The 72,089-nt window shown below is 41.2% G+C and overlaps 1 protein-coding gene across 1 annotated transcript; it reads left to right on the forward strand.

The window, feature by feature from the left end:
- Positions 1 to 2,141: 2,141 nt before the first annotated feature.
- On the forward strand, positions 2,142 to 60,504 carry LOC136882218 (uncharacterized). Its single transcript, XM_068229562.1, has 5 exons — positions 2,142 to 2,201; positions 7,305 to 7,394; positions 36,944 to 37,121; positions 54,749 to 54,789; positions 60,386 to 60,504. Exons 1-5 carry the CDS (start codon positions 2,159 to 2,161, stop codon positions 60,391 to 60,393), a joined length of 360 nt encoding a protein of 119 aa, XP_068085663.1. The 5' UTR covers positions 2,142 to 2,158; the 3' UTR covers positions 60,394 to 60,504.
- Positions 60,505 to 72,089: the final 11,585 nt, after the last annotated feature.

The following is a 72,089-nucleotide window of genomic DNA, read 5'->3' on the forward strand; positions in this document are numbered from 1 at the left end:
ATACCGAGGCACGGTAGAGCCGTGTCCACCCCTCTTCTACCCGGTAACCCGAATACCGAGGCACGGTAGAGCCGTGTCCACCCCTCTTCTACCCGGTAACCCGAATACCGAGGCACGGTAGAGCCGTGTCCACCCCTCTTCTACTCGGTAACCCGAATACCGAGGCACGGTAGAGCCGTGTCCACCCCTCTTCTACTCGGTAACCCGAATACCGAGGCACGGTAGAGCCGTGTCCACCCCTCTTCTACTCGGTAACCCGAATACCGAGGCACGGTAGAGCCGTGTCCACCCCTCTTCTACTCGGTAACCCGAATACCGAGGCACGGTAGAGCCGTGTCCACCCCTCTTCTACTCGGTAACCCGAATACCGAGGCACGGTAGAGCCGTGTCCACCCCTCTTCTACCCGGTAACCCGAATACCGAGGCACGGTAGAGCCGTATCCACCCCTCTTCTACCCGGTAACCCGAATACCGAGGCACGGTAGAGCCGTGTCCACCCCTCTTCTACCCGGTAACCCGAATACCGAGGCGTAGAGCCGTGTCCACCCCTCTTCTACTCGGTAACCCGAATACCGAGGCACGGTAGAGCCGTGTCCACCCCTCTTCTACTCGGTAACCCGAATACCGAGGCACGGTAGAGCCGTGTCCACCCCTCTTCTACTCGGTAACCCGAATACCGAGGCACGGTAGAGCCGTGTCCACCCCTCTTCTACTCGGTAACCCGAATACCGAGGCACGGTAGAGCCGTGTCCACCCCTCTTCTACTCGGTAACCCGAATACCGAGGCACGGTAGAGCCGTGTCCACCCCTCTTCTACTCGGTAACCCGAATACCGAGGCACGGTAGAGCCGTGTCCACCCCTCTTCTACTCGGTAACCCGAATACCGAGGCACGGTAGAGCCGTGTCCACCCCTCTTCTACTCGGTAACCCGAATACCGAGGCACGGTAGAGCCGTGTCCACCCCTCTTCTACTCGGTAACCCGAATACCGAGGCACGGTAGAGCCGTATCCACCCCTCTTCTACCCGGTAACCCGAATACCGAGGCACGGTAGAGCCGTATCCACCCCTCTTCTACCCGGTAACCCGAATACCGAGGCACGGTAGAGCCGTATCCACCCCTCTTCTACCCGGTAACCCGAATACCGAGGCACGGTAGAGCCGTGTCCACCCCTCTTCTACCCGGTAAGCCGTGGCCACTTGACGACTGAGATCCGCTCTGCATCCGTCGACCATGCCGATTGTGAGGTATCTAAATGATATAATATGTAAGAGGCTACCACAGACATAGTTAAACCCGCTTCCTGTAAAGCGTCAAGCTAAAATATATTTAGCGAATTAGCAAGAGAATCCTTGCTGATCGAAGTTCTCAGAATGAAATATTCTGTGCCAATGAAACTTCTGGACGAAGGAGGAGAGAAATTCCGAGCAAGCTCTATGCAGCGGATGGCGCAGAAACGAACTCTAATGTGAGACACGTTTCTACTCTGTGTATGATCAAACAATATCATGAGCTGGGTAGCGACTCTGATAGTGAAATGTGCAAAGGGTACTGCCATTGATACCGCGCTGGGAATTAAGAAGAGCTAGTGGAATATTTAGAAAAACTCTCGTACTTCTGAATGACCCAAAACTTAATGCATGTTGTGCGCTTTTATTAACTATAATTGCTGTTTGAAAACGAAATCCAAAAGATCTCAAAAATTAAGGCTCGTTGCAGAGAGTGTTGTGAATTAACCTCGCAAAAGGTTGAGAAGATCAGTGTTCATTAAGCTGTAGACCGCCTTTCTGAGTATGCTACATTCTGAATAGTCTCATCTGTCAGCGCCAAAGATCTGCAGTGGCTATTGCGCTAATTCTGCATTCAGTAGTTTCGAACGTCATTCTAATTACTAGTTTTTATCTGTCATACTTAATCAGAGTCCTTGAAAAATAACAACGGACTTCACTACAGTTATTAGTGATAATGTCAGTTGGTTGCTAAACATGCATGTTATTTACACGTGTCGTTTATGCATGTTATTTATGCATGTCCATGCTTATTTACGACCTGAAAGTATGTTACGAAATATTTAGCAATCGGCTTATTACTTGCCCTCTAAGGGTATATAACACAATCCTTCGTACTTCTGAGCCATTCTAAAGACTACACTTGCAAAATGAAGTACGTTCTGGTATTCATCGCTTTCTGCACCATCGCAGGTAAATATAATTACAGAAATGTATCCTTGTCAGTCTGATGGCGGGTTAGGATTCATATTTCTTACTGGCTTCATATTTGCCGCCAGACAATTCAAACCTGTACCACATGTTTCTATAGGCTTTGCTCTCTCTGTTGCAACTGGTTAATGTTCCTCGAGCTGCAACACCGCCCCATTCATTGGACGTAATCGGTTCTATGTATTTTCATGACGTAGAGCCTTCTTCTTCTGCTTCTTCTTCTTCTTCCTTCTCCACTTTTCCCACATCTGTGGGGTGGCGGGTGCGAACTCTGCCGCGCATGTGGATTGGCATGTTTTACGACCGGATGCTCTTCTTAACGCCCTCCCTATATGGAGGGATGTAATTACTATTGCGTGTTTCTGTCGTGGTTGGTAGTGTAGTGTGTTGTCTGAATATGAAGAGGAAAGTGTTGGGACAAGCAAAATCACCCCGTCCCCGGGCCAGAAGAATTAATCAGTCGCGATTAAAATCCCCGACCCGGCCGGGAATCGAACTAGGAACCCTCTGAAGCGAAGGCCCCAACGGTGCCCATTCTGCCATTGAGTCGGACTTCATTATGTAGAGTGTGTATAGAATTTATTTAATTAAATGTAAACGAAAGAACTGTATGGAAACAGCGTTCTGGAACCTTTAAAAGGAAGCAGATGTTATACTGTTGTTGTTTGAGTCATCTGTCCATAGACTGATATGATGCAGCCCTCCTTCCGCCCTATCCTGTGCTAATTGTTTCATTTCTACTTAACTGCTACATCCTAATCTGCTTGTCATATTCAAACTTCGATCTACCCATACTTTTCTTACCGCCTACACTTCCCCCAGAAACCAACCGAACAAGTCCTGAATGTCTAAAGATGTGTCCTATCATTCTATCCTTTCCTCTCGTGAAATCAAGCCACATTTGTGATTTGATCTACCCATCTCATATTCAATATTCCTCTGTAACACCACATTTCAAAAGCTTCTATTCTATTTCTTTCTGAGCTGGTTACCGTCCATGTTCCACTTCCATACAACGTCACGCTCCAGACGAAAGTCTTCATGAACATATTTCTAAATCCTATATCAATGTTCGAAATGAGCAAATTTGCCATCTTTAAGAAAGCTGTTCCTTGCTTGTAGAAGAGCTAACGTTGGAATTTTTGGGGTACAAGAATGTGTAAATGAAAATACGGACGAAATTGCGGTAAATGTTTTTACGGAGATAGGTGTGAATGTGAATTTGCAAGACATTGATAGGAGTCACCGAGTCAGACCTAATTCTCCAGGGAAACCTCGGCCAATCATTGCCAACAAGGCAGGAAGTGTTTCGCATAAAGCGAAAATTGATAGGTACCCCTGTAACTATTCGCGAGGATCTAACCTCTACCAGATTGTCAATTGTTACGGCTGCTATTCTCGGCTTTAATCAGAGCAATTGACGGACCTAGAGTGGAGACATGATTATTATGAAACCAGTTGGCAGTAAAATTAGAGTTAAGCGGCTGAGTGACATTCCTAAGGATAGTGACAACAACTAAATGTAACAATTCACTGAACTGACTATTCATATTCCTAGATTAGTCCATATTTATTTATCTCAATATCGTTACATTTTTTCTTAGGATAGTTTAGTTTATTATCATTTATTTCCGTTTAGCTTAGAATAATCTCTTTTTGCAACTCTTTATCTACCTACATACTTTACTAAATAATTGCATTTGTTTTCTTATTAGTTTATGATTAATTATTATTCATTTAACAACTTTAGTTTTTACTTTTAACTTTTATTTTATTAATTTAGACACAACCCCTTAATTTAATGGTACTTTAAAATAATGCGTGATTCTAGGCACAGTTGTTTATATACCTGCACCCCACTACTTCAATTAACGCTAATTCCTCCTAGCGCTTCGTGTTTTTCCGTACATTTTGTTAACTCTCATTCTTTCAAGTTGGGAAGAGTTACGAGTGGCAAAATAAATTCCTCTGACGTCGCTAGTCAATTTCCACCGCTACCGTATGTCGCCTTAGACCAGCCAACCTCTCCCATCCTTCCACTGTCCCCACTCCCCTCAACCTCTCGCTACAATCTTAACCAAAGTACCGCTAGTATTCTTATGAATTTCGTCTCGCAACATCCCAGAGCTCTGCACGTCTGTCATATAAACGTGCAAAGTTTATTAGCAGCCAACCGAATGGACGAGAAGGTAGAAATACTCACCCCAACTGTTTTCCATGTCCCACCAGTGTCTGAGTCATTATTAACAGATAATAGCCAGTCTTCTTTGTGGCATCTTGAACGGATATGAGCACACTCAGAAACGAAATAGAGGGGTATGTGGCTATTTCCTAACCAGCCTCAAACCTAAGTTGTTAGGTCGTTCACCAAGCAGGTATGAGGGGAAACCAGAATACATCAGTGGCGGTAGGCTCTCAGGAGCACATGAGCACGTGAACACCCAGTTCAAATGCATATTCAACGCATTCATGAATAATTCAAAATTGTTTCCTTTGTTTATACCTGATTTCGTCAATCGATCGAAAGTATTCGACTTATATCGAAGCTCCGGTACACTGACAGCTGTTCGTTTCGACTGACAATGCAGAGAGCACACTCGAGATTTTGCTACGGGCCTGAAGACTATACGCATCCGCATGGTGATGACGTCATCCACAGATATCTCCACAAGCGAGGAGCACGGTAAGGTATGTGCCTGTCAGTCTACAACTAGCCTCAAACAATTGATAGTATTACAGTTGATCACAAGGGTCCACCACCTCACCTGTTACTGTTGGCTACAGCTCCCAGAAGTTACTATTGCATTATATTACCGGAAGATTTCGCTAATAGGTAATTCTGAACAGGGTTCGTAATCACGGGAAAATATTTGCTTTATATTGTGGGCGGAGAACTGTTTCGATTTCAATTCATTTTAGTACTGGTAAATGTGATAATTGCACGCACAATGTTTGTGCTTGTTGTCATACTTACGTAGACTTCGTGCTACGTAAGTCCGAGAATTATGTTCGCATCTGTTAATATTCGCTACAATACAACATTGTATCAATGTTGCTGTGAATTTTACTTTTACCGAGCTAAGTACTGAACCTGCCAACTTGGAGTCAGAAATCCGTCTGAGCCACTCAGCCGGGCAGTTGAATTTTAGTCTTGTTGTTCACTCACTGATTCGTCTCTGAAAAATGCACCCTCGGTTATAGGGGTTCTAAAATAATGAGTGGAGAAGCAACCGTACAAGGAACTTTTAGTGAAATGATTTAAATAAGTTATTTTGTACTGATTTGTATTCTACTTTGGTGTATTTGAAAACACATTTTGTTTTGAACCCCCTGAAAATTTTGTCACAAGCCACCACTGGAATACATGTTTGTAGAAGTAACAACGAATGAAGAATGAAAGCCCTTGTAGGAGTAGTTTACACATAGAGTTAGTAAATAAGGTACACTAGAGGTAGCATTGGCGCCACCGTCTACGAGAGAATCACTGTAGCGAGCGGAGCGTGATGAAATCGCAGCTGTTTGGCCAAAAGCTCACTCCGCTGTACTCATCAACGTAAACAGGGAACCTTTAAAACTGTGTGGATGTAGATAAGGTTTAAAATTCTTACATGTAAACATTCTCAGACACTACAGCGTCGGTAATTTGGTCTCACCTTTATAAATCCTATCAAAACCATGTGGAGAAAATTCAAAAACATTTCTTACGTTATCTTTACTTAAAAAGATATAACAGGTTTGTCCCTAGCGTCATAATTCACAATAAAAATCTCCTGAAAAATTTAACTTCACTTCATTATTAAATAGACGTATAATAAATTATCAAAAATACCTCCATTGAGTTATCAATAATGTGGTACAAAACAGTTACTTTCTACAACAATTCTCGTTCAATACACGGAAAGGCAGTTTAAGACACAGATATATCTTGTTTTTCCGATTTCTAAAACAGCGTTTTATAGAAGCTCACACCTGTTCAGAATGTGCACTACATATAACGTCACAGTTCATAAATTTCCTGATTTTGATTTAGACTTTGCTGTTAGATACACATATTATGTAAAATTATTGAAGAAGGTACACAGTTTAAGTAATGGTCGCACTATGCTGGGCACTTCGAGTTCAGTTAAAGCAATATTTCTTGTCGTGACCTACCTGTCCTGTGAGACGTTCTAGTAGGTTGGTCACCAGGCCGTTGGAGTTGACGTATTACATGTGCTGCCGAGCGGAAAGTAGGGAAGTAATTGTAGGTGCGACTCTGTCCAGCAACTCCCGAAATAAAAGATAATTTAACCTCAATGTCCTTTATTATCCAGGACGACTATGTCTAATATATACGATATATTTACAAGTTTAAATATGTCGATCTGAGGAGAGAGCTTGTTTCACGCGTCTACCCTACGGCTATATCCGCCTTCTGCCCTGCGGCATGTATGTACAATTTTACTGACACGATTAACTGCTCGAAAGAGCCTAGTCTTTGAGAGTACGAATTACTGGTCGAGAGAAAGCCCCGTGCCATCTTGGCTTAGGGTTATATCTGCTCTCCTTGAAGCAAAGGTCGAACCCTTCCCACTACCTTGGGGGTTGGGTCTTATGGGCGTTACTTAGCTGCTCACCTTGTATGTGGCGCCCTCAACTACTATTCTCCACTAATTGTCACAGTAGGTGCTGCTCTCTGAGCACTACTGTCTCTGTCCTACTTTGCACTCTTATTTCCTTGTCTTTCTTAGTGCAGCTGTACTGACTTTGTTTCCTTTGCCGGCGGGACGCCCGGCTCACATAAGAACTCTGTTTGTCGATACACAAGTAAACATCCGTTGTTGTCAACATGTTTTCGTAGGCGCATTTCCAATGCTCCCTGCCTGGCTAAGGTTCTGTAACTTACTGAAAGATTCCTTCTTCTTTCTAATTATTAAATCTGACTATAATTACCATACAAATATTCTGATACTACAAGGTGTACTGTATTACTGATTATTGCTCTAATATTATTATAATTACCATACAAATATTCTGATACTACAAGGTGTACTGTATTACTGATTATTACTCTAATATTTGTTTTATTTCCCTTGACACCTTGAGATCGATTCTCGGCTGCGTATCCCCACTGCTCTTCATCTGTCAGTCCGCCGGCTCGAGCCACTGAGAAAGTCAGTACACGACAACCTGAAGGTATGCCCTATAAGTGTATATATGTACTATATTTATACTTATTTCTTGGTTAGTTTGTGCTTCATTTTAGTGTTTTATTTCTTTATTTGTACTTAATATTTAGTGTGATATTCATGCCGTTCGCCACAACTCATCTCTTACCAAACATATATATTTCATGCCTTACTTTCCATGATTTTCTTTTTATATGTTAGTTGCTTTAACTGGTGTCAGTTTAAGATTAGAGTTATTTCTTTTGTAGATACTAATTCTTAGTTTATTTTATGTTTCTCTATTTCTACTTTTATCTTATTAATTTTCAGATATTAAGTATTTTAGGTCATAAGTCCACTTCGAACTTGAAAAAATATTAATGCGCTGTAAATTCCGTTTGCTACTTATTAATAATGTTGTACACTTTTGTGTTTAGATACTAAGTTCTTTCTGACATGTGTTATTTTTAATAATTAATGTATAGTGACTAAGCCACCTGTAATTGGAGAAACATCCCTGTTTGTGGTATGAAATAAATAAATGTGAAATAAATTAATTGTCACTAAAGGTACAGGAGCGGATGAAATTAATGTCTCTTTAAAACGATCCGTACTTTTGAAAGATTGTAAGAAAACTTTCTTTAAAAGAAAACATGAAAGCAAATTCAGCTGATTCAACATATAGCAAAATTCTCCTTGATGTTGGAGAGGAGAAGTGTCCAGAAGTGAATGATACTCATGATGAAGAACTACCTCACGGTCTTTTTCAGGTTGTGGCGGACATTGAAACTTTAATAAATAGTTTTTACGATGTTGTTCACTTCTCAATATAAAAGGTGATTCGTGTTTGTGTGAAAGATCAGTTTTATCACCAATGAATGACCAGGCCACTGAGCTTAATCAGCGCTTTATAGATAAGCTTCCTGGCGAATCACAAACATACCTTTCCATCAATATAGATTGTAATCCGGATGAAAATGAAAATCTACAGCCTGTTTCCAGTCATTCGACCGGGTCAGGAATGGAATGAATGAAGCCTCCATCTATCGCCGAGGATAGGAATTATGCCGGCTGTCGAAGTCTGTCGCACTCCTCCGGGGCAATGATTAATGCCTGAGAGATGGAATGAAGTGATATTGGAGAGTGTTGCTGGAATGAAATATGACAGCGAAAACTGGAACACCCGGAGAAAAACCTGTCCCGCCTCCGCTTTCTCCAGCACAAATGTCACATGGAATGACCGGGACTTGAAGCACGGAACCGAGCGGTGAGAGGTCGGCGCGCTGCCGCCTGAGCCACGGAGGCTATTTTCAATTCGGATGAAGCTGTTAATTATGCAACAGAATTTTTAAACTGTATAATTGTGCCTGGTGTACCTCCCTCACAAACTAGAACTTAGTATTGGTGTGCCCATCATACTACTCCGTAATTTATACCCACCAAAACTTTGCAATGGTACTTTGCAAAGAAACGTTATAGAAGGTTGTATAATACCCGGATGCGGAAAAGTTGAGATGGTGTTTATATTACGGATTCCCACCATACCGTCAAATTTTCCCTTTGATTTCAAAAGACTGCAGTTTCCTATCAATATCAGCTTTTGCTATGGCAATCAACAAGTCCTATGGGCAAACATTGAGCATAGCTGACATATATTTAACTAAGGGTTGCTTTACACATGGGCAGCTATACGTAGCATGTTTACGAGCGAGGGATGCCACTACTGTTATTGTTTTAGCCCAAGGAAGTCGTACACCGGTCACTGCATATAAAGAGATTTTCCAATGAGATTAAAACGAAAATGCAAACAAAAATTCAAAGTACTTCAATAGTTGACAAGGAAGCTTTATAAGGCAAACAGAGAACTCAACGCGTTCGAAGTCGCGGCCACACTTATTAAAAATTAAAGTACTGTAATTCATTCGATTTACCTGCGTCGATGTGCGTTAATAAATTTAAATGTTTTATTCTGATGTTAAATAAATAGTTTAAAACATCGAACGGCTGAATTAATAAACGCGGATGAAGCCGCGGGTACATACTAGTTGTTATAAATATGATGTAAACTGATTTCATCCATTATTGTAGACCTTTGTGAATACTGGGGAGTTGAAAATTTCTTAAGATTTCTCGACAAATATCACACACGGAAATCGTTGATTTGCTTGTAAGGAGGTCAGTTAATGGGTGCAATATTGCAAAAACAGGAAGATTATGGCAAGGAAGAAGTAGAGTGCGCAAACGACATCACAAGTGACAGGAAAATGGGAACGATCTATTTTACACAATATCACGGTGAAAATTTTCAGTTTTGTGCGGAGTAAAATTACAAATATTACAAGTTTGTTAACGGAAGTTGAGACATTCATTAGTTACAAGAACATGGTACACAGATCCATTATTTTTTTTCATTTTATCATCTTTTATAAATCTTGTGTCCAAATTTGTTTTTAAACGTTATATGTAGTGAGACCTGTCTTCGGCTTTTTTCTCTTATTTTATAGTTTGGCACTTAGAACCTTCTTAAATTATAGTATTCAGTTATTGATATCAACTGCAATTTGTACCTCCATAGACTCAGTGTAATGTTTATTTATTACATCCGTTAACCGTCCAAGTGTTGGTTCTTCCCTCGGGCTCATTGGGGTATCCCGCCCCTATCACCTCACGTGAGCCTGAGACATTTGGTCGGGGAGGAGGACCAGTACAACGCCAAGATGACCTCACCTGCTAACATGAACATGGGCCTTGTGTGTGATTGGAGGGTGGGGGGGGGGGGTTTGGCAAGAAAGAGGGAAGGAAACGATCGTATCCTTAAATAAGGTAGCATCCGGCTTTTTTCTGGAGGGGAAGTGGGAAACCACTTCGAGAATTGCTGAGGTACGAATAGAACCCCCCTCTACTAAGTTGACCTCCCGAAGGTGAGCGGAGCTCTTTCCACTCTTCGTACCCGGGCCTCCGTGGGTGGCAGCTAATCACGCTAAGCACTACAGCACAAAGGCGGACAGTATAGTTTTTATATGCTTTGATTGCATACCTAAGTATCTCTTATCGCTTAGTTATGAACTATCTACCCTTTTGTGACAGTCATTTTACCTCAGTTTTTACTTTAAATCTTCAGTAAACCAAATGGGATATTCCCTTGTTTTACTGCAGCGCAGTCCAGACCCGCACACTGGCGGTAAGGCCACAATCATTGATAAATTTAATAGATTATATAGTGCGGTTCGAGTGTTGGTCATACTGATGAATTATTTTAAGAAAAATAATTTGGTACCTCGTGCCGAATGCAAGTACCCTTTGCGAGGCGGTGTTCCTAAATCTGCACACAGCTTGCGCAACAAGTCCACTGTATTACTTAGCAGCTATCAGTGCCAACAAATCAGCATCAAACGCAACCGTACCTTGGTATGAATTATAGATTCAAAAGGATGCCTCAGTATAACCAACACTCTGTCGCTCACATATCCGGTTCTGTTTTTTCCAAACACCCGTTATAGGCATCCTTAAGGTGATTTGATATAATGTGAGAATTTTCACGTGGGACAAAAATTACCTTTCTCCAGGTCAGAGAGAGGGCATTACCCTCACGGCGGCCTGCCACTCTCCTTCAGGGAGAGGGAATGAAACGTTTTGTTGATCATGAAATGTCATTGCCGGTCTGAGCGGCTGAGACGGTTCAGGAGCTGGCCTTCTGACCCCAACTTGGTAGGTTCGATCCTGGCTCAGTCCGGTGGTACGTGAAGGTGCTCAAATACGTCAGTCTCGTGTCGGTAGATTTACTGGCACGGAAAAGAACTCCTGCGGGACTAAATTCCGGCACTTCGGCGTATCAGAAAACCGTAAAAGTATTTAGTAGGACATAAAGCAAATAATATATTATTGTATTACTAGCAAATGTACCCGTGCTTCGCTACGGTAGTCTATACTGTATACGGATATCTAAGTAAATTACTGTACATGCAGGGCATAAGATCTTTTTTTAAATTCCATGTCTCTGAGCGTTATCCGAGAAATAGCATAGGGAGGTCCACATACGTTGCTTCTAATGTAAAGAACGAGTTGCGGAGTTGTGATGATAACGGCAGGTCCAATAACCTACTGCCATTCGCAGTCGATTTGGGAATTTCATTATAATGACGGGCCCCATTGCCTGCTGCGCACTCACAATATATTTGGGGAGATTTCGTTGCAACGACAGGCCCCATTTCGTACTTCCAAACAGATAACCATCGAGGAATTTTTATTATAATTGCAGACACCTTCCCTACAGCCAGTCAAACTTGAGTTGTATTGTTATCAATATAATGACAGACCCCTTTTCCTAATGCAAGTCAGCTTACTGCCACTCACACCGAGTTGGTGAGTTTCCATTATAATAGCAGGCCACTATACCTAACGTCAAGCAAATTTTAGATGGGTAAATTTGTTTATAATGGCGAGCACCCTAGCCTACTACCAAGCACAATCGGGTAAAGGAGTTTTGAAAAAAAATTGCTTGTTCCCTAGCCTTCTGCCAGTCAAATCGAGAAGGAAAATATTCATTATAATGGCACACAGGAGTCGGAGAAAGACCCCATTCATACTGCCAGTTAAATTCGATGTGGGGAGTATTGATTAAAGTAGCAGACGCCCTCCTGCTGAGAGTCATTATCAATTTGTAAAGTATTAATTACAAAGGCACGCCCACCCTTTCTGGATCGCTACAAATCGACTTCAGTGAATAAATATAGATCGACATACGAAAGTATAGGAAATTTTACCTTCATTTGAAGATTAACTGCTCTAAAAGGTACATCATATCGACAAAAGGATTGTAGGCCATCGATAAGACGCCATTATATAACGGTATAAATGGCTGGTCCTGTGATATGTTCTCGTATCTCATCTATTTATGGGTAAGATTGAGTTAGAAAGGTTGACTACGGTGAAATTTTGGTAAGATTTCCTCACAATGAATTACTTTTGGGACACATATGTGACAGGTACAAACATAGAATTTGGTACACATATAGCTACTGCGTGGGCCAAGCTTCACGTAGAAGTTAACGATCCTATCTTTCGGATAAGTGAATCAAACTACCAGTTAAACCTGTAAAAAGTGCAAAAAATGCGCACAATCCAGAAATAGTGCCACATTTAACGTATAAGGGATAGAGATACGACAAAATGCCATAGGACCACAGTTGTAGATCACTCCAAATTGAATCGAGAATGTGACATCCGTTTTGTGATACGACTTACCGTTTAGCCACAAAATACTTCAAAAGGAATGTCTGCACCGACTTTAAAATTGCCTCTATATTTCGATATTTTAGAGGTAAAAAAAAAAAAACATTTTAAACATCTCGTAAATTTCCGTCGATTACAGGCTAAAAGCTACAATTTTTCTAAATTTAATTTCTACCTAGTCTGACAGATTGTGCCGCCATCTTGATATAGGGGAGGGGATTAAAAATTAAGACTTAAAGGAAACTTTTAAAGTAGTATAATTGGATGGTTCTGCCGCACCTCCGCCGCCGCACGCCTCCTCCTCCTCCGCCGCCTCCTCCGCCGCCGCCTCCTCCGCCGCCGCCCGCGGGAAATTTGAATTTTGGCGGGAAATTTGAATTTTGGCGCGAGATTTGAATTTGTAAACAAAGCCACGTGCTTTTTGACAGCTGTCATCGACAACAACGCATCGCTAACCTCACTGCTGCCATCTTGACGAGCCTAAACCTCACTAGTGCCAACTTAACCTAACTAGCATGAGGTAAACAAAGCCACGTGTTTTTTGACAGCCACGAGCTTTTTGACAGACAACAACGCATCGCTAACCTCAGTACTGCCATCTTGACGGGCCTAAACCTCAGTAGTGCCAACTTAACCTAACTAGCGCGAGGTAAACAAAGCCACGTGCTTTTTGACAGCCACGTGCTTTTTGACAGATTTGTAAACAAAGCCACGTGCTTTTTGACAGACAACAACGCATCGCTAACCTCAGTACTGCCATCTTGACGGGCCTAAACCTTAGTGGTACCAACTTAACCTAACTAGCGCGTGGTAAACAAAGCCACGTGTTTTTTTGACAGCCACGTGCTTTTTTGACAGCTGTCATCCGCCATCTTTAAACCACAAAGCACTGTGCTGCCCTCTATATCGCAGTAGCTGCAAAATTCGTCACCTGTCATCGGCAGTGCTGCCATCTTGACGGGTCTAAACCTTAGTGCTACCAACTTAACCTAACTAGCGCGAGGTAAACAAAGCCACGTGTTTTTTGACAGCTGTCATCCGCCATCTTTAATCTATAGAGCACAGTGCTGCCCTCTTTAGCTACTTACCTTTGAAATGTGGTGGCGGATAATTTGAAAAATGCTTTTTTGACAGCAGCCATCTTGCATCGCAAACCTCAGTGCTGCCCTCTTTAGCTAGATACCTGTGGTGGCACCGTGCTGCCCTCTATGTGGTGGCGGCAAATTCCACGTGCTCTTGTTTGGTAAACATAGCCACGTGCTTTTTTGACAGCTACTACCCACCATCTTTAATCAACAGAGTATAGTGCTGCCCTCTATGTGGTGGCGGTAAATTCCACGTGCTCTTGTTTGGTAAACATAGCCACGTGCTTTTTTGACAGCTGTCATCCGCCATCTTTGAGCACCGTGCTGCGGGCAATTTTATCACCTATCACCCACCTTTTTGACAGCCGTCATCCACCATCTTTAATCAACAGAGCACAGTGCTGCACTCTATGTGGTGGCGGCAATTTGAAAAAATCTATGTGCTCTTGTTGGGAAACAAAGCCACGTGCTTTTTGACAGCTGTCATTCGCCATCTTTGAGCACTGTGCTGCGGGCAATTTCGTCAGCTGTCATCCGCCATCTTTGAGAACAGTGCTGCACTCTATGTGGTGGTGGTAAATTCCACGTGCTTTACAAACCTATGCGCTTTTCTGACAGCTGTCATCCGCCATCAAAGCATTTAATCCAGAGAGAACAGTGCTCCGCTATCTTTAATCACCGTGCTGCCGGGTGACGGCAAATTCCACGTGCTCTTGTTTGGAAACAAAGCATTTAATCCAGAGAGAACAGTGCTGCCCCGGTGGCGGTAAATTCCACGTGCTGTCATCGGCAGTGCTGCCATCTTGACGGGTCTAAACCTTAGTGCTACCAACTTAACCTCACTAGCTCGAGATAAACAAATCCACGTGCAGCTGTCATCCGCCATCTTTACTCCATAGAGCACAGTGCTGCCCTCTTTAGCTACTTACCTTTGAAATGTGGTACGTCACAGCTGTCATCCGCCATCTTGCATCCGAAACCTCAGTGCTGCACTCTTTAGCTAGATACCTTTGAAATGTAGTGGCGGTAATTTGAGAAATTCTTTATGCTCTTGTTTGGAAACAAAACCACGTGCTTTTTTGACAGCTGTCATCCGCCATCTTTAATCTATAGAGCACAGTGCTGCCCTCTTTAGCTACTTACCTTTGAAATGTGGTGGCGGATAATTTGAAAAATGCTTTTCGACAAGCAGCCATCTTTAATCCAGAGTGCACCGTGCTGCCATCTTTAGTTGAAATGTGGTGGCGGCAAATTCCACGTGCTCTTGTTTGAAAACAAACTCACGTGCTTTTTTGACAGCTACCATCCGCCATCTTTAATCAACAGAGCACAGTGCTGCCCTCTTTAGTTTGAAATGTGGTGGCGGTAAATTCCACGTGCTCTTGTTTGGAAACAAAGCCATGTGCTTTTTTTTGACAGCTGTCATCCGCCATCTTTAATCCAGAGAGCACCGTGCTGCTATCATGCGGGCAATTTCATCACCTGTCATCCGCCATCTTTAATCCACAGAACACCGTGCTGCCCTCTTTACGGCTACTACCTTAAGCATGTAGTAGCGGGCAATTTGAAAAGTTCTGTTAGCTGTCAGCCGCCATCTTTAATCAAGAGTGCACCGTGCTGCCATCTTTAGTTGAAATGTGGTGGCGGCAAATTCCGCGTGCTCTTGTTTAGTAAACAAACTCACGTGCTTTTTTGACAGCTACCATCCGCCATCTTTAATCAACAGAGCATAGTGCTGCCCTCTTTAGTTTGAAATGTGGTGGCGGCAAATTCCACGTGCTCTTGCTTGGTAAACATAGCCACGTGCAGCTGTCATCCGCCATCTTTAATCCAGAGAGCACCGTGCTGCCCTCTTTATCGTAGTAGATGTAAATTCGTCACCTGTCATCCGCAGTGCTGCCATCTTTAGCTAGATACCTTTGAAAAGTGGTGGCGGATAATTTAAAAAGAAAAATTCTACAGCAGCCCTCTCTCGACGCTAATTGCATAAGATGGCGGCTATACATGACTCCTTAAGGGTGCTTACGCAAGATGGCTGCTATACACAGGTTCTTATGAGACGCCCTTGGGATGCTTGCGCAAGATGGCAGTTATACATGGCTCCTTATGAGATACCCTAGGGATGCTTGCGCAAGATAGCGGCTGCTCTTATGGGACGGCTTAAGGGTCCTTGTACAAGATAGCTTGAGACGCCCTAAGGATGCTTGCGCAAGATGGCGGACACAAGATGGCGGCTATACACAACTCCTTATGAGACGCTTTAAGGGTGCTTGCGCAAGATGGTTGCTACTCTTAGCTTAGAGGCTAACGTGTCGTGATAGTTCGATTCATTAAATTTAGGGCTTAAATGCAAAATGTTAAATATATCGAAAACGGTGCACCGTAGAGCAAAACGGACAAAATTTTTCTGCCTAATACCTAGGTTCGCAGTATGAGGAACAAGTAAAACATAGTCTAATGATGGGATCAACGGTTCGGTTCCTACTTAGGCCCTTTGGCATTTGCTCTGTTTTAGCTTGTATTGAAGCGAGTCTTCGTAACATGATCAGGTCTAGCTATGGTAGAGAGTATAACGTACCGTGCAGGTTCGATTCATTAAATTTGGAGGCTTAAATGCAAAATGTTAAATATCTCGAAAACGATGCATCGTAGAGCAAAACGGACAAAATTTTTCCGCCTAATACGTAGGTTCGTAGTATCAGGAACAAGAAAAAACATAGTCTAATGATGAGATCAACGGTTCGATTCCTACTTAAGCCCTTTGCCATTCGCAGCTATCTATTTCTACAAGATGGTGGCTGCTCTTATGAGAAACAAGATGCCTTGAGACGTCCTAGGGATGCTTACGCAAGATGGCAGACACAAAATGGTGACTATACATAGCTCCTTATGAGACGGCCTAGGGGTGCTCGCACAAGATGGCGGCTACTCTTATGAAGAAAGCTAGCTTAGAGGCTACTGCGCAAGATAACAGCTGCTGTTATGCATGTGGTGGAGGGCAATTTGAAATTCTATGTGCTTAATCAACAGAGCACCCTGCTGCCCTCTTTAGCTGAAATGTGGTGGTGGATAATTTGAAAAATTATTTTGACAGCTATCATCTTTAAACAAAGGCGACTATACATAGGCTGTTAAGGCCTTATCATTCTCCTCCTCCTCCTCCTCCTCCTCCTCCTCCCCCTCCTCCTCCTCTACCTCCTCCTCCGCCTCTTATGTCAAGGCATAGCTTTATATCGAACAAGTTTAAACCTGCATCGCGAAGGCAAGCGTGTGCAGCGATAACATTATTGTGCATGTTTAGACTTTCGAAACATAAGAAGAGTAGAATCAAACGCTGTACTCGATACGACATGTGATCAGAACATTGATTGATGCGTTCAGAAAACAAAATAAGTGATCAAGACTAGAATCGAACAATGTACTCAATACATCATGTGTTTAGAATATGTCAGGGGATACGCTTGTTCTAAGAAGATCAGACTGAAACATAACAAGACTAGAATAGAACACTGTAATCGATGTTGTTAACTTCAACATGTGATCAGAACATTGATTGATGTGTTCAGAACACAAAATAAGTGATCATGACTAGAATCGAACACTGTACTCGATACAACATGTGATTAGAACATTGATCGATGTGTTCAGAACACGAAATAAGTGATCAAGACTAGAATCGAACACTGTACTCAATACAACATGTGTTTAGAACATGTTAGGGGGTACCCTTGTTCTAAGAAGATCAGAATGAAACATAACAAGACTAGAATCGAACACTGTAATCGATGTTGTTAACCTCAACATATGATCAGAACATTGTTTGATGTGTTCAGAGCAAAAGTACAATTTTGATGATTTGCGCAGCTAACTCGCTCGGTAAACGATATAGCCAAAGTATATCTTCAAATTATTTACCTTCCATCATTCGTCTTGTGTGTAAAAATCAGTCGAACATGTTATCGCATAAACATGGCTGAAAAAAAATCGTGATAGGGTATGGAACCCAGGGGTTACATCTTATCAGAAGGGCAAAAAGGATGAAAGGACTCTTCCTCCTCCTTACCGCACATTCCTTGGCTAAAGGGCTAATGGGCTAAAGGGCTAATGGGCTAAAGGGCTAAAGGGCTAATGGGCTAAAGGGCTAAAGGGCTAAAGGTGCAACAACCTCATCGATCGCTATCAGCAAGAACGCTTGTACTTTGTTAAGTGTAGAAAATTAATCTTTATTGGTAAATGGTTTTATGTTCAGAACAAGGAATGGAACCTAGGGGTTACGTCTTACCTAATAAAATCCCCGAGGTGCGATGAGTTACGTTTTTCGAACTAGTGTTTGGAACACTGAACTTTTCAAGATGGCAAGAGTGAGGTTAGCAATGTTCTGTTGTTGGATTTTAAATTCCGCGCTACAACATGCATAAGGTGGCAGCCCTTGAGGTTTACTCCCGTAAAGATGGCAAGAGTGAGGTTAGCAATGTTCCGTTGTTGGATTTTTAAAATTCCCCGCTATAACATGCAAAAGGTGGCAGCCTTGAGGTTTACCGCCGTAAAGATGGCAGCAGTGAGGTTAGCGACGCTCCATTGTCCTTCAAAGTGAGGTTAGGGTTCGTCAAGAAGACAGCTGTCAAAAAAGCACGTGGCTATGTTTACCAAACAAGAGCACGTGGTCGTGATGTCACGGTCACGTAGTATGCTGCCTCAGCATGCAAAGTTCAATGTCTACACCTACGTAGTTAACACTCTGCTATGTTCACAAGATTTTTATACATCACTATTCTTTATGCTTTAAGTTCATTCACATAGGCTATGCTAAGATAGCAGCACAAACACATGCGAACTTTGTACATTCTAATGGAATAAGTTTAGTACTGTGTGCGTCATGGATACGTGATGTGTGCACGCATTTAATCTTGACTATACGTAATGCTGCTGCTTTGTTTACAAGATTTTTATACATTGCTATTCTTTATGCTTTAAGTTCGTGCACGCACAAGCGATACTCGTACGCTCTAGCAGGAGAAGTTTAGTACGATATTCGATACATACATTATCGATAGGTGATGTGTACACGCTTTAGAACATAGCTCATCTTTATGCTTTAAGTTCGTGCACATGGGTTAGGGATACACAAAAGCGATTGCTACATGCTCTAGCGGAAGAAGTCTAGTACGATAGTAGATGCATGTAAAATCGATAGGTTATGCTAAGATAGCAGCACACTTACATGATTTTAGCACAATCTAGTGGGAAAAGTTTAGTATGATAGTCGTTTCGTGCAAAATCATTAGGTAATGTGTAAACGCTTCGAAACAAGGCTATTCTTTGTACTTTAAGTTCATGCGTACAGGTTATGCTAAGATAGCGGCACAATCTAGCGCAAGAAGTTTAGTACGAGAGTCGATGTATGTAAAATCGATAAGTAATGAGTACACGCTTTAAAACATGGTTATTCTTCGTACTTTCAGTTCATGCATCTTAGTTATGCTAAGATAGCAGCACAATCTAGCGGAAGAAGTTTAGTACGATATTTGTTGCATGCAAATCGATAGGTGATGTGTACACACTTTGAAACATGGCTATTCTTTTTACTTTAAGGTCATGCGTATAGGTTATGCTAGGATAGCAGCACAATCTAGCGGGAGGAGATTAGTACGAGAGTCAATGCATGCAAAATCCATAGGTAATGTGTACATGCTTTGAAACATGGCTATTCTTTGTACTTTTAAGTTCATGTGTATAAGTTATGCTAAGATGCCAGCACAATCTAGCGGAAGAAGTTTAGTACGAGAGTCAATGCATGCAAAATCGATAGGTAATGTGTACACGCTTTGAAACATGGCTATTCTTTGTACCTTAAGGCCATGCGTATAGGTTATGCTAAGATACCAGCACAATCTAGCGGAAGAAGTTTAGTACGAGAGTCGATGCTTGTAAAATCGATAGGTAATGTGTACACACTTTGAAACATGGCTATTCTTTTTACTTTAAGGTCATGCGTATTGGTTATGCTAAGATAGCAGCACGATCTAGCGGAAGGAGTTTAGTACGAGAGTCAATACATGCAAATTCGATAGTTGATGTGTACACGCTTTGAAACATGACTAATCATTGTACTTTAAGTTCATTGGTATAGGTTATGCTAAGATAGCAGCACAATCTAGCGGAATAAATTTAGTACGAGATTTGATGCATGCAAAATCAATAAGTAATGTGTACACGCTTTGAAACATGGCTATTCTTTGTACTTTAAGTTCATGCGTACAGGTTATGCTAAGATAGCAGCACAACCTAGCGGAAGAAGTTTAGTACAATATTTGTTGCATGCAAAGTCGATAGGTAATGTGTACACACTTTGAAACATGGCTATTCTTTTTACTTTAAGGTCATGCGTATTGGTTATGCTAAGATAGCAGCACGATCTAGCGGAAGGAGTTTAGTACGAGAGTCAATACATGCAAATTCGATAGTTGATGTGTACGCGCTTTGAAACATGGCTATTCTTTGTACTTTTAAGTTCATGTGTATAAGTTATGCTAAGATACCAGCACAATCTAGCGGACGAAGTTCAGTACGAGATTCGATGCATGCAAAATCGATAGGTGATGTGTACACACCTTTTTACTTTAAGGTCATGCGTATAGGTTGTGTTAAGATAGCAGCACAATCTAGCGGAAGGAGTTTAGTACGATATTTGATGCATGCAAAATCAATAAGTAATGTGTACACGCTTTGAAACATGGCTATTCTTTCTACTTTTAAGTTCATGTGTATAAGTTATGCTAAGATAGCAGTACAATCTAGAAGAAGAAGTTTAGTACGATATTTGTTGCATGCAAAATCAATAAGTAATGTGTACACGCTTTGAGACATAGCTATTCTCTGTACTTTAAGTTCATGCGTATAAGTTATGCTAAGATAGCAGCACAATCTACCTGCAGAAGTTTAGTACGAGAGTCGATACATGCAAAGTCGATAGGTAATGTGTACACGCTTTAAAACATGGTTATTCTTCGTACTTTCAGTTCATGCATCTTAGTCATGCTAACATAGCAGCACAATCTAGCGGAAGAAGTTTAGTACGAGAGTCGATGCGTGCAAAATCGATAGGTAATGTGTACACGCTTTGAAACATGGCTATTCATTGTACTTTAAAGTCATGCTAAGATAGCAGCACGATCTAGCGGATGAAGTTTAGTTCGATGGTCGATGTATGTAAAATCGATAGGTGATGTGTACACGCTTTGAAACATAGCAATTCATACTGCTGCTCTGTTCCCAAGACTTTTAAGAATAGCTAATCCTAATGCTGCTCTTAGCGACGTCGAGCTAAGGATTGATTACGTGACCGTGATGTCACGATCACGTGCTCTTGTTTGGTAAACATAGCCACGTGCTTTTTTGACAGCTGTCTTCTTGACAAACCCTAACCTCACTTTGAAGGACAATGGAGCGTCGCTAACCTCACTGCTGCCATCTTTACGGCGGTAAATCTCAAGGCTGCCACCTTTTGCATGTTATAGCGGGGAATTTTAAAAATCCAACAACGGAACATTGCTAACCTCACTCTTGCCATCTTTACGGGAGTAAACCTCAAGGGCTGCCACCTTATGCATGTTGTAGCGCGGAATTTAAAATCCAACAACAGAACATTGCTAACCTCACTCTTGCCATCTTGAAAAGTTCAGTGTTCCAAACACTAGTTCGAAAAACGTAACTCATCGCACCTCGGGGATTTTATTAGGTAAGACGTAACCCCTAGGTTCCATTCCTTGTTCTGAACATAAAACCATTTACCAATAAAGATTAATTTTCTACACTTAACAAAGTACAAGCGTTCTTGCTGATAGCGATCGATGAGGTTGTTGCACCTTTAGCCCTTTAGCCCTTTAGCCCATTAGCCCTTTAGCCCTTTAGCCCATTAGCCCTTTAGCCCATTAGCCCTTTAGCCAAGGAATGTGCGGTAAGGAGGAGGAAGAGTCCTTTCATCCTTTTTGCCCTTCTGATAAGATGTAACCCCTGGGTTCCATACCCTATCACGATTTTTTTTCAGCCATGTTTATGCGATAACTTGTTCGACTGATTTTTACACACAAGACGAATGATGGAAGGTAAATAATTTGAAGATATACTTTGGCTATATCGTTTACCGAGCGAGTTAGCTGCGCAAATCATCAAAATTGTACTTTTGCTCTGAACACATCAAACAATGTTCTGATCATATGTTGAGGTTAACAACATCGATTACAGTGTTCGATTCTAGTCTTGTTATGTTTCATTCTGATCTTCTTAGAACAAGGGTACCCCCTAACATGTTCTAAACACATGTTGTATTGAGTACAGTGTTCGATTCTAGTCTTGATCACTTATTTCGTGTTCTGAACACATCGATCAATGTTCTGATCACATGTTGTATCGAGTACAGTGTTCGATTCTAGTCATGATCACTTATTTTGTGTTCTGAACACATCAATCAATGTTCTGATCACATGTTGAAGTTAACAACATCGATTACAGTGTTCTATTCCAGTCTTGTTATGTTTCAATCTGATCTTCTTAGAACAAGCGTATCCCCTGACATATTCTAAACACATGATGTATTGAGTACATTGTTCGATTCTAGTCTTGATCACTTATTTTGTTTTCTGAACGCATCAATCAATGTTCTGATCACATGTCGTATCGAGTACAGCGTTTGATTCTACTCTTCTTATGTTTCGAAAGTCTAAACATGCACAATAATGTTATCGCTGCACACGCTTGCCTTCGCGATGCAGGTTTAAACTTGTTCGATATAAAGCTATGCCTTGACATAAGAGGCGGAGGAGGAGGTAGAGAAGGAGGAGGAGGAGGGGGAGGAGGAGGAGGAGGAGGAGGAGAATGATAAGGCCTTAACAGCCTATGTATAGTCGCCTTTGTTTAAAGATGATAGCTGTCAAAATAATTTTTCAAATTATCCACCACCACATTTCAGCTAAAGAGGGCAGCAGGGTGCTCTGTTGATTAAGCACATAGAATTTCAAATTGCCCTCCACCACATGCATAACAGCAGCTGTTATCTTGCGCAGTAGCCTCTAAGCTAGCTTTCTTCATAAGAGTAGCCGCCATCTTGTGCGAGCACCCCTAGGCCGTCTCATAAGGAGCTATGTATAGTCACCATTTTGTGTCTGCCATCTTGCGTAAGCATCCCTAGGACGTCTCAAGGCATCTTGTTTCTCATAAGAGCAGCCACCATCTTGTAGAAATAGATAGCTGCGAATGGCAAAGGGCTTAAGTAGGAATCGAACCGTTGATCTCATCATTAGACTATGTTTTTTCTTGTTCCTGATACTACGAACCTACGTATTAGGCGGAAAAATTTTGTCCGTTTTGCTCTACGATGCATCGTTTTCGAGATATTTAACATTTTGCATTTAAGCCTCCAAATTTAATGAATCGAACCTGCACGGTACGTTATACTCTCTACCATAGCTAGACCTGATCATGTTACGAAGACTCGCTTCAATACAAGCTAAAACAGAGCAAATGCCAAAGGGCCTAAGTAGGAACCGAACCGTTGATCCCATCATTAGACTATGTTTTACTTGTTCCTCATACTGCGAACCTAGGTATTAGGCAGAAAAATTTTGTCCGTTTTGCTCTACGGTGCACCGTTTTCGATATATTTAACATTTTGCATTTAAGCCCTAAATTTAATGAATCGAACTATCACGACACGTTAGCCTCTAAGCTAAGAGTAGCAACCATCTTGCGCAAGCACCCTTAAAGCGTCTCATAAGGAGTTGTGTATAGCCGCCATCTTGTGTCCGCCATCTTGCGCAAGCATCCTTAGGGCGTCTCAAGCTATCTTGTACAAGGACCCTTAAGCCGTCCCATAAGAGCAGCCGCTATCTTGCGCAAGCATCCCTAGAGTATCTCATAAGGAGCCATGTATAACTGCCATCTTGCGCAAGCATCCCAAGGGCGTCTCATAAGAACCTGTGTATAGCAGCCATCTTGCGTAAGCACCCTTAAGGAGTCATGTATAGCCGCCATCTTATGCAATTAGCGTCGAGAGAGGGCTGCTGTAGAATTTTTCTTTTTAAATTATCCGCCACCACTTTTCAAAGGTATCTAGCTAAGGATGGCAGCACTGCGGATGACAGGTGACGAATTTACATCTACTACGATAAAGAGGGCAGCACGGTGCTCTCTGGATTAAAGATGGCGGATGACAGCTGCACGTGGCTATGTTTACCAAGCAAGAGCACGTGGAATTTGCCGCCACCACATTTCAAACTAAAGAGGGCAGCACTATGCCCTGTTGATTAAAGATGGCGGATGGTAGCTGTCAAAAAAGCACGTGAGTTTGTTTACTAAACAAGAGCACGCGGAATTTGCCGCCACCACATTTCAACTAAAGATGGCAGCACGGTGCACTCTTGATTAAAGATGGCGGCTGACAGCTAACAGAACTTTTCAAATTGCCCGCTACTACATGCTTAAGGTAGTAGCCGTAAAGAGGGCAGCACGGTGTTCTGTGGATTAAAGATGGCGGATGACAGGTGATGAAATTGCCCGCATGATAGCAGCACGGTGCTCTCTGGATTAAAGATGGCGGATGACAGCTGTCAAAAAAAGCACATGGCTTTGTTTCCAAACAAGAGCACGTGGAATTTACCGCCACCACATTTCAAACTAAAGAGGGCAGCACTGTGCTCTGTTGATTAAAGATGGCGGATGGTAGCTGTCAAAAAAGCACGTGAGTTTGTTTTCAAACAAGAGCACGTGGAATTTGCCGCCACCACATTTCAACTAAAGATGGCAGCACGGTGCACTCTGGATTAAAGATGGCTGCTTGTCGAAAAGCATTTTTCAAATTATCCGCCACCACATTTCAAAGGTAAGTAGCTAAAGAGGGCAGCACTGTGCTCTATAGATTAAAGATGGCGGATGACAGCTATCAAAAAGCACGTGGCTGTCAAAAAGCACGTGGATTTGTTTATCTCGAGCTAGTGAGGTTAAGTTGGTAGCACTAAGGTTTAGACCCGTCAAGATGGCAGCACTGCCGATGACAGCACGTGGAATTTACCGCCACCGGGGCAGCACTGTTCTCTCTGGATTAAATGCTTTGTTTCCAAACAAGAGCACGTGGAATTTGCCGTCACCCGGCAGCACGGTGATTAAAGATAGCGGAGCACTGTTCTCTCTGGATTAAATGCTTTGATGGCGGATGACAGCTGTCAGAAAAGCGCATAGGTTTGTAAAGCACGTGGAATTTACCACCACCACATAGAGTGCAGCACTGTTCTCAAAGATGGCGGATGACAGCTGACGAAATTGCCCGCAGCACAGTGCTCAAAGATGGCGAATGACAGCTGTCAAAAAGCACGTGGCTTTGTTTCCCAACAAGAGCACATAGATTTTTTCAAATTGCCGCCACCACATAGAGTGCAGCACTGTGCTCTGTTGATTAAAGATGGTGGATGACGGCTGTCAAAAAGGTGGGTGATAGGTGATGAAATTGCCCGCAGCACGGTGCTCAAAGATGGCGGATGACAGCTGTCAAAAAAGCACGTGGCTATGTTTACCAAACAAGAGCACGTGGAATTTACCGCCACCACATAGAGGGCAGCACTATACTCTGTTGATTAAAGATGGTGGGTAGTAGCTGTCAAAAAAGCACGTGGCTATGTTTACCAAACAAGAGCACGTGGAATTTGCCGCCACCACATAGAGGGCAGCACGGTGCCACCACAGGTATCTAGCTAAAGAGGGCAGCACTGAGGTTTGCGATGCAAGATGGCTGCTGTCAAAAAAGCATTTTTCAAATTATCCGCCACCACATTTCAAAGGTAAGTAGCTAAAGAGGGCAGCACTGTGCTCTATAGATTAAAGATGGCGGATGACAGCTGTCAAAAAACACGTGGCTTTGTTTACCTCGCGCTAGTTAGGTTAAGTTGGTAGCACTAAGGTTTAGACCCGTCAAGATGGCAGCACTGCCGATGACAGGTGACGAATTTTGCAGCTACTGCGATATAGAGGGCAGCACAGTGCTTTGTGGTTTAAAGATGGCGGATGACAGCTGTCAAAAAAGCACGTGGCTGTCAAAAAAACACGTGGCTTTGTTTACCACGCGCTAGTTAGGTTAAGTTGGTACCACTAAGGTTTAGGCCCGTCAAGATGGCAGTACTGAGGTTAGCGATGCGTTGTTGTCTGTCAAAAAGCACGTGGCTTTGTTTACAAATCTGTCAAAAAGCACGTGGCTGTCAAAAAGCACGTGGCTTTGTTTACCTCGCGCTAGTTAGGTTAAGTTGGCACTACTGAGGTTTAGGCCCGTCAAGATGGCAGTACTGAGGTTAGCGATGCGTTGTTGTCTGTCAAAAAGCTCGTGGCTGTCAAAAAACACGTGGCTTTGTTTACCTCATGCTAGTTAGGTTAAGTTGGCACTAGTGAGGTTTAGGCCCGTCAAGATGGCAGCAGTGAGGTTAGCGATGCGTTGTTGTCGATGACAGCTGTCAAAAAGCACGTGGCTTTGTTTACAAATTCAAATCTCGCGCCAAAATTCAAATTTCCCGCCAAAATTCAAATTTCCCGCGGGCGGCGGCGGAGGCGGCGGCGGCGGAGGAGGCGGCGGCGGAGGAGGCGGCGGAGGAGGAGGAGGCGGGCGGAGGCGTGCGGCGGCGGAGGTGCGGCAGAACCATCCCATTATACTACTTTTTAAGCCCATGAAACTTATAGGTTGTCGTTTAGGATAATAATATAACCCCCTGTGGGTGGGGGACGCAGACGAAGAATACACCCACGGTGTCCCCTGCCTTTCGTAAGGGGCGACTAAAAGGAGCGACAAATGGATGATTGGATTAGAACCATGAAACTACTTGTAATTATTACCACTACGCGGGGAAGACCATGGGTCGCTACTACTTGCGCGTAGTACCACCATGTTAGGTACCAAATAAGTTTGTGAGTAGTAGCACGCAGGAGAACCGTGCGGTCAGGCTTCTACGGTACCTGCGATTAGTAGCACTATATGAGCGACACCAGGGTTCTGGCTTGCCTATGATTAGTACCCGCTATATAAGGAACACCACGGGATAGTACGAGTTCCTGTGGTTAGTACACTTATGTGATGAAAACCATAGGTTTGCGTTGCCTGTAAATGGCGCCGCTATATGCGAAACAGAGTAGGTCTGTATTACATGTGCGAATTTCATTACCTGTGAGTAGTACCATAATGTGTGGAATACCGCGAGTCTACGATACTATTGATTAGAACGGCACCATGGCAAATACCACGGTTCTACTTCCCAAGCGATAAGTAGCATTATGAGAGGCCGATGACCTATATTTTGGACCCCTTTAGCTTGAAATCATCATCGATTCAGTATTGAGCTATAGAAGAGGTTCCTTGGTCAGTATTACTATTGTTTTCCATCAGTTTCTGAGACTGAGGCATTGCGGGTTGGCTCCACTGATTGTTTTAAATTCATATCCATCCGTTCATTTTTCGTCCTCACGCTTTGAATTCTGGTCAGTGGAGGATTTTGGATTTGTATTTTGTCATTGCATTTCGTCTCATTTCGTACCATCAGGGGCCAATGACCTAGATGATAGGCCCTTAAAACAACAAGCATCATCATCATCATCATCATCAGCATCATCATCATCATGATAAATATATCCGACTGCGTTCTTATGCTGAGCCCCAAATTTGAGACTCCCATCGAGGCACCTCAGAGTATTTTGGAACTTTTCTATTTTTCTAGGGATCCTGAAGTCATCAGCTTCTCTGGTACCAAGTTTTAAGTTTCTAGGATGCCTCGAATTGCCTCATTAATTCATGTCTATTTTCATTTTTATACTTATATATACAATACAGTATACTGCGTATATAGATCGTTCCAAAACGACTTCCATTTATTAATATGGGTTATATTTAACCCCGTTCCCTAGGGGTTCTAGGGGCGACTTGCCCCCACAGTATGTTTTCCAGATAGTAGGTAATATTTGTACGCCTTCCACCCCAAAGCGGGCCGAAATTGACTTTAAAAATATCCTGAGTGACACTATTCATCTCAGCAACTCGAAAAGTGTGGGTTCGACACTATTTTGGATTACTTTTATTTATCACTAACACCTCGCCCCCCACTCCAAAGGGGGCTGAAGTTGGACTTAAAAAATTCCGGAATGTCACCATTCACCTTAGAGACCGCGGAATCTACAGATTCGTCCCTATTTTGGATTTTTTTTATATATCACTCAACCCTCGGACCCACCACTCCAAAGGGGGCTGAAGTCGGACTTTACTAATTTTCGGAGTGTTACTATTCATCTCAGCGACCCCAAAATCAATGGATTCGACGCTATTATCGATTATTTTTATATATCACTCCGCCCTCGCCCCCCTTCATGAAGGGGGCTGACTTGGACTTTTAAAAAATCCGGCGTGTCACATTTCATGTCAGCGAACTCGAAAACTATGCATTCGACACTATTTTCTATTCATTTTATATATAACTCCCCTGACCCCCACCCCTAAGGGTGCTAGGGTTGGCTTACCCCCACAGTGCTCGTCTCCAGATAGTAAGTTATGAGTGTACCAAATTTCTTTGATTTTTCTGCAGTGGTTTAGGAGATGTGTCATTTACATACATACATACATACATACAAACATTCATTTTTATATTTATACATTACTAACAAGGTACCCGTGATTCGCTACCGTATTATACTGACATTTATAACTGAATGCTTAACGTTTTATATATAATCCGCCAAAATTCGCGATCTGACTCGTTTTCTGAGAAATTATGGCAAAGTTCCTCCCAGTTTTCAATCTTTCTTTCCAGCAATCGATTTCGTACTTCCCGAGCTAGGTCCAGATATTCCACCTGGTCAGTTGGGTCCCTAAATCTTTGTCATCTTTTCCTGTAAGCATTTTTAACATGGATCAAATCCTTGAGGAGATCCGGAGTGGTATCGTCTTGGGTGCCTTTGCGGTACTGAACCCGCGACCGGACTGCATTCGTAGTCATTACCCGACCAGGACCCGTTTCCAGCGCAGTCCGCACATTTTGACGACGGTCCAGAACATTATTATTATGATTATTATTATTATTATTATTATTATTATTATTATTATGATTATTATTATTATTATTATTATTATTATTATTATTATTAATGTTCTGTAACCCACAGCAAGATGCAAGCCCGCTACTTGGCGGTAAATTACATCTGCTGCCATTGTCATTGCGGACAATATGATCAGCACCATTGTCGCTCGTTGGCAAGTGCGCGGGATTTCTGGCGATACGAATGATATACTTCCGTGCATTATTGACCTTAATTATAGAGGTGAACAATTGCCCGGTCAATTTCATCCCTATCGTTTATTTCAAATGTGTTTACATTTTTATTTATATGATAGGAGAATCTACTGTAATCTACAACCTCGCCAAAGGAAAATATGGCTCTTGAAAACGAACCCAGGAAAGATTAAAAATGATCGGTTTATGATCAGAATAAGTACATTATGAACAGTAAAATCAATTGGTCTCAACTAATTTTTCACCCCACCGCCGTTAAGTTGATTTACCCCCAAGAATAAAGAAGGCGTGTTTCTTTACGTTTATTTTTTCTTGCTAGTTGCTTTACGTCGCACCGACACAGATAGGTCTTATGGCGACGATGGGATAGGAAAGGCCTAGGAGTTGGAAGTGGCCGTGCCCTTAATTAAGGCACAGCTCCAGTATTTGCCTGGTGTGAAAATGGGAAAATACGGAAAACCATCTTCAGGGCTGCCGACAGTGGGATTCGAACCCAGGATCTCCCGGATGCAAGCTCACGGCTGTGCGCCTCTACGCGAACGGCCAACTCACCCGGTCTCTTTATGTTTAGGGGCGATGACCTTCGATGTTAGGCCCCTATAAACAACAAGCAAGCATCTTTATGTTTAAAGAAGATTCCAAATACCAATGTTCACGCCTGTTTCCTTCAGTTTTGAGATATGAGTATCCCCATAAAAGTAACTCACTTTTTTCACTTCCATTCACACCCGCCCCCCCCCCTGAAGTGAATTTTTCGGGAAAAAATACTTGTTTCTTTAATAGTAAAGGATCTTCTAAATACCAGTTATCACGACTCTAACATCTTCAGTTTTTGAGATATGTGTCCTCATAAAAGGAATTCAACTCCTTTTCACCCCGCCTCCCAAGATGATTTCCCCACCAAAACACGATTTTTTTAAAGGAGATACAAATGCCAATGTTCACGTCTGCAAAATCTTTCCCCTTTGAGGTAATAGCATCTTCAAACAAATATTTCAACTAATTTTTCAATTTCCCTCCCCCCTCGCCTTAAGTGGATTTCTGGAAACAAAAACTACTTATTTCTTTATTTTTAAAGGAGATTTCAAATACCAAATTTCATGTCTGTAACATCTTCAGTTTTGGGATATCAGTATCGTAAATAAGAGAATTCAACCCCTTTTTCATTCACAAGTGTTTTTTCGGAAAACAAAAATTACATGTTTCTTTATTTGTGATAGGGATAAAAATACCATTTTTCATTTCTGTAACATGTTACGTTTTTGAGATATACTGTAGAAATGCTCGTTTTAAAATTTCATCCCCTTTTTAGTTCCCCTTAAGTGGAGCTTCGAAAAACAAATCACCTATGTTTCCTTACTTTTACAGGAGGTTCCAAATACCAATTTTTACGCCTGTAACATTTTACGTTTCTGAGATACACTTATAATCTTTCTAAAAATTCACCCCAATTTGTCACTCCCGTTTAACCCCCATTAATTGGATTTTCCAATAACAAAAAAATACATATTTCGTTGTTTTTAAATGAGATCCCGAATACCAACTTCCAGGTGTGTAATTTCAGTTTCTGAGATATAAGTATCCTCATTAAAGGCATTCAACCGCTTCTTCACCCTTTTTCACCCCCTCCGATTGGGATTTTCCGAAAACAAAAAAAACATGTTTCTTTATTTTTAGAGGAGATTCTAAATTCCAATTTTTAGATCTGTAAACTTTTGAAGTTTTTAGATATAGATACACTCATTTAAAAAATCACCCCCTTTTTACCCCCCCATAATTGGATTTTCCAAAAACAAAAAATACGTGTGTTTCTTTATTTTTAAAAGAGATCCCAAATACAAATTTTCAGGTCTGTAATGTCTTCAGTTTCTGAGATATGAATATCCTCATTAAAGGCATTCAACCAGTTCTTCACCCTTTTTCACCCCTCCTATTGGGATTTTCCGAAAACAAAATTATACGTGTTTCTTTAATTTGAGAGGAAATTCTATATGCCAAATTTTAGATCTGTAAACTTTTAAAGTTTTGAGATATCGATACACTCATTTCAAAAATTCACCCCCTTAGCTACGGAATATCCAAAAATCCTCCCTTAACGAGCACCTTCATTGTAATATAAATGTATCCTCAAAATTTCATTTCTCCATGTCCATGTCGGCGATGATGAATCAGTCAGTCAGTCAGTCAGTCAGTCAGTCAGTCAGTCAGTCAGTCAGTCAGTCAGTCAGTCAGTCAGGACAAGTTATTATATATATATATATATATATATATAGACTAGCAAGATACCCGTGCTTCGCTACGGTATTATACTGAAATTTATAATTGAATGCTTATCGTTTTATATATAACCCGCCGATATTTGCGATCTGACTCGTTTTCTGAGAGATTCCGCCAAAATTCGCGATCTGACTCGTTTTCTAACAGATTACGGCAACGTTCCTCCCACTTTTCGATCTTTCTTCCAGCAATCGATTTCGTACTTCCCGGGCTAGGTCCAGGTATTCCACCTGGTCAGTTGGGTCCCTAAATCTTTGCCATCTTTCCCTATGAGCATTTTTAATATGGATCAAATCCTTGAGGAGATCCGGCGTGGTGTCGCCTTGGGTGCCTTCGCGGTACTGAACCCGCGGCCGGACTGCAATTCGTAGTCATTATCCGTCCAGGACCCGTTTCCAGCTCGGTCCGCACATTTAGACGACGGTCTAGAACATTATTATTATTATTATTATTATTATTATTATTATTATTATTATTATTATTATTATTATTATTATTATTATTATTATTGATTTTCTGGACCCCACAGCAAGATGCAAGACCTCTACTTGGCGGTAATTACATCTGCTGCCATTGTCATTGATGACAGTATGACCAGCACAATTGTCGCCCGTAGGGAAGTGCGCAGGACTTCTGGCGATACGAATGACATACTTCCGTGCATTATTGACCTTATTATAGAGGTGAACAATTGCACGCCCAATCTTATACCTATCGTTTATTTCAAATGTGTTTAAATTTTTATTTATATGCCAGAAGAATCTACTGTAATCTAAGAAGGTTCTCCAAAGGAAAAGATGGCTCTTGAAAACGAACCCAGGAAAGATTAAAAATGATCGGTTTATGATCAGAATAAGTACATTGAAAATCCACAGCCTGTTTCCAGTCATTAAACCGGGTAAGGAATGGAATGAATAAGCCCCCAGCTAGCGGTGAGGATAGGAATTGTGCCGGCTGCCGAAGCCTGTCGCACTCCTCTAGGGCAATGGATAATGAATCACAAATGAAATGAAATGATATTGGAGAGTGTTGCTGGAATGAATGATGAAGGGGAAAATCTGATTACCCGGAGAAAAGCCTGTCCCGCCTCCGCTTTGTACAGCACAAATCTTAAATGGAGTGACCGGGATTTGAATCACGAAACCCAGCGGTGAGAGGCATGCGCGCTGCCGCCTGAACCACGGAGGCTCCTTATAAGTACATTATGAACAGTAAAATCAATTGGTCTCACCTCTGTTTTCAACCCACCGCGGTTAAGTTGATTTAACCCCACCCCCAACCCTACCAAAAAAGGCGTGTTTCTTTATGTTTAAAGGAGATTCCAAATAATAATGTTCACGTGTGTTACCTTCAGCTTTGAGATATAAGTATTCTCATAAAAATAATTCACGTTTTTCACTTACTTTCACACTCCCAACCCCCCCCCCCGTCCCTTAAGTGATTTTTCCGGCAAAAAAATTTGTTTCTTTAACAGTAAAGGAAGTTCTAAATTCCGACTATCTTCAGTTTTTGAGATATGTGTCCTCATGAAACGAATTCAACTCCTTTTCACACCCGCTCCCAAAGATGATTCCCCGCCCTCCCCCCCCCCCCCCACCAAAACGCGTCGTTTTATTTTTAAAGAAGATCTAAATACCAATTTTCACGTCTGTAACAACTTTAGTTTTTATTAGATGTATGTGTCCTCATAGAATTAATTCAATTAATTTTTCAATTTTTCACCCCCTGTTTCATGCCTGTTTCTTTACTTTAACAGGAGATTCCAATTACCAGTTCTTACGTCTGTAACATTTTACGATTCTGAGATATACTGTAGATATAGCCTTTCTAAACATTCACCGCAATTTGTCACTCCTGTTTAACCCCCATTATTTAGATTTTCCAAAAACAAAAACAAAACATGTTTCTGTATTTTTAAAGGAGATTCCATATAATAACTGTCTGATCTGTAATATCTTCAATTTCTGAGATATAAGTATCCTCATTAAAGACATTCAAGCCCTTATTCACACTTTTCACCCCTCCTATTGGGATTTACAGAAAACAAAAAATACGTGTTCTTTTATTTTTAAATGAGATTCTAACTATCAATTTTTAGATGTGCAAACTTTTGAAGTTTTGAGATATAGATACACTCATTTTTAAAATCCCCCCCTTTCACCCCCCACTATTTGGACCTTCTAAAAACAAAAAAATACATGTTTCTTTATAAAGGAGATCCCAAATACCGATTTTCAGGTCTGTAACATCTTCAGTTTCTGAGATATAAGGATCCTTATTAAAGGCATTCAACCATTTTTCACCCCTTTTCACCCATGTTCACCCCTCCTATTGGGATTTTCCGAAAACAAAAAACACGTGTTTCTTTATTTTGAAAGTAGATTCTAAGTACCAATTTTTGCATCTCTAAACTTTGAAAGTTTTGAGACATAGATACAGTAATTTTAAAAATTCACCCACCTTTCAACCCTCCACTATTTGGATTTTCCAAAAACAAAAAAATACGTGTTTCTTTATTTTTAAAGGAGGTTCCAAATTTAATTTTCATGACTCTAACATCTTTCGGTTTCGAGATATAAGCTTCCTCATAAGAGGTCTTCAACCCGTTTCCCCCCCTTTTTCACCCCATTTGATGGGATTTTTGGAAAACAAAAACTACGTGTTTCTTTATTTTGAAAGTAGATTCTAAGTACCAATTTTTACATCTGTAAAGTTTGAAAGTTTTGAGATATAGAAACACTCATTTAAAAAATTCGCCCCCTTTTCAACCCTCCACTTTTTGGATTTTCCAAAACCAAAAAGTACATGTTTCTTTATTTTTAAAGGAGATCCCAAATACCTTTTTTCAGGTCTGTAATATCTTCAGTTTCTGAAATATAAGTATCCTCATTAAAGGCATTCAACCCACTTTCCACTAATTTTCACCCCTCCTATTGGGATTTTCCAAAAACAAAAAGTACATGTTTCTTTATTTTGAAAGGAGATTCTAAATACCAATTGCTACGTCTGAAAACTTTTACAGTTTCGAGATATAGATACACTCATTTTAAAAATTCACCCCCCCCCGTTTTCACCCCCCATTATTTGGATTTTCCATAAACAAAAATGTACGTGTTTCTTTATTTTTAAAGGAGGTTCCAAATTTAAATGTTTATGACTATAACATCTTCAGTTTTTGAGATATAAGTCTCCTCATAAAAGGTGTTCAAAACCTTTGCCCCCCTTTCACCCCCATTCGTGGGATTTTCCGAAAACAAAAAATACGTTTTTCTTTATTTTTAAAGGAGACACAAAATACCAATTGTTATTACTCTAAACCTTTAAGTTTTTGAGATATAGATATTCTCATTTTAAAAATTAACCCCACTTTTCACCCCCTTAGCGACGGAATATCCAAAAATCCTCCCTTAGCGAACACCTACATGTTAATATGAATGTATCCCCAAAATATCATTTCTCTATGTCCAGTAGTTTCGGCTTCAGTTTCTGAGATATAAGTACCGGTATCCTGATTAAAGGCATTCAACCCATTTTTCCCCATTTTCACCCTTTTTCACCCCTCCTGTTGGGATTTTCTGAAAACAAAAAATACGTGTTTCCTTATTTTTAAAGAAGATTCTAAATGCCATTTTTTATATCTGTACACTTTTAAAGTTTTGACATATAGGTACACTCATTTTAAAATTTCACCCCCCTTTTCACCCCCTTAAAGACGGAATATCCAAAAATCCTCTCTTAGCGAGCACCTACATCTTAATATGAATGTATCCACAAAATTTCATTTCTCTATGTCCAGTAGTTTCGGCTCGGCGATGATGAGTCAGTCAGTCAGTCAGTCAGTCAGTCAGGACAAGTTATTTTATATTTATATAAAATAGTTAGTTAAGTGTCGTAGTTTTCTCTTTTGTGCTTCGACGGAATAAGAAAGTGGAAGGTAACATATGTTGATGAGAAAAGATAATTCACAGCTGGAAACATCAGTTTTCAGTTTGTAACATGGCTGTCTGAGATAGCTGCCATTCCCGGCGGCCCGTATTCGATTTCCGGCTCTGCCACGAAATTCAAAAAGTTGTACGAGGGCTGTAACTTGGTGCGCTCAGCCTCGGGAGGTCAACTGAGTAGAAGGGGGGGGGGGCGTTCGATTCCCACCTCAGTCATCCTCGAAGTGTTTTCCGTGATTTCCCCACTTCATCTTGAAGAAAATGCGGGGATGGTACTTAAGTAAAGGCCACGGCTGCTTCCTTTCCCCTTCCTTGTCTATCCCGTCCAATCTCCTATCTTTAGCATAGCAGGTGAGACCGTCTGGGTGAGATACTGGTCCTCGTCCCCAGTTGAATCCCCCCCGACCCAAAGTCTAACGCTCCAGGACACCGACCTTCAGGCGGCAGGGATGGGATCCCTCGCTGAGTCCGAGAGAAAACAAACTTTTGGACAGTAAACGGGTTAAGAAAGAAAGAAACAAAGAAAGAAAGAACATTGCTGTCGTAGCTCACACTGCAATCCAATGTACTTTAGAACTTTGTTCGAAGTTCATGAAAGCCTGTTTTGCTTGGGAATTACGGAATACTCTGGCCATCTGTTCCAGTGTATTCAAAGTAAGCGCTAATACATGCCAAGGGCACACGCTACCGCTTTGGTCTGTAAATAACTGTATACTCACAAAAGTGTGACATAGAGACTCGTTCACGCGTATATATGCTGTAGGGCCCATAATGGATGCGAATATCCGCGGATTTTTTTCAAAATAATGAATTTTATTCAGTTTCTCTCAGGTGTACTCTTATTTTTGCTTGGGGTTAGGCGACCTGTGACGGTGGTGTGGGAGAACGGTGATATATAAAGAGCCTTGAGACCATAAAGCCGTAAATCTCACCTACCCTAACTGGCTCCCGCCCGCAAGTAGGGGAAGGAAGGAACAAAGGTCAACAGGTCGGTAGTTGTCGCAAGAGAAGATCCCTCATAAACCTTGACTGTGGTGGTTCTGGTTTCAGGAATCAGGCCTGTTATATTATGTTAACAGATATATCAGTTTCAATACCTTGGGTGTAATATCATCATCATCATCATCATCATCTGTTTACCCTCCAGGTTCGGCTTTTCCCTCGGACTCAGCGAGGGATCCCACCTCTACCGCCTCAAAGGCAGTGTCCTGGAGCTTGAGACTCTTGGTCGGGGGATACAACTGGGGAGTATGACCAGTACTTCGCCCAGGCGGCCTCACCTGCTATGGTGAACAGGGGCCTTGTAGGAGGATGGGAAGATTGGAAGGGATAGGCAAGGATGAGGGAAGGAAGCGGCCGTGGCCTTAAGTTAGGTACCATCCTGGCATTCGCCTGGAGGTGAAGTGGGAAACCACGGAAAACCATTTCGAGGATGGCGGAGGTGGGAATAGAACCCACCTCTACTCAGTTGACCTCCCGAGGCTGAGTGGACCCCGTTCCAGCACTCGTACCACTTTTCAAATTCCGTGGCAGAGCCGGGAATCGAACCCGGACCTCCGGGGGTGGCAGCTAATCACGCTAACCACTACACCACAGAGGCGGCGGGTGTAATATACTCCAGTTAAATATTTACAATATCGGCGGATAACTATTGGTGAATGTGCGGATACGGATAATCTTTTGTATATCCACGCAAGGTTTTACGCATAAGATATCATTTTCTCTGTTTATTCACAGCAATGGTGGCTGAAGATGAGCGCGATGAGCGGTGTGACCCGAGTAAGAAGCCGCCTCTGAGTCCGTATAGACATCAAGAGCAGGTGTACGTGTTCGATATCAGCCTAAGGGGCATAAAGCTCTGCCGCATCTACGCTCAGGACCTCAAGATCAATGATAAAGAGAAATACATCAACCAGTAAGTTAAGAACAGTGAACAACAGAATTTCTTCCTGGAGCATAATATACTCTGTCACGCTAAATAAGCTGGTCCCCTTGTGGCTTATACAAACCTAGCAAAAAACACGTCTTTCTGAAAACATTCCTGGTCAGTACCGTACTCTGGGATCTAGCCGTGGGCTACCACTAGACTTAGGTTGCTTTAGTGCACGTCAAGCCTAAAGCGTTTTGAGCTGCAGCCAATAGCCAACGGAGAAGCCAGCTGTGTTGTCAAGACTGCTTCACAAGCTACTGTCCTGTCCTCTGCTACTGTCAGTACTCAACACCTGATCAGTGGAGATGGTAGCCTCATTTTTAGCTAATTAAAGTCCAGCTTTGTGGCTAAATGGACAGAATGCTTGCCTTTGGTCCGATGGTTCCGGTTCAGTTCTCAGAATCAATCCTCTCGTACTGTTAATTCCCCTGGGTTGGGTACTGGGTGTTTATGCCGTCTTCGAAATTTATTTCATCCTCATTAGGTCACCACCAAGCATATACAGACACCATGCACCATTATTATTATTATTATTATTATTATTATTATTATTATTATTATTATTATATTTTTACGTCGTTATGCCCTACTCAGGAGCACGGTTGAACTTGCTTAGCTGATGTGTTGGCCTTCTTTTCCTCCAAAATCTCTTCATCCTCTCGCTGAGCTTCTTCCTTCGTACTTCTGTCCTAGTTATAGTAGCTCTGGTGCTGGGCTTGTCTTCAAAGTGGTTATTGTCGATTTTGGTTCTGAATTTACATCTGTCTTGTACAATGTCTTCTGAGATGTTGATTTCCTGTTCTTCGTTTTAGACGAAAGGGCCAGATTGAGAAATCTTTTAGTTAGCCTGTTAGTGTTCATTCTGATAATGTGTCCATAAAATTCCTATCGTCTTTTCCAAAAAGTGTAAGAATTTTTTTCAGAATGACAATATATCTTTTGGGATGATTTTTGCTCTCCATATTCCATCTATACAAACTGGGCCAAAAATTGTTCGTAAAATTTTCCTTTCTTGTTTCTCAATGTCTTTGGTTAAAGATCCGCCACCAAGGATTAAGGTTATTATACCTGTTTATACCTGTTTATTATACCTGTTCCAAGTGATCCTGTATGCTTACTGTAATTTGGAACTTCTTTCTTTATTCGCTTCGCGGTTTAAACCAGAGGGCTGAATAATTTCTCTCAAATATTTAAATTGGTTCACTTGAACAATTTTGCCGAATTTAGTTATCATAGGTTGTCCATCTAAGTATCGTGAGGCTCCTTCCAGTTTTCTCATATGAAATTTGAAGTCCCGTTTTGGTGGCAATTTCATGTAGATTTTCAATGGAATGAATTGCTTCATGCCTATTATTGGAAAGGATATCTATGCCATCAGCAAATGCCAGACATCGCACGTGAATTCTGTCTTTACGTAGTCTTCAGAGGGTTATTCCTTTAGTTTCCTTTTCCCAGGTCCTGATTACCTTCTCAAGTACAAAGTTAAACAGTAACAGCGAGAAACCATCCCCTTGATGGACCCCGGTGTTAACAGGAAAAGGCTCAGATGTTTCACCTAGGAATTTTTGAAGTAGTGCCAGTTAATGTTTGTTTGATTAATTCTCTTGTTTTTTTATCCACTAGAAATTCTTCTAGAATATTGAAAAGTGTTTGACGGTCTATAGAGTCATATGCTTTTCTGAAATCTACAAAAGTAATGACTGTTTTTCTGGTTTTGCGCATTTGGAGGATAGTTTTGAGATTAAGGATTTGTTCTGTACAAGATCTTCCTTTTCGGAAACCTGCCTGGTATTCACCAATTAGATGGTCTGTTTGTTTCTCAAGTCTAATGAGCAGCGCTATGGAAAAAAAAATTGTAAGCAACTGGTATAAAGCTAATTCCTCTATAATTATTGATGTTCGTTTTAACCCCTTTCTTGTGTAGTGGATGGATTAGCGCACATTTCCAATCTTCCGTGATTTCTTCAGTGATCCAGATGTTCTCAAGAATCGAGTGGATTTTCTGGGCTACGCTGTCACCTCGTATCTTCAGCATTTCGGCAATTATATCATCTTCCCCCGGGGCTTTGTTATTTTTGAGTCCATGGATTATTTCTTTGTCTTCTTCCAGTGTTGGGGGTTCTGAATCTTGATTAGATAAGGGTTTTTCAAAGGTGAGTTGTTCTTTAGGGGATTCACAGTTTAAAAGATCCTGGAAATAAACTGCTAGAAGTTTGCAGTTCTCTTCATTATTAGATTCCAATGTCCCATCCGGCCGTTTGAAGCAAAGACCAGGTGCCTGATAATTTGATAATTCTTCTATGAAAGTTTTGTAGAAGTTTCGTGTATTATTTTTTTGTAAAATCTTGTTCAATTTCTGCCATTCTGTAGTGTTCGTATTTGCGTTTTTCAGACCTGATAACTTTTTATGTTTGTTTCTGTATTTTTGTGAATTCCTACCAGGCTTGTCCAGATTTATGAGAATTCAAATTCTGCCAGGCTTTAGTTCTAAAGTTTATGGCCTTGTCGCAGGTTTCATTCCACCACCTATGTTTGCGTTTCCTGGGTGGTGTGCCAACATTTCGAGAAGCCTTCAAAAGTATGCCTTTGAGCTCTAACCATTTCGAAGAATTGTGAGTAGGAATACTTTCAAGGAAAGTACTAGAGTTCTGTTTAAGAAATTCCGGATCGACACGGAGGTTTTTTGTTATTCTGGGTTTGGACCCCTTTGGTTGAAACATGACCTTGATTAGCGATAGATGGTGGTCAGAGTGAGTGATCCCTTTTTTAACTTTAACATTCATAATTTATTTTTGATTTTTCTTGGAAACAGCCACATGATCTAGTTGAAATTCTCCCAAGTGAAAATTTGGTGATCTCCAGAGCGTTTTCTTGTGTGGAAGCGCCCGGAAATGTGTTGACATTAATTTGAGATCAAAATTTTGCAAAAATCAATTAATCTTTCTCCATTTTTATTAGTTCTATTGTGCGCTGGGTATAGTGCTACAATGGTCCTGATTTTCTTTTCTCTACCAATTCGGGCATTGAAATCTCCTAATAGAATTTTTATGTGATGATTTGGTATTGTGGCTTTGGTTTCATCTAGCAATTCCCAGAAGTCTTCCACCATTTGTGAATCTTTTTGATTGTAGTTATTGGTGGGTGCATGCGCATTAAGTAATGTATAAGCTTTGTTTCTTGATTTTATGGATAGTGTTGAAATCATTCAGAAGGCGAAGAAAAGTTAAGTACTGAGTTTACAATGTTCCTTCTTACAGCGAATCCTGTGCCAAATTGTAATGGTCTCTTGTGAAGGGAGATTGTTGGCTTGCCTTTGTAAATTCTGTGATTTCCTGAGTCAAGATGATTTTCATCCGTGTATCTAGTTTCCTGAAGTGCTAAAATTTGGATGTTTAAGTTATCTAACATGTCTGTTAATTGTTTTAACTTCCCAGTTTTCCGAAGCGTGTTGATGTTTAGACTGTTTTGCATTTTGGGCGAAGAGATTTTGGAAGTTCCGATACATTCCCGCATGATGTTCTCGGTCCCCCAGAATCCGATGACCGAGAAAAACTAATATGTCTACTAGGGCCTAGGGTAGTTATATTGTAGGTTGATTCCACGATGCTATCAAGTTATAAGTATTGGGGACATCGGTGTTATGATTACAACTGAAGTAGTGAGGTTCATAGGTTGCTGATTATTATTATTATTATTATTATTATTATTATTATTATTATTATTATTATTATTATTATTATTATTATTATTATTATTATTATTATTGTTGTTACGGGGTTACCCGTGGAATGCAGAGGTGAAAGAAGGTGCGGTCTGCAGTGGGTCTATCCACAATATGAAACTAAACTTAAAATTTTACTGAAGGTTATAATTACAATAGATAACACGATTTAACAAATTTTCACTAGGTGAAATAACAATGAAAGATCAGGTGCAAGGTATAATTTTACAAACAAGAGCACGAAAGCACAAGTTTAGGGGGACTTTACAAGTTCTGGGCTCGCAGCTCACAAAAACATATTACCAAAGGGCAGAAATCCCTTAATAACATGGAGCACTTGCTCCCACCTAGCACTGTCAAGCCTCCTAGAGGCACATTTCCAATACTTAAAAGAGCTGAGCCGGTCTCACTTTTCCAAGCCTATTAAAGGCGATACCAGGCTTTACCCCTAAATTGCCATCAAGGCACAACTTACACCAAATGAAACGGGGGGATCTTGTACCCAGCCTACTGGGCCTTAATAGAAAAATAATAGGTTAAGTAAATGGCCCCCAAAAGTGAATGGAGGCGTGGATTTGCACTCCTACATGAAACTTCTTAAAACCTAGGAGGCACTAGGCCGATGAAACAGGGGCTATTCCCAAACTATGGAGGTGTCTCATATAATGAATGAATTTGACACATTAAGGAAGAGTAGAAAATCAATTACCAAAACGTAGTCACCTCAAAACAAAATGAAGAGGAGCTCAAGAGGGTAAAGCACTCTCTATCTCCGAGTTACAGTTACAGATATATGCAGTTTTTACATAGACTGAAAGAAATTTACATGTTTCTAGAGATGGGTTACATGGTAAAGGTTTTGGACCTTCCCCGCGGGTTAAACTGCTGAGCTAGCAAGAAATAAAGATGTTAATCGACCATTACCTTACTGAAGAACTGTTGCCTGAAGAAAGAGGCGCTTCCCACCTCCTGCTACACGTCCATACACTAAGTAAGATGTTGGTGAAGTGGCCGAGAGAGAAGAAAATCAGCAGTTTTTATACCCTCGGGGAAAATTCGAGACCTTTCATGAATAAAACAGCCACACCCAAGGCGTTTATTGGGTACAGTACACAGCTACACACAAAATCGAAGAAGAAAAACACGATTGGTTAAAAGTTAATTACAGATTATTATTGATAGGCTAACTTCAAAACTGGCGGAAAGAAAAGATTAATATTGCCAACCCAGAATTGAAAGAACGAAATTTAGTAATAAGAAAACTTATGAGTACAAAATATCTTCAAGAAAGTTCCCTCACTTCGCACCAGGGTGCAGGATCATAATTTTTTAGTAGAGACATCTATGAGACAATGTCCAAACTTCTTGATAAATAGTAAACAAAAACACGTCGAAATTAACACAGTGACATATTCAGAGCAACTGATGAGTTGATTCAGTTTTTAAAGTTCAGAGTTTCTTCTGTAGAGGATTATTTTAAGGCGGAAAATTCAAGTGTGCGGCGTAGAGGTGTACCAGCCGGTACAATTATTATTATTATTATTATTATTATTATTATGATTATTATTATTATTATTATTATTATTATTATTATTATTATTATTATTATTATTATTATTATTATTATTTTACCGAGCGGTACACCTCCACGCCACTAATTCAAACATTGCGCCAGTTGAAACTCCTCTACTGGAGAAAGCCTGAACTTTAACAACCACATTAATTCTAAGGTTTCTCAGAAGATGTCTTTACTGTAAATTTTGAAGTGTTCTGATCTATGTCGGTTTCGATTTGTTTTTGTTTTTTCTGTAGTAAGAAGTGTGAACATTCTCTTCTAGATGGCACTACTTAAGAACTACAATTGTGCACCCTGGTGCGAAGTGAAGGAACTTTTTTTGAAGAAATTTGGTATTCATAAGTTTGTTCTTTGTTAAATTTCTTTCAGTCATTGTTTGGGTTGGCAGTATAATCCTTTCTTTCCGCCAGTTTTGAAATTAACCAATCCCGAATTTCTTAAATTAATTTTCGGCCAATCGGGGCTTTCTTCCCCAACCTTCTCTGTAACTGTGTTCTGTAACCAATAAACTGCTATGGGTGTGTCCTATCATTCATGAAAGGTCTCGAATTTTCCGCGAGGGTATATAAACTGCTGATTTTCTGGTCTCGGGGCCACTTCAGTAACATCTCTCCTAGTGTGATTATGTAGCAGGGGGCGGGAAGCGCCTCTTTCTTCGGGCAGCAGTTCATCCATAAGGTAATGGCCATTTAAGAACTTCATTTCTCGCTAGCTCAGCAGTTTAACCCGCGGGGCAGGCTCGAAACCTTTCTCATGTAACCTATCTTTAAAATGTAATAGACACTTGGTAAAACTTCGTCTCTTTAACTATAAATTGGGATAGAGAGTGCTAAACCCTCTCGAGCTCCCTCTCCTATTGTTTTGAGGTGACTTTGTTTTTTCAACCGTTTCTTCCTTTCTTAATGTAATTGAGTCTTCTTATACAAGTCACCTCTTTAGTATGGGATTAGCCCTTGTGTATGCGGCCTAGTGCTAAGTAGGTTTTAAAAGTGTATTAGGAGTGCAAATTACGCCTCCAGTCAAGTTGGTATTTTGGGCCATGTAATTAACCTGCTTCTTTACTGAATAGGCCCAGTAGGTTGGGTATTTATTACCCCTGTTCTTGGTATGCCTTGAGGGCAGTTTGAAGTATTGTTTGTTGTGGCCTTTGATGGGCTTGAATCTTGAGAGCGGGTTTGCTCTTTCTTAAATTTGGTTTCTGTGTGCCTCGAGGAGGCTTAATATGGTAATCAGGAGCCAGTGCTCCTTGGCATGATTGGGGTTTTCTGCCCCTTTGTTTGAACTTGGTATATATAGGTAAAGTTGGGCTTATAGCTCAAGGTTCGTGAGTGTCGGGTTCGAAGCCCAAACTTTGTAATGAACTAAAATTGTACTTTCTTAATTTGTTGATCTGCTACTTGGTACCTGTTATATTCTGTTATTTATTAATCTTGAAAAGAAAATATAACCTTTGTTAAAGTTTTAAATTAACTTTAATTTCGTAAGTTGAAACCTATTCCACCCAGCACCTTCTTTCACCTCTGCTGGTCCACCAAAATTCCGGAAAAAGTGGTAGCAGAGCGTGGTTGAATGGGTCTCAATTTAGCCCCTTTTGACGGCTAAACCTTGTTTTCGATTCGAACTCTAACGATTTTCTCTGTTGCTGGAATTTTTTTTCCTCTAAATTTGTAATATCCTTTCTATCATGTTTAACCCTCGCGAAGTCCTCTATCCTCGCCACTTGCGCAAGGAGGAATTTTTCTATAAACTCCCCATTACGAAGGTCGAATATGGTGGTATGCTTGTTCAAGGAATTGTGAAACTTAAGGTTCCGTCTGGTTGCCCCTTTCAAGTGGTTTCTTTTGGATGATGATCATTGTTTTGGTCGTTTGTCATCAACCTTGTTATTCGTTTCGAGTGCTTCTTAACTGCACTTTTCCTATCGGTTGCCTCTTTTAGATGCATTTTTTGGGGCGAGGTCGTTGGGTATGTTCATGGGCTAAATTCTTTGCGATAGACTTACACTCATTGTATAGGCACTATGCCTTTTGGCCAACCTCTCCTTATCTCTCCTATTAAGCCTTGCTGGATGTCACGTCCAAAGTTTGTCTGCTATGGTAAAATGTGTATATTTTATTTGCACGTCTTATTTTTCGTCTTGGGTCGGGCATTTCTTTGCCCAATTCTTCCCGTGTATCGAATGAGCCTTGTGGCGTTCAGGGGTCGCTTTCGTCCTAGTTCTCTGTAATCGAAGCCGACTACGTTGTGTGGAATCTAAGTTCCTTGGGACCTGTAGCCTCCTCTAGGCATGATCTGAATCGAGGCTAATTCCTATGCTAGATTGTAGGGTTCTGTGATTTTGCGGCGCGTATTGGTTGGTAGGGTAGCATGATTGCGAGGTAGGCAAACGAAGTGTGTTCCTGTCGCCCAACATTCTGTTGTGTCTTCACTTTAGATATCCCTCCCGTTGGTTATGTGTCAGATGGGGTAAATCTTTTAACATACTTAAAGTGGTCTCCGTCATGTTTATTGATCTTCCCTCTTTTCGTCCTCACGACATACTCAGTTCTCGGTCTCAATTCTCTATTTTTGACAGTGCCTACTCAGTTGAGGAATTTTGCTTTAATTTGAGATGTATTTCTACTCTTTCGACCCGCTATCTGGTCCTCCTGCTCAAGTACACCCATGATGTCTCTTGTATTTTGATGCTTTGTAGGGTCATATTTTTTTGTGTAATAGGGGATCTTGTATGGGAGTTATAGGCTCCTTTTTGATATACATTTTTCTCTTTTGTGATTTAGGGTATTTATGATGTAAGAGAATGGGAGGATGCATTGGGAGTAGGTTGTTCCTTTTGGGTATTGATGCATCTTCTCGTGTTATTTCTTGTCTGTATTGTGAGGTCATGGTGTTACCTCTTTTCATGTGTATATTGTATAGGGTAATTTGTCTTGTAACATGGGTGTGACTAAGTCATCCCTGAGTGATTATCCCCGGTAGGACGTTTATATCGGTATGAGGCGTGTTTCGGCCTTTGGAATTATCGATGAGGTTCTACATATTAATTACTCCTGGGAGTTGTGATTTTCTTTGGGGCAGGCTCTTATACGGTAGTAAACCATCTGCATCGTCCATTTGAGGGTCATCCCTGTGAAGTTCTCGATATTTCTTTTATTTTTACCATCTCAAGAATTCCTCCTGGGAAGTAGGTGCCATTCATTTTCTTCCGTTAAATTCTTTCGGGAGTGTATCATAACAGTCTTCCTTGATAGAATGTTACTGAATTACCGTGTCCCTCTTTTTTTTTTTTTTTTTTTTTTTGGATTCGGTGTTTTTCATATCGTAAAGTGAGTTGCTCTTTCTTCCTTTTGGTACTCTTGTAATGAAATAGATCTGAGCATGGACGGATGTCCACCCATTTTAATGTCGGAAATTGATTCGTGTTTAAAAGGTGTGTTCCCGCGGGCAAGCTTGCCCCCAGATTTCATGGGCTGTGTGTCACTTTAGTTTTTTGACACTTGTTTCATTCTTAGTGAGTAACCCAGCCACCGAGAGGATATTTAGGGTTTTCCGGTCGCAGGTGAAATCTGTATGATTTCCGTGCTAACTTTGTCCTTATAATTTTGTAAGAATCTTGAAGGTTATATTTTTGATTTCCTTTTAAGGCCTTCTGCCCCTTATATTTTTACATGTGGTTGAATCTGCCTTGTACCAATACTGTGTAAAACCTTCCCCATGGTTACTCTGCTGTCCTTGCACTACGGCCATTACCACGCTCCTGCCTCCTGCTAAACCACACCAGTGGCAATAACTATATAAATGAAATAAATGTTTCCACGCCGCTGGCCCCTCAGCCTCAACCACAATAACTGTACCCTAAAGCTAAATTTCCAACAAAAGTCTGTCGCGGAGATCTTACTGTTTCAGTGCCCCCTCAGCCATCAATCGCCGCGCAGCAACTTGAACGGAAACTGGGCCCCCTTCGTTCCTGTGAAGACTCTCTAAGGGTACGGCCATAGTGCACCGCTTCCCGCTTCCTGCTTTATCGCGGCGGGCGAGCGGGAAAGAAAAGATAGTGAAGACTGATTGAGGCGGCCATAGTGCACCCGCCTACCTGCGTTAACCAGCTCAAACCGCTTCTACCCGCTTTAACAGAAAATAATTTTTATTTCTTTTCCCCGCTTGAACCGCTTTACCGCCCAACACGCCCGGTCAGTCTGCTGTTTATCTTCCGACTGCGCACGTTGTTCTCACTCTTGCTTTTATAAAATAGAAGCGGATAAAGATATTTTAATCTCCAAAGTATTTATGAAAAGTGTAATTTGGGACGAAAGGTTGCAAGCCCATGCCTGCGTTGTTGACACAGCATGGAAGGAAAGAGCTGCTGAAATGGGTGTTGAAGACGGTAAGTGAGGAATAGACAGTACTTTTATTATTCTTATTCTTATTCTTATTCTTATTCTTATTCTTATTCTTATTCTTATTCTTATTCTTATTCTTATTCTTATTCTTCTTATTCTTCTTCTTCTTCTTCTTCTTCTTCTTCTTCTTATTATTATCAACAAAAATTAAATCGTCATTATTATATCAAACAACAACATTAGTAGTCACTAAACATTATTGCATTTCCCAGTAATGTGTTTTCAGATATTTCCTAATAGTTGAATAGTTTTGAACGGGACTTCAGATGATCAGCGAGTTATTAACAGTGTAAAACTAAGTAAATAATCAATCGATAAACTAATAATTCTGTTTGTTTTCTCCGATGGGGTTCTGCGGAAAAAGTGGAAGTATCTGAGAGAACAATTCGCCATAGAAATGTCGTTCAGGTGATGCTGGCGGTCATCCAGAATCCAAATGGCCATATTCTAAATCACTGACGTTTTTAGTGGGCACCAAGAACTACATCGAGCAACTTGAAAAACAGTAAAACTCCAGCTCATCAGGAAAATGAGCATTCTGAAATGGTTGCTCACACTGCAGCTGGGTGTGGAGAGTATTCAGGAAGTGGAAAAAAAACGCACAGCTCAGGAAGCACAGCAGGATGAAACCATAGGCTTGCCAAGGAAAAGGAAGCGAGACGAACTAAGTTCAAAGTATAACCAGAAAATGATACTGATTGAGAAAAAAAAGGCTTCTTTGTTGGAACGCGTCATACAAGAACGCAGATGTGACCGATGTGACGACAATGATGATGCATTGTTCTTTCGATGTGTTTTGGCTTATGTAAGCAAAATACTGCATCATTAGAAACTGCAACTCATAAATAGAGTTCAGCAATTAGTTGACGAGTTCGTTTATCCGAATTTCCAGGATATTCCACACATTCCAAGCCCTAATTCCAGTCATGGTGGTACTTCATACTCAAATGAACAGACCGTTCAGACCGCACTTCATGGTGATGCATTTGAGACATTGTGCAACTGTTAGGTGAATTTGTGTTACGTTAAAAAGTGTAATGCTAAACATTTTCATTAATATTTACTTCGTATTCATTCTCTAATAAAATTAGTTTTGAAAAAGTGTACTTTTAACGCTTCCGCCATTAATTTATCGTTGAAATTAAATGTTTTTATTTTGTTTTATAAGACAATTTACGTCGCACCGACACAGATAGGTCTTATGGCGACGATGGGACAGGAAAGGTCTAGGAGTGGGAAGGAAGCGGCCGTGGCCTTAATTAAGCTCCAGCTCCAGCATTTGCCTGATGTAAAAAGGGGTAACCACGGAAAACCATCTTCAGGGCTGCCGACAGTGGGGTTCGAACCCACTATCTCCCGAATACTGGATACTGGTCGCACTTAAGCGACTGCAGCTATCGAGCTCGGTAATTAAATGTTTATAGCCCAACTATTGTTATAAAATCCTGTTCAAAATTACCACATCATCTCATTTTCTCTTTTGTATAAATAAAACAATCAAAACTAATAATTCAAAACTACTTTCCTCAAAGTTACCGTAAGACGTTCTTCTGGAAGAATTTTCTGTTGGTGAAAGTTACACCATCCTTTTCTTATCCGGTATTCGATTTTGTTCAAGATGTAGTCTGTTCATCCATTCGGAAATATTCGTAAAATTTCTTGGGGTGAGCTTTCAGTTGAGGTAACAAAGTACATCATTCCCCTACTTTAAGGCGAGTTCTGTTCATTTCGTACCGCGCGAGTTGGCCGTGCGGTTAGGGGCGCCTTCTGTGAGCTTGCATCCTTAATTAAAGCTACGGCCGCTTCCTTCCAAGTCCTAGGCCTTTCCTATCCCATCGTCGCCATAAGACCTATTTGTGTCGGTGTAACGTAAAGCCACTAGCAAAAAAATGTTCATTTCGTGGACGTTTTTAATTCTTTCTTGTTTAATTTTATGATAAATAATATCTGTTGTCAACAACATACACATTAGATCCTCGCGTGACACCTCTATCTTGCCTACTGACAGATGCTTCCGGCCTTCCGCGAGCGGTGCACTATAACCACCACCAGCTAGAATCGCGCGGGTTCACCTCGCTGCTTGCAACTGGCGCGGTTTACGCGACAAAGCGAGAAGCGGTGCACTATGGACGTACCCTAAGAACGGCGAGCCGGAGTTCAGCTCCCGGCAAAGGCTGATGTGCGGCACATCAACCGCAAGCTACTCGAGGACTGCTTCCTAAACTTCGCATCTGCGGCGGGCTTCACCTCGCCTACCCCTCTCATAGTGCGGGAGAGCGGTATCTCCGGGTACTTGAGGGGCCCGAGCGGCCTCCTCTGGACACAAGCAGCTGCGGCTGCTCTAGCCGTCAAAGTAATAGGCAACTAATGTACTTATCCAGCAACATGGACATTCCATATCCACAATTACTACATTTTTGGATTCAACTGCATCATCTGGTGGACTTAGAATTTTTTTCCCTTTCAAGAATTAAAAGTTTTTCTTTCTGAATGCAACTACTACAAGCATAAAGACTTTTCATCAAAAGCTACTACAAAGAATTTTGAAACTGGATCAAACCAATTTAAGAAAACTTCGGATACGGAAAAATGTACGTCCTTTTTTGTGAATCCTTCCGCAATTAATTTCTATATCAACATCATAACTTGGACCTTGTTTAAAACAAAATTGGTGTTCTTCTGTGTCACCCCTTGGAAGGACTTTTTTTGGTGGGGGAGGTCTGTACCGGGCGGTACACCTCCACGCCGCTAATTCAAACATTGCGCCAGTTGAAACTCCTCTACTGGAGAAAGCTTGAACTTTAACAACCACATTAATTCTAAGGTTTCTCAGAAGATGTCTTTACTGTGAATTTTGAAGTGTTCTGATCTATGTCAGTTTCGATTTGTTTTTGTTTTCTCTGTAGTAAGAAGTGTGAACATTCTCCTCTAGATGGCACTACTTAAGAACTACAATTGTGCACCCTGGTGCGAAGTGAAGGAACTTTTTTGAAGAAATTTGGTATTCATAAGTTTGTTCTTTGTTAAATTTCTTTCAGTCATTGTTTGGGTTGGCAGTATAATCCTTTCTTTCCGCCAGTTTTGAAATTAACCAATCCCGAATTTCGTAAATTAATTTTCGGCCAATCGGGGCTTTCTTCCCCAACCTTCTCTGTAACTGTGTTCTGTAACCAATAAGCTGCTATGGGTGTGTCCTATCATTCATGAAAGGTCTCGAATTTTCCGCGAGGGTATATAAACTGCTGATTTTCTGGTCTCGGGGCCACTTCAGTAACATCTCTCCTAGTGTGATTATGTAGCAGGGGGCGGGAAGCGCCTCTTTCTTCGGGGAGCAGTTCATCCATAAGGTAATGGCCATTTAATAACTTCATTTCTCGCTAGCTCAGCAGTTTAACCCGCGGGGCAGGTTCGAAACCTTTCTCATGTAACCTATCTTTAAAGTGTAATAGACACTTGGTAAAACTTCGTCTCTTTAACTATAAATTGGGATAGAGAGTGCTAAACCCTCTATAGCTCCCACTCATATTGTTTTGAGGTGACTTTGTTTTCTCAACCGTTTCTTCCTTTCTTAATGTAATTAAGTCTTCTTATACAAGTCACTTCTTTAGTATGGGATTAGCCCTTGTGTATGCGGCCTAGTGCTAAGTAGGTTTTAAAAGTGTATTAGGAGTGCAAGTTACGCCTCCAGTCAAGTTGGTATTTTGGGCCATGTAATTAACCTGCTTCTTTACTGAATAGGCCCAGTAGGTTGGGTATTTATTACCCCTGTTCTTGGTATGCCTTGAGGGCAGTTTGAAGTATTGTTTGTTGTGGCCTTTGATGGGCTTGATTCTTGAGAGCGGGTTTGCTCTTTCTTAAATTTGGTTTCTGTGTGCCTCGAGGAGGCTTAATATGGTAATCAGGAGCCAGTGCTCCTTGGCATGATTGGGGTTTTCTGCCCCTTTGTTTGAACTTGGTATATAGGTAAAGTTGGGCTTATAGCTCAAGGTTCGTGAATGTTGGGCTCGAAGCCCAAACTTTGTAATGAACTAAAATTGTACTTTCTTAATTTGTTGATCTGCTACTTGGTACCTGTTATATTCTGTTATTTATTTATCTTTAAAAGAAAATATAAACTTTGTTAAAGTTTTAAATTAACTTTAATTTCGTAAGTTGAGACCTATTCCACCCAGCACTTTCTTTCACCTCTGCTGTTCCACAAATACCTCGGAACAATTATTATTATTATTATCGACAAATTTTGAATTTTACAGCATTACCAGCGGCCGGACCCACCGTTCATTGCTTTATTAGCTTCCTCAGGAGATCAGTGGAGGTGTCCGACCCATGATCACGGATTTGATTCCAACCAGTAAAAGAGAACGCTAATCCTGAACGAATTTATTTAATTTAGCAAGTCTGCCTATACAAGAAAAATTATACTACTCCTATAACAGCAGTTCTGTAGAGTCTTCCTACAAGAATGCAGAAGTAAACGGGATGTGAGGTAGTATATACGATGAGGAACGTGGGCTGTTACTTAGCAGTGGCGATCTGACGGACCGAAGCTTAGCACTCCAATCTCCCCGGGCCCGCTCGTGACAGACATTCAGCAGCAAGCCGCGCGAGGTCAGGCGAGAGGGACGTAGCGCTTGGGGTGCAAGATCAGTCTCCGATGCCTTGCTCTGAGGAATGCGCGCGACGTTTTTCTCACTGTTTTCAAGTTTTGTAAGTGGAACAATGTGTCGGGTGCTTAAATTATAATTATAATAATTATAATAATTAAATTATAATAATTTTCATCGTTCTCATTTGAGGTTTGGGCTTCACCGATAGCCCTGGTAGCTCTCAACATACGCCACTAATTTCTAATATTGTACGCGTATAATGTTTAATATTTACGTTATTCTGCACTTTACTTTACTTGGATGGTTTTTAATTAAACTGATCCCTAGAGACAATTGAGAATTGATATACACGATGGCATTACTCTTATGTTGATATTTTGATCATTATAGAAGTTAGAACATTTTCCATCGCTGAAACGTCTAGAAGGTTTGTGACGTGATCTGTCCTTGACTGCTATAAGTGGGTTGGGGGCGGTAGAATAACAGCCAGTGTATCCCCTGCCAGTGGTAAGAGGCGACTAACAGAGGCACCAGGGCTCTGAAATTTGGAGCGTGGGTTTGCCTCTAGCTGAGTCCTGGCATTGATTCAACTTACGTGTGTCAGGCTCCTCACTGGCATCTATCCTACTCGACCTCCCTTGGTTAACTCTTGTTCTTTTCCGACGCCGCCGCTATTAGGTATCGAGGCCTAGGGAGTATTTCATTTTCACGTCCTTCGTGGTCCTTGTGTTTCCTTGGCTGATACCTTCACTTTTCGAAGTGTCGGATCCCTTCCATTTTTCACTCAGATTAGTATTGTAAAAAGGATGGTTGCCCAGTTTTATTTCCTCTTGAAACAATAATCACCACCACCACCACTATACGTAACGACCACGGCATGTTGCCTAGCTGCTCCCGGTCATATTTTGTCGTATACGAGGTAAGGGTATTTAACCTCTGAAGAAATACTTCATGCACGGGTGTTCCGGGTACAGTATCAAGTATTTTTTTAAACGTACTTGATCATTTGTTGATCATTACTGTTTAACCCGGCGCCAATAGGCAACTCGTGATGATTATATACTTTTGATCGCTGCTAACTCGGTTTTGGCTTTGTTTTCAAGGTAGCGAACTTATCATCGTCACAATTCGTTGGACTAACTCCAGAGCGTCGAGACCAGCTTTCTTTAACGCCTGATGAAGAGATCATGACTTGGTCTATCCACCTGCTCCCTGCTCTCCCTCTCAAGCTTCCCTTCCCGGAATAATATTTCCAGGCTTTCACCGTCTCTTCTAGCTGCCTCTGTGGATCAGCGGTAAAGTGTCGGCCTCCGGATCCCAAGATAGTGGGTTCAAACCCGGCAGAGGTAGTCGGATTTTTGAAGGGCGGACAAAAATCCATTCGACACTCCATGTCGTACGATGTCGGCATGTAAAAGATCTCTGGTGACACATTTGGTGTTTACCCGACAAAATTAATTAAATCTCAGCCATAGACGCCCAAGAGAGTTTCGGTTTACTCGGTCTGCCATCTAGTGGTGGCGTAGAGTAAAACGGAACGTCAAAATTGACGAGCAGACAGCCAGATGGCGTCAAATTGAAATGTCTGCACACGGTAGCTGAGGCCATACGATTATTATTTTTTTTTTTTTTACCATCTCTTCTCACAGTATGTCCAAAGAACTTCACGATTGTTTGGCTGGCATGGGAAGAAAGGCTCTTGGACACGTTAAATTCTTTGACAATGGACACATTAGTTCTTCCTTAAGTCCATTTTTATTCGTAGCATTCTCTCCTAGCGCCAAATCTCGAATGTATCAATAAGGCGCCTGTCCCGTTTTGAGGGTCCGTCTTTCACAACCGGGTAAGAAGACGGAAAAACGAGTGATTCAATAAGGCAGAACTTTGAACTGTTAGTGATTGCCTTGTTCTGCCAGATCTTGGATAGCTTCTTCATAGTCACGTCTCTACGGCGTGATACGTCTTCCCTTCTCATCTTCACAACTTCCCTTATCACAGATACTTGACCCAAGATAGACGAAAGAATGCACCTCATCCAAGTCTCTCAATGGCCCTATGAATTGGAACTGTGTTCCTCGATCAATTATCATAAGTTTCAATGGTGGAACAATCGGACCGTTTTCCTTGTTTTATTGTCATTTACAGTTGCACATTTGTTGGAAATTTCACAAAATATTATTTAGCATAGAGATATCCGTGGTTGATGTATTCAGCAAGTGAAATTAGTTTAGAGTTTTATGTAGCCTTACAAAAGGACAGTACGTTTTGAAATGGGATTGACGGTTCTGATGTTATAACTATTACCATCCAGTGCAGTACTGCCAATGTGGGGTCTTCTTTGGCGGTAATCTGGTTTTGATAGATGAATTCCCATAATAATAATAATAATAATAATAATAATAATAATAATAATAATAATAATAATAATAATAATAATAATAATAATAATAATAATAATAATGTCACAGAAATGTTTTGAAACAAGACAATTCGTAAGGGCCTTTCTTCGCAACCATATGGCGATATAATTAATAGATTGGTGGATACCAGCATCACGCTTTGTGCTGGGGTTTCTGCTCTAGCACACACTTCCAGGGGCCTATGTTGTGGGCTGAGCACCTAGTTAGTGTGCTGACATTCTATTTGTTGCTTCCTAAAAAATTTACACCATATTGAAAGTCATGGGTTCGAAATCACTGGGGCTGTAGCAACGCGAATCTTTCCCAACGACTTTCCACACCGGACATCAAGGTTTATTTGAAATTCTGAAATGATCACTCGAATGCGTGTATAATCACTTTGAAACCATTTGTCACGAGAGTTCACGAAAAAATGTTACTTTTCAAACCTCATCCCACAATTTACTCTAAACATTCTCTGCATGATTAATTTGCCACAAGCCTGTTACTTATACTACACCTCGCACACCAGAGTCTAGAGCAACACTAATTGCTAGCCGCGTGGCACGGTGATTTTAGAACCTCACGATGGCAGGAGTATTGATCACCCGAAGATTTTTGCTGTTGCAGGATACGTTGGTCCTTCTTGTTTAAAATGAGATATCGAACGCCCGAGTTTACTAGAAATTAAATGAGGACATGCTAGAAGAAATAAATCGCTAAGCTTTTTATACTTGCTTTTCCAAATAACCAATTCTTCCTGCCATTCCGCTCCAGTCTCCTTCACATCATCAATGTGTAGAACACAGACAGAGACTAACAGCACCACACTGTGAGTTATGACGTGCTAATGGGTGAAATGCAATCACATGTGACATGTTTGGAAATGCTGTCTGCTTTTGTTCACAGGTTTGCCACTAAGGACGAGTGCAGAGAAGTGTGTCATTCAGGTAGGTCACATATACTGTTATTCCGGTTTTAAAATAGGAAATTTCTGAGTAGTTCACATTATATTAGGTAACTATTTCGACGTGGAAGGTGTAAGCGTACAACGCTATATAAAGACAGTAATATCATTTACATTCTTTTCTTCTCAAAACAAAAAGTGCACTGTTTTCCAGTCGTAATTCATTTGACAGGAGTTAGTGCGACGCTCATGAGAAAGTGTCTTTCACCCAGTTTACCCTAGGCCAGGAATCACAGGCATACAAATTCGCTCATTAATGAGAAAGTGTAAACAATAGGAAACCACGTTTATAAATGTTACAATTGATGCTTTCACGGCCCGTACTTATAGACATGGTACAGGCTTTTGGGCTTATGCCGTGTCAAGAAAATAAGGTGAAATTCTTTACGTTTCGCAGAGAACTACGCTCTGCGTTATCAGAAGAAAATCTCAACTGTCCACAAGAAAAGCTTCTAAAACAATGAGGTTTGAATTTAGACATTACCCAACAGAAGAGGAAATGGTTCATTCATTCGTCACCAGATGGCCCCCCGAACGTGGTACAGCGCTTGCATTCGAAGTTGAAGCTGACGGAACCATCAGAATCATTCTGAGAGAGTCACATAACATAACAGGCGTACGCACATGTGAAGGTATGACATTGACACAAGCCTGGAATGAAACATCTGGTAGTGAGGAATGTACGAATTTGGAAAACACCGAAACGAAATAATAATGGTGAAGGGACACGGAAGGAAACTACTTACGTAAATCCTTAATGGCTGGCAACCAGGTATTACGTAGTAGACAGCCAGTGTCTCTGTTGAAATTCTTATGATTTCTACGTATTCCCACAGCTTCTCGTATAATCTTGGACCTGTATTGTCTAGTGTGAGTAAGAGCTCTAGCATCTTGGAACATGACATCATGACCCGACGATAGAGCGAGCTCAACTATTGCTGATTTGTCTGGCTGGTAGAGGCGCATATTACGTTCATGTTCCTCGATAAGAGTACCAATGGGCCGGCATGTTTGGCCAATGTACATCTTACCGCAAGTACAGGGAATTTCCTATACACCAGGATGTAAAAGTGGGGACAATTTGTCCTTGGTTTTACCCAGACTGTGAGCAATTTTAGTGACGGTGCCAAACACAGTTTTTATATTGTGATTGCCGAGGACCTTGTTAATTCGATCTGTGGTGTTATGAATGTAAGGCAGGTAGGCAGTTCCCTTCAATTCTTCCTTCTGTGAGCTTTGCTCGGTCGTTTCTCTTGAATGCAGGGCTCTATGAATCTGCAAATCGCTGTAACGATTACCCTTGAACGTGACTTTGAGTGTGTCAATCTCCACCTGGATGTTTGATGGCTCGCAAATTCGTCTCACCGAGCGAGTTGGCCGTGCGGTTAGGAGCGCGCCTCTGTGAGCTCGCATCCACGATATAGTGGGTTCGAACCCCACTGTCGGCAACCCTGAAGATGGTTTTCCGTGGTTTCAAATTTTCACACCAGCAAATGCTGGGGCTGTACCTTAATTCAGGCCACGGTCGCTCCCTTCCCATTCCTAGGCCTATCCTGTCCCGTCGTCGCCATAAGATCTATCTGTGACGGTGCGACGTAAAACAAAATAGCGAATTCGTCTCACTTTCCTGGTGAGTATCGTGACAATGCCTTGTTGCTGTGCTGGATGGTGGTGAGAATCTGCATGAAGATGGCCATTTGTGTCAGTAGGCTTACGATTGACGGTATGTCCTAAGGAGCCGTCCGGTTTCCTTCTTACTAGAACATCCAAGGAAGGCATCCGTCCGACTCCATCTCCATAGTGAATTTAATTGAAGGATGTTTTTGATTTAGGTGGTTTAGAAATAGATAAAGTTTCTCAGGACTTTCTGTCCAGGCCATAAATATATCATCAACAAACCTCCACCATATCACAGGTTTGACGGGTGCCGAAGCAATAACCTCCTCCTCAAAATGCTCCATAAAGAAATTAGCCAGTAGGACGAAAGTGGACATAGCTACTCCGTCCGTCTGTTCGTAAAAATCTCCACCCCACAAGAATTAGCTGGAAGTCATGCAGTTATAAAGTAGCTTAGTAATGTCCTCGGGGAACAGGAGTTCTGACGAAATACTGAGAGGCCCTATGTCCTATGTGTGGTTGGAGAAATTTGCTTAGGTATTTAGCCAGAACATACGTAGGAGAACCTATAGCACTAACAATAGGTCTGAGGGGAACATCTTTTTCTTTCTGGATGATAGGAAGTCCATATAACTTAATCTAGGTGGCACTCCGTCCCCCGGACACAGATGTTTAGCCTCCTATTTTGGAATTGAAGATTGCCTTAAGAGCTTCAGGGTGACGTTGAACACACGAGTGGTAGGATCACGTGAGCTCAGTCTGTAAACAGGCTCTGACAATATAGCCGAGATCTTATTCTTATACTCGTCAGTATCCATAACCCTGTCGCCTGAGAGAAAGGTCAGTTCGGAACCATCTCTAAGTTCCTTCAGAGCTCTCCTCTCGCCTCTTGTTAAATTGGTCGCGGGTACAACAGCGGACCTTATGAGTCTCACACATTACTGCCTTAACTCCTCAGCCTCATCCTTAGGTAGTTTCTGGATGGCTCCCTCAACGGAAGTACAGTAATTAACTCCTCAGTGGGAATTTTAGCGGGAGCGACAGTGAAATTAAGACCCCTAGATAGAACTGCTGTTTGGTTCTCGTCTAAGGATTTCTTGGAAAGATTGACGGCAAGTTTTACTCGCATCCGGGTTCGTGCGAGAGACCGCCTGTTTCTGAGCTAATAGGAGGAACTTAGATTTCTGTCTGAATGACACGTGGTTGAATTTGCATTCAGCCTGTATAGCAATAATGCGATCGAAAGACAACCACAATTCCTGCGAGAGTGTGTTGCTTAACAGGAGGTGTAAACGAAACAACTCTCAGGAGACTGACTCCAGTTCCTTACGAGTGTAATGCACTCTCTCGATCACAAGAGCCGTGTTAGTACGTTGATATATTCTCCTGGCCTTCGGAGTATTTAACGTGTGCTTCAGCTTCACACAGTTGGGAATGATGTTATGGTCCATGCATCTCAGCAGAAAGCATAAGGAAGAAAGAGGAATAGACTTCTTCCTCCTTAATTTGCTGAATTTTGAAGCCTTCTTACAGGAATCCTCCCCATAGAGGATTTTAATGTCGCTATTGATGTTTTCACGGACGTACATATAGACATGTTACTGTATATGCTTTTGGTGTCAAGAAAATAATGTGAAACTGTTTACGATTCGCAGAGAGCTATGCTCTGCGTTAACAGCAGAAAATCTCGACTGTCCACGAGAAAAGCTTAAAAAACAATGGGGTTTGAATTTAGAAGTTACCCAATAAGTTGGAAATGGAACGTTCATTTGTCACCAGATGGCTCCCCGGACGCGGTACAGCGCTAGCGTTCGAAGCGGAAGCTGACGGAACCATCAGAATCAGTCTGAGAGGGTCACATAACATAACAGGTGTACGCACATGTGAAGGTACGACATTGACACAAGCCTGGAATGAAACATCTGACGATGAGGAACGTAAGAATTTGAAAAACCCCGAGACGAAATGGGAATAGCGAAGGGACAGGGAAAGGAACTACTTACGTAAATCCTTAACGGCTGGAAACCAGGTATTACTTAATTTTTAGCCAGTGTCCCTGTTGAAATTGATATGATTTCTACGTACGGTATTTCCACAGCTTCCCGTATAATCCTGTCTAGTATCAATAAGAGCTCGAGCATCTTGGAACATTACATCATGACCCGACGATAGAGCGTGCTCAGCTATTGCTGATTTGCTGGCTAATTGGGATGCATATTACATTCATGTCCCTTGATACGAGTACCAATGGTCCTTGTTCACTAAAGTGCCGATTGAATCGGTCATGTCTCTCATTGGACACCTGTTCCCTGAGGACATTACTAAGCTATTTTACCACTGCATATCTTCCAATTATTTCTTGTGGGGTGGAAATTTTTACGAACAGACGGACGGAGTGGCTATGGGAACTCCACTTTCGCCCGTAGTGGCTAATTCTTTTATGTAGCATTTTACGGTGGAGACTATTGCTTCGGACCTGTCAAACCTATGATGTGGTGGAGTGTTTTTGATGATACATTTGTGGTCTGGACAGAAGGTCCTGAGAAACATTATCTATTTCTAAACCTTCTAAATCAGCAAGGTCCTTCAATTAAATTCACTAAGGAGATGGAGTCCGATGGAAGCCTTCCTTTCTTGGATGTTCTAGTAAGAAAGAAACCGGACGGCTCGTTAGGACATACCGTGTACCGTAAGCCTAGGCACACAAATGGCTATCATAATGCAGATTCTCACCACCACCCAGCACAAAAACAAGGCATTCTCACGATACTCACCAGGAGGGCGAGACGAATTTGTGAGCCATCAAATATCCAGGTGGAGATGGACACACTCAAAGTCACATTCAAGGGTAATGCTTACAGCGATTTGGAGATTCATAGAGCCCTGCATCCCTGAGAAATGACCAAGCAAAGCTCACAGAAGGAAGAAGTGAAGTGAACTGCCTACTTGCCTTTCATTCATAACACCACAGATCGAATTAACAAGGTCCTCCGCAATCACAATATAAAAACTGTGTATGGCACGGTCACTAAAATTGCTCACAGTCTGGGTTAAACCAAGGACAAATTGTCCCCACTTTTACATCCTGGGGTATACGAATTTCCTGTACTTGCGGTAAGGTATACATGGCCAAACATGCCGGTCCATTGGTACTCGCATCAAGGAAAATGAACGTAATAGTCGTCTCAACCAGCCAGACAAATCAGCAATAGCTGAGCACGCTCTATCGTCGGGTCATGATGTCATGTTCCAAGATACTCGAGCTCTTACCCACACTAGACACTACAGGTCCGGGATTATACGGGAAGCTGTGGAAATATGCAGAAATTCCAACAATTACAGCAGGGACACTTGCTGTCTATTAAGTAATACCTGGTTGCCAGCCATTAAGTATTTACGTAAAAAGTTCTCTTCCGTGTCCCTTCACTATTGTTATTTCGTTTCGGTGTTTTCAAATTCGCACATTCCTCATCGTCGGATTTTAATTCCAGGTTTATGTCAATGTCGTACCTTCATATGTGCGTACGCCTGTTATGTTATGTGACGTTCTCAGACTGATTCTGATGGATCCGTCAGCTTTTGCTTCGAACGCTAGTGCTGTACCGCGTCCGGGGAGCCATCTGGTGACGAATGAACGTACCATTTCCAACTCTATTGGGTAACGTCTAAATTCAAAACTCATTGTTTTAGAAGTCTTTCTCGTTGTCAGTAGAGATTTAATTATGATGGCGCAAAGCGTAGTTCTCTGCGAAACATAAAGAATTTCACCTCATTTTCTTGACACGGCATTAGCCCAAAAGCCTATATTATGTCTATACGTATATGAATGTTTTGACATTCTAACGGTGAATGAAACCCCCCGTACGTCCCGATGAACCCATAGAACACTCTACAGCCTAGCTTCAGCAACGCCTGGTAATGTGACAGAAAAATTTCTAATTACATTTATTTCCATTTTTCAGACAACTAACTCCAGTCTTGTGCTGTGGAACAACGGCAACTTGGCCATGTTGCTGAACTTATTCTCTGTATTGAACTTGCTGTACTCCCTCACTAAATAAAGCTGTTCATCTGATCGCACCATGTGTCTTCTCCTCTATACATTGTAATGTAATAATTAATGTGTTCCTTCCTTAACAGTCCCATAATTATGCAAACATGTAAATAACGACCTTACCCCTAGAAAGACGGACATAAGTTCATTCCTCTACATGCCCCCATGAACGAATGGAGTAGAGACACCACAGCACTCAAAGGACACTGGCAATAGAAACGACAAATATCAAATGGATATCTATATAATAATAGGGTATACTGCTTTCGCATTCAACTGATTCTATCCGGCAACTTTGTATAAGCCGTCGCGATATCAAAAGGCGGAAACCCAATTGTTATGTAACCCTTTAAACGAATGTGTTGTGCGGAGTAGAAGATACTCGCTTCCACCTAAATCTATTCTACTTTTGCATGCATTTGGGAAACCCCGAAGTATTTCACAAGCAACTCGCAAAGCCAGCAAACTTCACGTAGTTCAGAACAAACATGTGGATGGAAGCACAAACGGACGGTGAGTGCAGGGGCGTTGCTGATTTTTAGACAAATAGTGATTACAGTGAGATTATAACATTCAGTTTAAAACCAACAGGAAATAACTTCAATGGAAATAATTAACAATAAAATACATAAAGGAAACAAACGGGACCATCAAGGTTATGGAATGGTTTTAAATTCAGGGTGTGTGAGGTTGACGAAAGGGCAAGAAATTGTACATTTTCCAAGTGACACACTTTTAACTCTCGAAGTAGAAAATTTTTCGCACAAAAAATAGAGACTTGTACAACAACGTGGAAAAGAGAAGCTTATACAAATATTGTATAAAAACAAATCATTTAGAAAAAGAAGAAGAAATTAGAAGAAACCAGATTCAATTCTTAAACAGCCACGAAAACTGCATTTCTGTCACGATGTCTTTGAAGAATACATCAGAATGCTGAGCAAGGACATCATATTTATCTTCACACAGGAAGGGGTGAAAAATATAAAGAATAACCTCAAGAACAACAGTGACATGGGTGCTTCAAGTGGACATTTTACGTCAACATGGGTATGTGTAAGGATGTAAGGGGACAATTAACAAAGGATAATAAAGTAGCGGGGATCGATGGTAAGTTCACCGGACAAAAAATTAGTCACCCCAGGAGAAATCTCTACAAGCATCATTTAATAGCGTGCAATCCCGTCTCTGGACTTGATATGCGCCTGCATTCGGTTAGGAAGTGAGTCCACAAGTTTGTGGAGGTACGTTGCATTCCACCAAATTGTGCGGATGCATTTGTCGACATTTTACCCGCTGTTCCAACATGTCCCACAGATTCTCAATGGGGTTCAAGTCAGGTGATTCTGCAGGCCAATCGAGATGTAATATGGTCGGGGGAGTGTTAATAAAGCCGGTCACATATGTGTCCGGAGCGGTGAACTTTCCTGTATTCATCTCTAAAAATCGGGGTATCAATAAAATACTGATCATGAAGAGCTTGACTGAAAGGCAACACCTGATCATTCAGAACGTTTAAATAAACATGCTGGTTATTGTTAGTGGTCACCTCAGTGAGCGAACCCAATCCATGATACTAGAAACTGCCGAGAAACCTCTCAGACCCACCTCCGGCTTGAACTTGACATTGCGCGCATCCAGGACGAAATGCTTCATTTGACCCTCAGTGCACTCGGCGACGTGTGTCATTGGAATGCAGGCAAAACCGTTATTCGTTACACCACAGTGCGTTCCGTCAGCCAGCTACTGTCCACGTTGGATGATTTCTAGCCCATTGAATACGCACAGCTTTATGTGCCTCTGTGAGCAGTGACCGACTCGAAGTGTTCAATGCATGCAGTTCCCTGCTAACAGGTTGGGATGGACCTTCATTCACTGACTGCAGCAATTAATGTCGGGTTTGGAAGTGATTTTGATTCACAAGCAGTCTCCGGCCCTTCTCGTTCACGATCTTTATCCAACCACAATTGTGACGTCGTGTTTCATGGCCACGTGTAGTACACCACTGCTTATAGATACGTTGAACAGCCTGCTGCGAAGCACCAACAAACCCAGCAACTTCACGAACCGCATGGCTATGCACACTTGACCCCTTATGCCACTCTGTCGCATCCTTACGTCTACCCATGTTGATGTATATTGCCCGCTTGAAACATCAATGCCTGACTGATCGCTACTGCCTTGAGGTCACGGAGAAGCATTGCGCATGCGGTTGAGCACGGGACTCGTTCGCTTCGCCATCTGTACAGGCTTAACGATCCATCTATGCGTGCGCACTACGATGGCTATTTTTTCCGGTGAGTTTATTTTGTTAAACATATAAAATAAATGTTTTATTGCGCACAAATGAGCAATCGTCTGTACAGAATTTTGTTAAGGATTCTAATCTCAGTTTACACCTAAGTACGTGATAGCGTTCACAAAGTTCGCCGCATCTTTTGCACCAGCATGGAAACTCACTTTAATACACAGGCGTTGGTGAAACCCATGGACTGAGAGTCTGGTCACAACGTGTCTCAACTCATAGCCTCCCTGAGTCCAGTTGCGGTTGATCATCGCATCACATTGGTAAAAGTCCCACCATATGCTGTCCCTTTTTAGTTGAAGCTCTTGTAGGAGTTCCTTATACGCTGGGGTGGCCGGGAGCAGTAGTTCCAAACGCAGCTCTTCCACAGAGAATACTTCCCTCGAGAGTTGGTATACGAGGCGTGATGGAGTGTACTTTGATAGGCAAAGTACTTTCTTTAAATAAAATGCTTTCACCTTCTCTATACTATGTAGTTGTCTCTTTCCAAGATATATCCATGTATTTTCTAATCCATAGGTGGCTACAGAACTAGCCTTAAGATGAAATAACCGGATGGCACTTGAAAGTGAGAGACGGCTCAAAGATCTGATGTCGTTAATGGATTTTATGGCAGCATTTAGTCGGTCTTTTACATGTAAAGAGAACACATTCTCCGGTGTTTGAAAAGTGACTCCTAGGTACTCAAAATTTGTGACTGACTTCAATTGCTGGTCATTGATTAAGAATGTTCCCCCTTTTCCATCTTTTCTGAAGGTCAAAGAGACAGTATTATTTTCATTTAACCCCAGCTGGTTCTCTTCTGCCCACTTCGTAACATTATTAAAAGTAGTCTGCAAATCCAACTGAGAAGTTGACTTCAGAACCATGTCATCTGCATACATGAGAATATTGATATTTTCTGAATCTTGGTCTAAACATATACAGACTACAGTTGATGAACTGCTAATATTTTGGAATTCGCTCTGAATGCACTGAAATACATGAAATCTATGAAACTTGGAGCGATGATAAAATGGTATATAAAGAAGAGAGGAGAATCCCCTACCTAGGTTCATGCCAAGGGATAACATTAGAAACCAGCGTTTTTACACTTCTTGCGGCATTACTGACATTGCGTCTGACATAACAGCTTGATGGCCCAATATGAATTTTATACGAAATAGAACTAATTTACTTAATTCTTGACTTACATTTTTGGCGAAATTAGGGCTCACGGCCCGCTCTTACACTTAACCACTTTCAATAATAATATTTAAAAATGTATACATAAAAATAAAAGCAAGACATAGTAATTCTAGGAATCGAAATGGAAAACCACCTACTGTTGATTGATACAACATAAATACAATTAAAATTAAATGCTTAATACTGAACATATAATGTTATCTAAATAACTGCACCTATCAGTCAAGTGAAGTAAATTTACAACAATATCTTAAACTATAATAGGCAGCTGAAATGTTAACTACTAAGCTACAGTTGTGTATTATACATACAATTAAAATAAAAACACAATATATACCAAACGGATGATGGAAGTATAAACAATTAAGATAGAGTAACACATGAGTAGGGCAGTAGGAGTCATAATACTCCTTCAAGAATAATAGTAATGAAGGCTGTAGTACATAACGGATAAAATAAAACCCGCTCACACAACATACATACACACACACACACACACACTGACTCATATAATTCGGTTATTTGTTCCCAGGGAAAACGTTGGGTAGGCAGATATGAATTGAAGTGAGGAAGTCAAGTGCCGAATATCCACTGGCAGTGCATTCCAGAACCTCGATGGCATTGCGGATGCCATGAGAAAAACAAATCGAAAACTTGATTCAATCTTCGTGGACTACAGAACAGTATTTGAAGTGCTTCAAATGTCGACCAATATTGTATATTTATATTTCAGCCAATAAGCATTGTCCTGTATATATTTAATTACCCAATGAAATGTAGGAGTGTGTCGGATTTTAGCGCAGAGTTTTCTGGAGCCCTCCTCTCAGGTATATAAGCTGGCACATTTTGCGAACCAGGAGGCCTTATTGTTCGCTCAGGTCTACTGTGTGTGATTGCAAAGGGAGACGGGGTGCCTTTTTCTTCGCCAGGACGTCCATCTGCTCAAGGTAGTGACAGTTCTGGTTTAACTAAGTGATAGTCTTTGAAAGCTACCTCGAGCGGAAGGTTTCCAATTTTAAATAACGTAACTTCAATTTTCTAAAATGTAAATTTCTAAACTTCTAAATTTCAAACTTCTAATATAAATCTCAAACAAACCAAAGGAACTTAAACGTAATCAGGGAATAAAGAGTGAGATACCCTCTTGTGTTCCCTATCAACTTAATTTTGAGGTGACTATGATTTTCTAACCGTTTGTAATCTCTGTAACTTAAATATTTTCTGTATCCTGAAATCTTGTTTTGTCACTCAGCGAATTGTTTTGTTAAAATTTCACATCTGAAAAATGGAGAAGGAAATGTAACTTTAATTTTAAAGTTTTAAATTAACCTTTTGACTCTCTTATATCGACCCATACATGCCCGCACTTTCTTTCACGTCCGTTCACCTCGAAATGCCGGTAACAATTGGTAGCAGAGCGTGGTTGAATGGGTCTGGATAAACCCCCTTTTGACTGGTAATCATAGAAATTAACTCCGAACTCTAAAACATTTTCTTGGTTACTGGAAATTTTCAAAATTCATTAGATTTCCTATCAATTTGGCAGGTCCTAGTGAAGTCCTTGCACCTGGGTAACTGCGCAAGGAGGAATTGATTTATGAACTTCTAATAAAGAAGTTCCAACCTGGCGGCACGGTTGTGGCAGACAATGCCAAACTTAAGGAATCATTAGAATTTCCCATATGTATCCCGGTATTTGGGGACAAGGAAATTGATGAGGCTCTGTCCAATATCACCGACAATACCACCGAGCTAGATTCTGTAGTTAGTTTCTTTGAAGTTAGCGATCCTTCATCTAATCAACTTAAAAGAGTTCAGGCTAGATGGTTTCATTTTATAATAGGGTTAGGGACCTACAGTATTGTCTCTAAAACTATAGGATGAGAAACGAGTAATCTTTTGGAACACTGGCCTGATGTGTCGAATCGGGTTAGTCAATTGTCGTCTGGGGCCTCTAGATCTGTTCACATTTCGGCTACTTTTAATCTTAATAATGAATTGCTGTTTCCCAGTGGTCGTGCGCGTTGTCTCCAGAAAGCGGTTGAGCCCTCAAGACATAGTCTACTGGGGAACCCCTCTTTTGAATAAGGCCAGTGAATCTATAAAACCAGGAGCAACAGAGGAAGCGGGGTCATTCGTTATTCGTTTCTCAGTCGGAAGGCAGTCGTGATTGCCATGGTATTTCTTTGTTATTCATTTCTACGTGACTCTATTACAAAGATAATTGTGAGGATAGTGTAATGACAGTGAAGCTATAAGTCTCATAAAGTCTTATAAATACGGGACTGCAAAGTCCGTTATTGTGGCAGTTACCTTTGCCCTTGTGACGCCACGCTATTATGCTAAGTGCGGTAGGCACCGCGTATGTGGAATATTCGAGGGACGGTAAAGACGGTTGCCGCATATACCGCTATAATTATCGTGAACTGAATAAATATTTGCTATACGCCAACAGTTATGGGGTCGCGTATCGTGGTCGCGGTTGATGCATGTGCATTCGTTTCGATCATTGCTCTTGTATGCGAACTGATACGGGTTCTATTCCGTGAAACATTAACTCTGAACAAAGCAATATCTTAGTGATCTTATTATTTGTGGAATTATGTTTGCTTAGCTAGTGTGCGCGTATACAATAGAGCAAGTGTTGAATTATCATATATTCATTTATTCTAGGAGTGTTTTTCTACACGGATTACGATGGTATCTTCCTGTGTGGTTCATATGTATTGTAATCACATTAAGTGTGGCATGATGGCTGTGTAGATCTGTTGACGTTGCAGCCATGTAGAGGGTGTGAAGCAGAGATCGACCAAGCTAAGTGAAAATGTCGATATTATAAGCATGTTCTTAGACAGAAGGAATCATCTTAGTTTCAATCAATGTAGATGTTAGAATAATGTTAAATGTCAGCTCACTAGTGCTGAGCTATTCTTGATTTTAGATTACGTAGTTGAATATGCGGGGTAAATGCATGCTAGTGGCCTTATTTATTTATTTATTTATTTATTTATTTATTTATTTATTTATTTATTTATTTATTTATTTATTTATTTATTTATTTATTTGTTCTTTTTCTGTGTTAGCTTGGTATTGAGTAAAGGGTTGTTAGTATGTGTAGATAGGGGTGTGTGTTTATTTGTGTTTATTTCAGGGTATTCCGATGTATGTGTGAGGTGTGGTACAGGAAGGTAGCTTCATCATTACTGAGGACATGCGGCCTTAATGTTGTGAGGAATAAGTAAAGTCAGGACAGCGTGGGTTTCTTATATTTCCATGTAAGAACGCGTTTTCAGGTATATTTTGGCTGCCAGAGGAATGCAAAGGGGACGTTGAGATGTTAGTGTCTTTTAGTTAGCAGAGAAGTCAGGTGATCCGGGTTGGAGAATATTATGAGTGTATTTGTAATGAAAGGCAGATATCACCTAGTAAATAATAAGGCTGCTAAAACAGGGATAAGAGGCCTGTGAATATTGCTGTGAGGGGAAATTTTGAGTGAAAGCTGCTTAGAAGGTAACGGGCTTGAATACGCCTGGAAATTTAGTGATACAGTTGAGATTCGAACTCCCATGCCGCGAGTATAGAATGCTTGAGTGACGTCTTATTTGATAGAGAATTGTGCGGCCAATATATGAAATATGAAGGCGTGGTGTTTCTGTTGAGACAGAATATTTTCATGAATTGGAGATATAATTAGATTTGTGTAGCGAGGCTGCAATTGTTAGCAGAGACAAACCTGCCCTTGTAATGTGAAAGACGGCTGGCTTTGTACCGCTGTGAGTGAAAGTATACACCCAGACCCTACTTTTATGAATGGACACCCGTTCGCCATGTCCGCTCTCGGCTAGGTAGAATTTTTGTGACGTTACAGTTGACTAGCAATGAAACTGGAAATATGACCGACCGCTGCGACAGAAAGGCTAGATTTATGGAGCCAAAGCCAGGTCTGGGTCATACATGTCGTGGCCTTACTTATGAAGAAGTGTTTTCTCTGTATGTTCTATTATCAGTTATCCAGTGATTGTGTCTCTTTTTCAGTATATATTGTTTATTTTACTTGTCATCTGTTTGTGTGTTTCCTATCCGGTTCGTTGTCCATGTGTTGTGTCAACGTTGTATAAATGATTTGCATTTTAAATGTAGCCCGGAGCTAGTATTTTTAAGGGACGACAGCTTCAGTGCTGATCCATTTGCGACAGAACGGTCCGTCACTAGAAGCAGTGTAGTATGTAAGATTAGGAACCCCTGTATTTACCATGTTTCTATTAATTACCTTGAATATGTATATATGTGTATATAATGGATTGAAACTAGCGTGATTTTCTTTTGTCGAGGAATAGCTTATTGGACGATCGTAATTGCAACCCTTCGGGGATTTTGGCATATTAATTTAGCGGCGTCGATCTCATGAAGGATGTAGATCCTGCCAAGATTTTAATTATGTTTTTATGTGTTTTTCATTTGTTCGGCATTTAGTCCCATTAACGTAATTTGTATAAACTTGTAATTATTGCTGATGTGCTCGGCACATTGTAATTTGATTATCAGGTTGAGTCAAGTTGTTATTGTTTTTATTATTTGTTTTCCTTTAGTTTTGATAATTTTATCATTTGCTTAGTTAAATAAATCTATTTCCCCCGATTTTGCTTCTTATTCACACGAAATGATACTGTTTCCCATTCATATACCTTTGGTATTTACTTCCTGGGAAGGTAGATTTAGATTTAACGCCCATTTTTGAACGAACGTACCGCGAGCACATAGGCTTAGCCTGACATATTTATATTTGTTGAATTGGCATGTTTCAATACGTCGTACAGTCGATCGCTTATGAACTAACCCTGTTTTATTTATAGGACAGAATGGGGAAGAGTTCGTATCTAGGATTAAGTTTTGGAGTCAGTGATGTCACTAAAGATATTACCGTACTTCGCCAAAGTGTGGAAGAAGGTTGCAGCACCTGGCGTGCTCGAACGTGTCCGGTAATCTACCGCTCCCTGCTCGTACACTAACTTGGCGACAGCTATTGGTTCCGGGATATGACAAGTACTATTAAAAATTTGGAAAATCTGTGACTCGTAAAATATCGATCACATATTAAGATTAACGACATGCTTTATAGAGTTTGAAAGCCAGTAACAGAAATATTTCCCTTAAAGAGGAATACATCTGTGTGTATTATCTTTAGTGTTACAAGGGATATACAGAAGCAATGTCTTCTTCCGTGACTCTATCACTACATCCTAAGTCAACGAATACAACGAAGTTGTCTCTTAATATAGTCAAACATTAAAATCCAAGTTCCTTGTTAAAAATATTAGGTCCTCAGCCTAAATAATAACTCTTTCACTTTGAGTAATTAAGTAATTAAAAATATACACCTAATTAGAATACTGGATAGCGAGCATAATATAAGTAGTCAATGCTCCACAGAACACAAGCAGAAAATTAAGATTTATTTTAAAGAGATGGCCTGCAGTAAAACTCAGTTTAGAATGAGCTAATTGCTGCGAGAATGAAGTTAATTCTTGGGCAGTTCCACTCCCTAATGGTTGGTGTAGGATTAATGTGGTCACAGAAGAAGCCGTATTGTCAGCTTCAGACGAAGCCGGGAAGCAAACTATTCCGATGGTGATCAACTGTATCAGGTGGAATACGTCCCATATCACAACAGATGAAATTACTTGCGGATTGCTTGATATTTCACTCTGGAAAATATCGGATATGAAAGAAATGAAGTAGTAGTATCGGGGCTGTAGATCGAATTAATCAGGTGAGCTACCTTTGTGACATAGTCGTATAGAATACGAACTGTCCTGATGGAGCACAGGTCTCGAGTTGTTCTATTATTGGAGAACGGAGTGGTTACTGTCCCATAACAAGTGATACCGTTCTCAGATTCATCCTCTTTACTAGTATGAGAGTAACGAAGACATTTATGAAGTATTTCATTCAAAATACGTAGAATTCTTCTTAAAAAAATTACACTGTTAATTAACCGCAAATAAACTACTGATGAAATCAAGTGCGCAAAATTGCGCATAATATTATCAGTCTTATGAGTCAAAGAGAGCGCCTCCCCATACAAAACACACAAGGCAACGATGTAGATTAGAATTTGTGTCACAGTCTTCATGGACCGCCTATGTTCAACTGCGAACTTCACCCGCAGTATCAGTTCAATCTTAGCTAACTTGAGATACAGTTTTTCTACCTTTCTAATATAACAGGTTAAGCTGGGTATCAAAGTGACCATGGGCAATATGAATACCGCAAGATCCAGAGAACCTCGCACGACTTTCGCCATTCCTTCGTGGCGGTATGAAATACCTTGAAGTAGGTAAAGTATGATATTGCGCACGAAGCCGGCAACTATGATGACTATGATGGTGATGGTGGTCAACACTCCTCTTTTACTAAACTTGAGACGTTGAGTGTTAGAGTCCAGTTCGTACGGCATGAGGCCACACCATCTCCATATGTACAAAAGTGGAAGAAACTCTGAAAGTAAACACTTGTTTGGCTTCATCTTCACGCTCGCAGGAGTTCTGGAGGTAGCGAGTGTACCTGAGAACGCCGTAACTATAACAGAACTTCCATATATTGAGTTGTTGCCTTGTCAGTCCGCTTCAGTCTGATCGACTGCTGTTTTCTCTTAGCCGGTCAATTAAATTAACAGCGCAAACAACTACTTTGCGTGATAGCTCTTCATTGTCAAAGAATACAATGCCCTCAAAAGTATGTCAGTAAATCGGTTGATGAATTTCGTCAGCTAGAAAAGTGAATCGATATTGTACAGATGCAGATGCATGAACAAGACCATGTTAGAATATATTTATCTTGAATTCTGACTTGTTTTGATAATAATTGTAGTACGTCGCTCTGTTTATAAGTGATCCCTGCGAGATGGCAAATCGTAGTAGGGAATAGGTGATTATTGTTTGTGAGGAAGTACATTTAAGAAATCACCCCCTTTTAACACTAATTATTAGGAAGAAAATGGGGTTTTGATCTAACTTTTGTTCAAATTATAGGGATGAAATTCAAATTCTCCCCAGGCCTCGCCAGCCTAATACCGAACACTGGGCGCCTTTTAGTCACCTGTTACGACTAGCAGGGATAAAGCGGATGTAATATACAGGCACCCAACCTCAGTTAGAAGCAGTAACTAGAGAGCGAAGTGTGGTGGTGATTATAGTTTTAAGAGGAAGAACAACTAGCCAACCATCCTCTTTATATCACTAATCAGAGGAAAAAATGGAAGGGATCCGACACATCGAAAAATGACGGCATCAGTCAAAGAAAGACAAGGGCCACGAAGGCCGTGAGAATGAAAGACTCCCTGGGATTTGCGAACCTAAAGCCGTTGGGGTCGGAAAAGAACAACAGTTGACCAAGGGAGGTCGGATAACAGTGAAGAGCCTTACACAAGTAAGAGGAATCAATGCCAGGACTCAGCTAAGGGCCCCGTTGTCACCAACCAACGCTCCCTTGTGGCTCCTTTTAGTTGCCTCTTATGACAGGGAGGGGATATCATGGGTGTTATTCTACCGCCCCCACCCACAGGGGGAGAGAGGGAAAAGTAGAAGAGGATCAACCAGTGTGTTTCCAGACACGTCGGAGGTAAACGCGGGATTGTACAAATCAAAACAACAGACGTCCCTGAGAAGATACAAAGTACAGTGGATTGTTTATGAGCTAAGCCTGTTTTAGTTATAAGACAGAACGGGGAAGTGTTCGTGTCTAGGATTAAGATTTTGAGTCAGAGTTGACGGTAAGAATATTAGAGTACATCGCCAAAGTGTGGAACATGGTTGCAGCGCCTGGCGTGCTCGAACGTGCCCGGTAATCAACCGTACATTCTTCAGGCGCAACTTCCTGCTCGTACACCAACATGGAGACAACTACTAGAAGTGGGATATGCCAAGTACTTCTCGTAAAAAAGTTTGAAAATCTGTGACTGGTAAAATATAGACGTATGCAAAGATTAACGAAATGCCTTATAAACTTTGTAACCAGTAACATAAATATTTCCTTTCCGGACTGAGTGGCTCAGACCTTCTGACCGCATGTTGGCAGGTTCGATCCCGGCTCAGTCCGGTGGTATTTGAAGGTGCTCAAA

Source organism: Anabrus simplex, chromosome 1 (assembly GCF_040414725.1).
Source record: "Anabrus simplex isolate iqAnaSimp1 chromosome 1, ASM4041472v1, whole genome shotgun sequence".
NCBI lineage: Eukaryota > Metazoa > Arthropoda > Insecta > Orthoptera > Tettigoniidae > Anabrus > Anabrus simplex.

What these genes read in the sequence shown, in the direction of transcription:
- LOC136882218 (XM_068229562.1), top strand. Translation starts at nt 2,159, where the DNA reads ATGAAGTACGTTCTGGTATTCATCGCTTTCTGCACCATCGCAG. An exon ending in CAGTACACGACAACCTGAAG is followed by an intron (nt 7,395 to 36,943) that starts GTATGCCCTATA and finishes GTTTATTCACAG; the next exon opens with CAATGGTGGCTGAAGATGAG. An exon ending in AAAGAGAAATACATCAACCA is followed by an intron (nt 37,122 to 54,748) that starts GTAAGTTAAGAA and finishes TTTTGTTCACAG; the next exon opens with GTTTGCCACTAAGGACGAGT.